The sequence below is a fragment of the Cryptomeria japonica genome, chromosome 7, assembly GCF_030272615.1.
Source record: "Cryptomeria japonica chromosome 7, Sugi_1.0, whole genome shotgun sequence".
NCBI classification, from domain to species: Eukaryota; Viridiplantae; Streptophyta; class Pinopsida; order Cupressales; family Cupressaceae; genus Cryptomeria; species Cryptomeria japonica.
This window is the reverse complement of record NC_081411.1, coordinates 810,351,140-810,423,228: the sequence shown is the minus strand read 5'-3', so window position 1 is coordinate 810,423,228 and position 72,089 is coordinate 810,351,140. Positions and strand designations below refer to the sequence as shown.

The following is a 72,089-nucleotide window of genomic DNA, read 5'->3' as shown; positions in this document are numbered from 1 at the left end:
TCAAAAGGAACACCATGAATAGATTTTACCTTCTTTGGAGAAGGACTAGCTGCAATCACATGAGTGATTGGTCTCTTAGGCCTTCTTGGGGTAACAGAGACATAAATGACATTCACAGACTCATTATGATATGTAGAAGATTTAGATGAAGGAATTTTCTTCACATCGACCTTTGGAAGATCAAATATGAGTTGAAACTCATCATTCACCAATGCATCATCTCTAGAAGAGAGTGCACTAGAATGAAGAGATGGTAGAGTAACATTAAGAAAGGTGTCAATGATTTCATCCTCTTGTAACAAAATATCCTTTGAAACATAAGATATATTATGAGAGGGATCAAAGGTGTAGAGTGACATAGGCAGAGCTAAGTCACCATCACAAGCATGAAAAAGAACATCATTAACACTCTGAATAAAGATAGAAACTAAGCTAATAAAAGAAGCTAAGCTACCTCACTCGAATTGGCGCTAAGGTGAGCCAGGGGATAAAAATGAGAAGCTAAGCTAATAGATTGCGAACAAGACTCCCAGATGATTTTGTTGAGTCCCTGTCCTCAAGACGAATGTGCAGATCTGGGACACCAGAGCGGATTTGGGACACTAGTGTGGATCTGGGACTCCAGAGAGGATCTGGGACACCAATGCGGTGCACTGTCGTCCACTATGGACAGAACACAAATCGTACTGGGGTAGCAAATACAATTATAATATTAAATGAACATGGAAAAACAATAAGATAAACTAATAATGCAGAATGAGAAATATTAGAATGACTTAGAGAAAAGGGAAAAGAAGGAAGCTCACAACCGGTCCACAATTGAAGCCTCCTGTTAAATGACCTCCTTCTTATGATTATAAACCTACACACAAGCAAGAAGGAAAATGTTGGGGATTGTGTTTTGGAGTCTGCCTCAGTCAGACCCTCGTTTTGGTGTTTCCACCTCCATGGACAACCTAGATAGATAGATAGAATAAAAGATAAATGCAAGAGAAGATAAATGATAGATGATAGAAGAGGGATGTGATAAAACCCAAGATGCTCAAAGATAGGATAAATAGAGTGATGGAAAGATATTACCAACGAGGCTTGAGAAAGCCAAGAGAGTTGCAAGAGATTATTGTGAGAGCTTGAGAGTGCTATAGCAAAATAGAGACTGCTGTAGCAAGCGAGAGATAGCCAGAGAAAGCTGTAAGAGCCCAAAGAATAAGAGAGATTGTATGGAGGAACTAGAGAGCTTCAATGAAGAGAGAGGATAGATTTAAAATGAGAGAATAGGAGGGAAAGAAGAGGGTAGCAAGTCGTTTAGAAGATTCCGAGCCGTTTCCACCGACATGGGCAAGTGACAAGTGGAAAGGCGCGCTCATAACCATCATTCGAACGTTAAGATGTCGCAGAACGAATGTGCGACGTGCGGACATCCACTCGGCGCGCTAGTGTCCAAATGAATCAGGCTAAAAAACAACAGGAGACAAGGGAGACACGTGGCTAACAAGACACAAAAGCTGAAGGATAATTGCTAAAAGATGTCTTGAGCATCTTAAGAGGGAAAAGGCTGATACAAGGGCTGAAATGAGCCTACTCAAATGCTAGGGGAATGGACACCAAAGTGGTTACAAAAGATGTAGGTCGAGTTACAAAGGGGTATGCAATTTTCGACATTACACATGCATTCCAATCATAGAAGATTTCTGAATTTATTATTTTTAGTAAATTGCGTCAGGCTGACGGCTATTTGCTTTATAGGGTTTTTTCGGGTTTTTTGAGAGCTCCTGTGTGGTTTGACATGCAAATTTTTCGGAGATGATTTCCGGACTTCTATTTTTAGTAAGTCACGGGGACTGCTCAGAATATGCTCAAATGGAGATTGGAGTCTCTATTTTTAGCAGTGCTATTTTCAGTAAATGCTATTTTTAGTAAATGCTATTTTTAGCAGTTCAGTTGTGCAACAGAAGAACTCTTGGGTTCTATTCTCAATAATCTTGTTGAACAATGATCTCTCCAAGATTTTTGGAATCTATTTTTGGTAAATAAATAACTTTGGTTATTTATTTATTATTATTTTCATATGACTTTACTTGGGCGATATTTAATATATTTTTTGTAAAGCTAAAATGGTGTTTTTTGGGCGTCCAAGCTAGACTTGAGAATAAGGAAATATTTTATTGAATGAAAATTCATATTTGTCGTCCAACTTTGGGAAAAAAATAAAAAGAAGCAAAAGATATAAGATATATTTTATTTCCCTAATGAGGCGTCCACTTTGGAGGGAAAAGTGAATTCAAATTTCTGGGGCTCAAGTCTATAAATAAGATCCTTCTCTCCTTCATTTGGTTATGCTGGAATTTGATAACGAAGTGTTGCCGAAATTGTTGCAGAATCTTGGCTTCGGGGCTGTTTGCTCACCTAGTTCTATCACAGTTTCAAGTTTGAAAGACAACTCCTAGCTGTTTGAGGAATTTCATACAAAGATTTCTAGTGTTTTTTTTAGAGAAGATTAATGTGTTCATTTTGGAGAAAATAAACTCTATAGCTGAAGTGCGTTTTAATTCATCCTGGCTGGAGTTGTCTATTTTTTGTGGGTACTGGCTTAAATTTCTTGTATGTTCTGAATGCCCATTTGCTCACACTTTGATGGATTTTGGTGAAAAGTTGGGTTTTTGGTAACAAATCGAACTAGTTGCTGATCGCCCTAGCCCATATCCAGCATTGGAAAGCGTGCCTTGGCTGTGACGCTGTTGGTGGCGAGTTTTCTATCCTATCTTGGCTGCCCAAGTCTCATACTTCATTTTTAATTTACTTGAGCTCATTCAGAGGTGTCACAAGGGAGATGTGAACATTTAGGTGATTCTCCAGCAGCTGGTTATTCTGAAAATCAGAACTCTTTCTTCATTTTTCAGGGCTGGTAACATGGTCTTTATTCTTTTGATTTCCGTTTTCACTTCTCTTCCAAGTTATCTTATGTAATAATTTGTTTATTAGTAGTAAACATCCCCTTGTTCTCGTTTTTGAAAGCTAACTTCATCCCACTGAGCAAGTGGAAGTGGCTCGTTAAACTGCCAAGTTTGTGATTTTCAAGTTTTTCAGATATTTGTACTCCCCGCTGAAAAGTGGAAGTGGCTGGTTATACCGCCAAGTTTGATTATTAAGTTTTTTCAGTAATCTTGTAATTCCCACTGGATGAGTGGAAGTGGCTGGATATACTGCCAAGTTTTGAAATTACCAGTTCATGAATCAAAGGAATAGGAGAAATGGTGGAAGAAATGAACATGCTCCAGCAAGAACAGGTTATCAGCAAGCTCTGGGTAAAGTTACATTGGCCTATTTTGATGGAAGTAATAAGTGTACAACTAGGGCATGGGTACAAAAGCATGATAACTACCTTTCATTGAGACCAATGCCTGAAGAGGACGCCATCAAATTTGCTACACTACACTTGGAGGGAGTTGCTCATGAATGGTGGTACCACGGTTTGATCACTCTTGGTCATAATCTCATTACCACTTATGATGAATTCACTAATAGATTGATAGAGAGATTTGATGTTAAGGATCCTGAAGTGAGTTTCTGAGAATTGGCACAATTGAAGCAATATGGAAATCTTGAAACATATGTTGCTGATTTTCAGAAGTTATCAGTTATGGTTCCCGATATTAGTGAGAGGAGATTGGTGGTCTTGTTCACTAAAGGTTTGATGGAACCATTGAAAGGCTGGTTGAAAGCCTTTGATCCACCAACACTGCAAGAGGCAATGAGAAAGGCTCGAAGCATGGAACTTGCAGCACCTTCAAGCAAGTTCTCATCAAAAAGATCTTCTTCGTACCGTGACAACAAGAATTTTCCCAAGAAAGAAGACAAGTCAAACCAAAAGGGGAATTCAGTAGCCCCCTTTGATCGAGAGACAGTTAATGATTTGAGAAAGAAGAAACTATGTTTCTATTGCAAAGGGCCATATGATGCAAATCATGACTGTCCATTGAGGCTTAAGGGTAAGGCCAATCGAGCTATGTGGGCTTTTTATAAGGATTCAAAATCTGATCAGCAAAGAGATAATGAGGATTTCGAGACAGAGAAGTCTGAGCATGAGGTAGAAGTGGAGACTGAAGTGAAGCTTAAGGAGGCATGTCTCACTAGCATTTAGCGAAGGTTCTTTCAGGATGCGTGGAGTCCTAGCCAGACAAAATATCATCACCTTGCTTAATATGGTGCAACACATAATTTCATTGATGCTAGGTTGGTTGAGAGGCGTGGTATATGAAGAAAGGACTTTGAAGGAATAAGAGTGAAGGTTGTAGATGGCTACACTCTCAAGTGTGATAAGATGATCTCAAATCTTCCCATGCGTTTGAATAACTTTGAGTTCAAGGCTGATTTTATATGGTGAACATGGGAGATACTGATATGGTATTAGGGATGACATGGCTTCATGACATAGGTGAGTTTACCCTCAACCTTTGTGTCATGGAAATGAGAATTCAGATGGATGGAAAGACCCATGTGTTAAAGGCCCTTAGAGACACTAGTTGCAAGACTGTATCTTTCTGAAGGATGGAACGGCTCAGGTGTCATGACATAGTCGAGTAGGCAGCAGGATGTGTTTTAATGCCAACACAGAAGGAGCAGCAAAAATCTATTTATCCTCCTGACATACAAGAGTTGAGAATTAAGCATACCAAGGTATTTAGTGAGATTCCACTTGGTAGACCTCCAAACAAAGGGATAGAGGATATAATTGAGTTGGAGGAGGGTGCTAAGCCTGTGATAGTTACTCCCTACAGGCACCCCAAGAAGCTCAAGGATGAGATAGAAAAAACCATTAAGGAGCTACTAGCTATGGGACACATCAGACCTAGTAAGTCACCATTTGCTTCATCTATAGTTTTGGTCAAGAAGAAGGATGGTAAACAAGAAGACCATTAAAAAAAGGTATCCTATCCCCAGGATTGATGAGTTGATAGATGAGTTGCATGGTGCCCAATATTTTTCCAAGATTGATTTAAGGTTAGGGTATCAACAAATTCGTGTTAGGGAGCAGCATATTGAGAAGACAACATTCCGTTGTCATTGTGGGCATTTTGAGTTTGTGCTTATGCCATTTGGGCTAACCAATCCACTTGCTACATTTCAGTCCATGATTAACAAAGTATTTCATTCACAGTTGAGGCAGTTTGTGCTAGTTTTCTTTGATGACATCTTGGTGTACAACAAATCATGGGAGGAGCCTATTGCACATCTTGATACAGTTTTGGGTATTCTTGGCAAAGAATCCTTGTATGCCAAGGAATCCAAGTGTGATTTGGGCATGACAAAGTTGTTGTACTTAGGCCACATCATTTGTGCAGAGGGAGTACGTATGGATCCTAACAAGGTCAGGGCAATCATGGACTGGTCTACACTTGAGAATCTTACACAAATTAGAGGGTTTTTGGGCTTATGTGGTTTCTACCATAGATTTGTCAATGGATATTCACAACATGCAGCACCACTCATAGATTTGACAAAGAAGGGAGCTTTCATTTGGACTCAAAGGCATAGGATTGTTTTAAGATGTTCAAACAACTTATGACTACTTTTCTAGTACTTGCATTGCCAGATTTCACCAAACCCTTTAAGCTACAGTTAGATGCTTTAGGTGAGGGGATTGGAGCAGTCCTTATGTAGGACAAACATCCGATTGCATTTGAGAGCAGGAAGCTGAGAGGAGCTATAGTATATATGACAAGGAGATGTTTGCCATTATGCATGCATTGGCCAAGTTCAGGCAGTACTTAGTAGGCAGTAAGTTCGTTGTTAAAACGAACCATAATAACTTGAGACATTTCCTAGGGCAGTGGGATCTTAATGATCGTTAGCAAAAATGGGTGAGCAAGTTGCAATCTTATGACTTTGACATTGCCTTTGTCAAAGGAACACAAAATGTTGTTGTTGATGCTTTATCTTGACGTCCACATTTGAGCTCCATGGTTGAGGTTTCAGAGGATTGGAGGCATTTTATTGTGGCAGAGTATGCCAAGGACTCTTGGGCTTCCGACATCATTGAGGGGATGGTACAAGATAGTAGATATTCAGTTGTGAATATCTTATCATTTACAAAGGGAGGATCTTTTTGACCCCAGGATCGAAGGTGAAGAACATAGTGTTGAGGTCCTTTCTTGATACAGCCATGGTAGGACATCCCAGGTACTTAAAAACTTATAGACAGATACGAGAGAGATTCACTTGGAAGGGGCTAAAATCAGATGTTCTTCGCTATGTCAGAGAGCGTCTTGTTTGTCAGGAAAATAAACAGGAACACACCTTATACCCAGCAGGCTTACTTCAGCCACTTTCGATTCCTAATAAGTAGGAATACATATCTATGGATTTCATTATAGGATTGCTGAAAGATCAAAGTAAGGATTGCATTTATGTGGTGGTTGATTGTTTGACTAAGTAAGCTCATTTCTTTCTGATAATTGCTACATACTCAGCTACACAGGTGGCAGAATTATTTTTCCGTGAGATATTCGGATTGCATGGGTTACCTTGGAGCATTGTTAGTGACAGGGATAGTCGATTCATGAGTCGTTTTTGGCAGGAGCTTTCCAGGTTATGTGGGATTGAGCTTACTCCGAGTACTAGTTACCACCTGCAGACAGATGGATAGACAAAGATTGTTAATAAATGGGTGGAGGGATATCTCAGGAACTACATTGTAGGATAGCAAAAGGGTTGGGTTAAGTGGATATACCTTTGTAAGTATTGCTACAATACCACTTACCATCTCTCGGTTCAGATTACACCATTCATGGCTTTGTACGGTTATGATGCGCCTAGCTACTTGCTGATGAGTTATAGTAGAGTGCCTAGTGCTGGGGATATGTTGCAGGAGAATCAGGATATCATGAAGGCTCTTCGTGAGAATATCCAAAAGGCATAGAATCAACAGAAGTAGTATGTAGATCAGAAGAGAGTTGATCCGACTCTGACCACTTGATAGGAGGAAGAGGTGCATCTCATCAAAACCAGGTTGAGTGTGCTCTCCATTATCTTCTAACTGATCTGGTACGGGAAAAGGTTGAGTTTCTCTAATGAAATTCATAGATAGCGTGGAGTGTAACCTTTTTCTGATTTCGTACTCATCAACATCATTTGCCTAGAAATCTTCTATATCTACTTTATGCTTGAATCTTTCTTCCTTTACTGATCTGGTGTTATTGTGAGGATCATAATTGGTAGAAGGTAAAAGGATACCACTGCATTTCAAGTCTGATGTGGAATGTCTTTGTCCTTTCCAAGTTCATCAATTGCTCATGAAGGTTATCACTGATTATGCAGGACCAACTGAATATCTTGGTTCTTGAGGTGATTTCATCCTTGAAATAGTACATCCATATTTGAAATAGCTGACCCTTAGAGCTGCCCATTATTCTATTCAACAATAGGATGATGTCACCATACTCTTCCTTGAAGAATGGACAAAACAAATATTTCGACACCTTTCCTTGAGGTCTTTTCTTCTCAAGCCAAGATTTGTTTACATTCGCAGCACAAAGTTCAGACTGACTATCATAAACCCTCTGGGCCTGCTCCTTAGTCATATAGGTGGTTTTACTGTGCTTTGGTATACCAAATGTCTCTTGGATAGACAATTTTGAAAGATTTGCTAGGACTCTTCCATCTGGTGCAATGATTTCTCTAGATTGTGCTTTATAATGCAAGGCACATTCGACTATCAATTCGACACACTCTTTGGCTGGTGGGAATACAGCTGCTTGGACAATTCCATTGTGCATCATTTTGCGGGCAATAGGTGTAGGAGTGTTTCCATCACGTCCATGCATTCTTTTCGTGAATTCCTCCATATCAACATGTTCGAGATCTGTGTCAGTGATATTCTTCTACTTGGACATGAGTTTGGACTTCAACTGTGCTCCCTTGTTGGCGAACTTCATTGTCACCTGTAAAAACACATAAAAACTCCATGTTATTCTCAGATTTTAACTCTGATTTTAAATTCTTTTCTGAAAATTTTACTTTCAGCTTGTTAAAGATTAAGTCTTTTGAGGATTTGGTCAAGAAATTAATGAAAAATAAGATAGAAAGATGAGGAAATTCTGTCAAATTGAGCTTTTGAATCCTCTTTATGATTGAAATTTACCTCCGATTCTGAAAATCTGCCTTAAAATCAGAGAAAAGTGCTTAATTTGTAGATCCTTGACACTTAGAAGAATGTTCTTCTGGACAGTTCTTCTTCAAAATCCAAAATTTGAGAGAAAACTTCTTTCAAATACTCTCCAAAAGTTTCAACCTGAATAATGAATTGTGAAAGTGAATGGGTTGAAAATATATAGAGTTTAGGGTTCTTAAATTTAGAAGTTTTTGATTTGTTTTATTGTTTTTTTTAATTTTTAAATAATTTTTTATTGTTTTTTTTTAATTTATTTTTGTTTTAATCTTTCCAAAATGGAAAGTTTTATTTCTTCTCTCAAAAATTCGATTTTATCCTGGAATCTTCTATAACTTTCTAGAAACTTTGAATTTCAAAATTTTTCTGTTGAAAATTGTAATTTTTGAAAATTTCGGAAAACGTTTTCCAACTTGTTGGTCTGATTTGAGTTTTTATCCAAATTTTATTCTCTTGGCATGGCAAATTTGTCCTCAACGTTTAGGACTCTGGCTAGGTATCTTCACATATTCCATTTATGCCTAGATAATTGGAATGGATTTGAACTTGTGTTTGACAAACTTGCAAGGGTTTGGACAATTTCTTCATGCCTTAGGGTTTGAAAGTTCGGACAATTACATGTCTTCTTATCTTGGATCGATTCTTGGAAGAACTTTTGGACAATCATCTTTAGGCGAATCTTCATCCATCATGTCTTGGTGAGCTTGGACAATCATGCATCTCTTTTGTCATGAACTATTTTTATTTTTCTTATACTTAGTGAATTTTGGGAGTTGTTGTGCTTGCTGTGCATGGTGAATTTCAAGATGGATCAGACAATTTGTCTTCATCTCTGTCATATCTTTTATTTCATTTTTGTGTGATGCTTCATTTGTCCAACCTTAGGTGGTCTTGGATGAGAATATGTCAAATTTCTTTGGAAGAGTTTTCGTGCTTGAATGTCTTCCTCTTGACAAGGCGAAGTTCTCAGTTTATTGGACAGATATTGTGCTTAGTTTCTTTGGACAAGATCCTGATATATTTTGTTTGGAGAGGCCGAACCCTATCAGGTCCGCCATCTCCATGAACCCTCGACTTCATGCATAAGACACTCTTTATTGCCTAAGAATCATCTCAAAGGGTAGGGGCTGCCAAAGAAGAAAATTCCGATCAGGTTTAAGTGATCATTGGAGACTATTAACAACAGCAACAGTGGTATTACTGAGACTTTCACCTACAGCAGATATAGGCGGACCTGTGCACAGCATAACCCATCGATTTGGGTGGAAGACTACTACATTGAAAGGGCGTTGTCATTTAATTAGAAGATCGGCTTCTTGAAAGAGTTCTCAGACTGTTAGTAGCAGATTGCAAAGTGTTTTCAGAATTGCAGCAGGGCGGCATCTTCAGAAAATCTGAACTTGTGCATTCAGGAGTTTGATGAAAGGATATTGCTACATCCTTCACCCACGATTTCTCCAGGTTCTTGTCATAATCGTCTTCATGAATACTTGAATGTAATTTCAGCTTATTGTATGTATTCAGATTAGTGGTCTGAAGTAATTATGGTGGCATTGTTACTTAGTCTTCTTATCAGCTTAATTAAAGACATTTTCTCTAGGAAATGATATCCATAGTCTTGCATTAAGTTAGTATATATTGCCCTCATTCATTCTGAGGATGTTTGCAAACCATTTGATATAATGGTAGCTAGTCAATAATAAGATTTTATGTGTAAAAATCAGTAGTCTGTCATTGTATGCATTTTGAAATAACATATCCCTGTAAAGAATGATCTTTTCAATGAATTAATGTACATTTGGAGGTTCAATATCAATCTGAAACGAAACTGAAACAGTGGCAGACAATAAGTGCACAGTACTTATCAGAAAATATCTCCTAAATTCAACCTACAAAAGTAAGGGGGATATTACATAAGGGTTCCAGGAGACATAGCTAAGAAAGTTCTGTGGGAATATTCTGTTTTCTTCAAATTTAAGTGCAACCAAAAATGTAAAGGGAGATTCGAAAGCCTTGCCCAGATAAAAGAGCGACTCTGAAATTTTCCATTAATGAATTGAAGCCAGCAAACAGTTGTTTGAATGATAGGAATATGATCTTATTAAAAGGTCAATGGCATTGAGATGACGCATTATTTTTATATTTATCATCTGTATCACTCCAGTGAAGTCAAATTTCGATTATGATGCTTTTCGATAGTTTTTGCAACTTGGGCGTATTATTTGGCTTTAATTTAATTATTTTACTAAGGTTGGTTAATTTAATCATAATAATTCATCGGGCACCTTAGTATAATAGCTTGTCAAAAAGAGAATAAATTGTTTCAAATGTTTTATACTTGATATAGTGATTTAAGTGCGGGAATATTTGAATAATGAAATAAATCACTTTTCAGAGATATAAGCTTGTTTAAATTATGAAGTGATTTTATATTGAGTTTTCTGGAAAGTTCCAAGAAAGATTTTAAAGGGAGGTCTGTAGGACTCTTTTTGGTATTATGCAGTTTATTTTCTTTATTCTAGTGAAACCCTTGTGGTTCCTGTGGGATCGAACATGGTTCATCTCAACCTTCGTGAGGATGGAAACTCTCTCAAAAAGATTAGCTACGGTCGTGGAAGATCCTCCCTAGTTAATGAGGTGAGCTTCATTCAGAGTCTCAGGTAGTGTGAAAAGGAGATTTTGCAGGTATGGATTGTGAAAGATTTGCAGTCAATAAATAATATTCTATTTGTTGTGTATGCCAGTGATTGCAATCAGAATTTTGTGCAGTGTGTATATGTGTTAGAGGAAAATAAGAAAATAAAATACTTTAAAATTGCTAGAAATACCCAGCCATACCAAGTTTGAAAGTCGTACCACATAAAGGAGTAGTGAAATGAGGTTGATTTTATTAGAGAAGATTGAAACTTTTATTTTTGCCAACGTGGCCTCCCTTTGGATTGATACAGCTGACGCAACTCGTTTAGCAAGACTTTTTATTACTAAAGCTATCGAACAAGTTATTGTGTGTCGTACAACTCCTAGAAAAGTGTACGGGTGTCAAATATTTGGTGTTTAAATTTCTAACCGTTGATTCCATATAGTTGGGTGTGTTGGTTCATTATTCGTGGGTTTTTGGAGTCTTGTTTTAGCTGCCACTAGTCAGTAGCATAAGACAAATTCCCATCACCAAGTATTAAAAGGAAAAAGCATTGGTTTTTAAACTTTTTGGCCAGATCTTCTGAGCAAGCAGACATGGGTATGGTGGGAAGGATGAATGCACAATTGGTTGGTAGTAGGACCTTTTGTCTGTATGTGGGTTTATTTTCAGACTTTTCCTATCTTCCTTGGTGGTGTGTTGGCCTGCAGTAGAGGCGTTTTAACTTGGGGAGAGCCAACGATTGGTTTTGAGTGTTTACTGGGTGTTTTTTGATCTTCTTGATGGGGTTGATCGATCCTAGCAGAGGATGTGGGAGTCTTCCAGTTCATTCCAGCTCTTAGTAAATTTGCGGGCCTCTTAGAAAATTTCTTAGACGTTGGCAATCAATCTTGATGCCGTCCTTTGTGGAGGGATGATAGCATATGATTATATAATGTTTATATCTGTAAAAAAGAGGTCATAAACAGTTTATTATCCTTGTTTGCAAAAGCGATCTATTTAAATGAATATGGTTATTCCTGTCTTGCTTATTGAATGGTCATTATGTTCTAGGAGTGATTTACATGTTGTGCAAAGCATTTCATTTTCAAACCTCTCAACAAAGTTAAAGTATTTTCAGTTGGGAAAGATCCCTCACAAGAAATAACAGACAAATGTTTCATAAATTACCGAACTGTTGAATTTGGAGAGCAAGTGGAAAATTTGCTTTAGTATCAGTAACACTATTAGAAACCTAACAAAAATTTGCAAATTGAAACTTATTACTCTATGCCTGTGAACTGTTTGACAATATGCCGTCTTAGTTGATCTAGTATAGAATTGCAATTTTTTTTTGTAGCTCTAACAGTGGTGGCCTCTTACTCTCCTATAAGTAGTTTGCCGAGAAATCAGATGGATGAGAATGCTTTAGACAAATAATTATGCAACACTTGTATTAGGTCTGTGCTTTTGCTAGAACATGTGCCCGACTTGCCACAAATTCAAAAGGTCATTTCAAGGTAATTTTCTATTGCTAGGCACTCAAATTACAATTGACATTGATGACATAAAAGAAATTGTTTCCTTTTCAAATCTATTGAAGAAGACATCAAATAGTGCAAATGTCGATGCTTCTTTGATATTAATGCTTCTCTAAAAATTCACAAGAGATAGAAGAAACAGAGGCAGACCAACAAGAATATGGATAAAATGAAGTCATCTACAACAGCCATCAAAGATCTTGCAACTGTCAAGGGGAATCATAACTAGGCCATAAATATTGAAGAGGAGAGCCCGTGCACTGAAAAAAACATCTTATCTGCAGTCGTCAATCAGACCCCACAAAGCCCAACTCAGGTCACTCTTCTGAAACTGACTTGTAATTTAGTAATAAAATATGCTTCTAGCATTCCTAGACCTAACAAAAATTTACCTTAATGTTGAATTTGGAGAGCAAGTGGAAAATTTGCTTCAGTATCAGTCATGCTATTATAGACGTAACAAAATTTGCAAATTCAAACTTATCACTCTGCCTGTGAACTGTTTGACAATATGCTTTCGTAGTTGATCTAGTAAAGAATTGCAAAATTTTGTTGTAGCTACAACAGTGGTGGCCTCTTACTCTCCTATAAGTAGTTTGCTGAAAAATCAGATGGAAGAGAATGCTCTATACAAATAATTATGCAACACTTGCATTAGTTCTGTACTGCTAGAACATGTGCCCTACTTCCCACAAATTCAAAAGGTCATTTCAAGATAATCTTCTATTGCTAGGCACTCAAATTACTAATGACATTGATGACATAAAAGCAATTGTTTCCTTTTCAAATCTATGGAAGAAGACAGCAAATGTTGATGCTTCTTTGATTTTAATGCTCCTCAAAAAATTCACAAGAGACAGAAGAAACAGAAGCAGACCAACAAGAATATGGATACAATGAAGTCATCTACAACAGCCATCAAAGATCTTGCAACTATCAAGGGGAATCATAACTAGGCCATAAATCTTGAAGAGGAGAGTTTGTGCACTGAAAAATACATCTTATCTGTAGTCGTCAATCAGGCCCCACAGGGCCAAACTGAGGTCACGCTTCTGAAACTGACTTGTAATTTAGTAACAAAATCTGCTTCTATCATTCCTAGAATTTGCTGTTCTCTATTCTCAAAGTTTTCAATAGAAGTTCTTTCTGCTGCTGACCTTTTTTAAATTTCCCAAGTGAGTCCTGCTACCTCAATCTCCCCTCCCAAATGATGTCAATTTAGAACATTGACCACTCATAGATTCCTTTTCTCAACAATCCCTTAGTCCACTACACCTCTACTGGTTTGTGGATATCATTAAAAAGGACAACCCCAATGAGCTGTCCCCTGCATCCCGTGCAACTTTTCTTTTTCCCGGTGGCAATACATCTTGGAATAAGGATTCATCAATTCACATTCCCCTAGCCACTATAATCGACGACCTTCAAGGAATCCTTCAAGTGATGGAAGCCACTGTATGCGTACTAACACTAGCCTCTAGAAGATACATTATATCTTTGTGCCTGTTAAGGTGGGAAATGCAAATGATGGTTTTAAAAAAAAAGGCTATTTAGTACCTTCCAGTTTTCTGCTTTCTGCTACTCCTCTTAATCTATTGTAATGTCCCCACTCTAGTCAGCATCAGTTGCTGATAGGTTACCCTATTATTTGGACTCTTGTAGGCTAACATGTTTGGATAGAGAGTCTCAGTGGCAGTTCCACTCCTATGGCTTAGTCTTGGGTTCAGTTCCAGGGCCTTTGCAGTCAGTGTGTGGGCTTAGTTGAGGGACTTACTATTTTTAGTCAGGGCTCTTGGACATGAGGGTTATACAATGTTGACCTCAGCTTTAGACGACTCATCGAAAGACTAAATATTGAGCGAGATATTAATATTTTAGTGGCAGAGTTATTTTATTAACTTATATGGATATTATAAAGTCATAAAGTGACTTTATTAAAATTAAAAGCCACTTAAATATTATAAAGTGATTTCTTTTAAATCACTTAAGTGAATTTGGATGCCCAAAAGCAAATTAGACTATAGAAAGTGAATTAAATACATTTAAATGTATTTAAATGACATTGGGCGTACCTTTTTGGGGAAATCGAGCCATTTGGATTTATAAGAGGCAAAGGAAGCAATTCAACCTTTGTTATTGATTATTTGAAATTGCTTGGTTTTGCTCTATGGATTTTCTAAGACAAGGGTTTCAGAGGGTTTGCTATTGAAGAACGATAATTCTTCATGGATTTGTGATTTTGAGGTTGTGAAAGATCAGTTGAACTATTGTAACTGAGAGGGCTTCATTTAGGAGTCTTACTGTGCTTCATCAGAGGTTATTTTCTTTAGTTATTTGTAGATTTTTCAATAAGGAAAGGGCATTCAGGTTTAGCTGCCCCAATTAGTAGCATCTTCATTTCAATAAGCAGTCGTACAAGTTCCTGTAGCTGCAAGTACAATTCTTGCTTAGCATGTGGGGTCCAAAAAAGGGACGTTTTGTCTGGGAGGCTGAAATGCCTTCCTATTTTGCAATCTGGTTGCACCATTCTTAACGCCCAACATATTCAGGTAGTTTCATCTCATTTCTGGCCTGGAGAAATTGTATCGTGGACTTGTACACCTTTTTTGGTTAGTTTCCCAGTCTTGGCTGGCAAACTCCATAATTCTTTATTTAAAATAAGTTGAGGACCTACGGGTATGCAATTAGCATTAGATTTATTTGTAGCAGTTTCCTAATTAATATTAAAGTTACAGTTGCTCTCAATTTCGCATCTATTCAGTTTAATGTGCAATTCTTGTTTGGCAAAATTGTTATTTTTATTTGAAAATGATCCAAAACCTTTGAAAAAACACAAAAACAAATCAGCAATAGCATTTCAGGAAAGTTAGAACCAACAGGGTTCTCATATTGCTATCAGAGTTCTGATCTTGCCTTCGTGGAGGGTTAGAAATTCTTATGCATCAACATGAATTTGGGCCTCATAGGTTTTATACATGCAGGAGACCTGGTTTACAGGGAAACTAGGATCAATTTAGAGATACCATTGGAAATCATGGGAGACAGGAATGATGGTGAGCCACGTAGAGAGTCTGTTAACAATGAGGACCAAGAAGCCAAAATTATTATGAGGGGTCTAGTAGCTGGGCAGGAATAGGTGGCAAATGTGTTGCAGCAACTGACTACAACTATACAACAGATCACTATGCCCAGGGGTCATAACCAGAATCAGGAAGAGAATGCAAGTGTTGCTGGTCGCCCATGGGCAAGAGTGACACCCACACGCACCTATGATAGGCCTACATGCCCAACATTTGTGAGAAATGAACCTGAAGAAGTGGACGTGGCTAAGAAGGAAGATGAAGTGGCCTTTACAGATAATGTGATGACACTTCATGATGAGTGGGATACATTACCACCAAGAGCTAAGGAACATCTTAACTTTGACAGGTTCATGAGTCAGAAGGGGGAACAATAGCAAGAAATGGAATTGGAATGACAGGAAACCTTGGAATAAGATTAATGATCTTAAATATGCAATCAACAAGCTCACACTCTCTACTTTTGATGGCAATGGAAGAGTCACAACCATAGCTTGGATTAGCAAGTTGGACACCTTCTTGACCCTACGTCCTATGCCAGAAGAAGACACCATCAAGTTTGCAACTTCGCATTTGGATGGGGTAGCCCATGACTGGTGGCACCACGGGATGGTTACCTCACATCATGACCTTATCACTTCATACCAAGAGTTCACTGATAGATTAGTTGAACATTTTGGCAAAAGGGATCCAGAGTTGTATTTCAGAGATTTAGCTCAATTGAAACAAATGGGCAACTTGGAGTCTTATGTTGGTGAATTTGAAAGGCTCTCGATCATGGTCACAGGTATCTCAGAGAGAAGGCTGGTCATACTTTTTGTTGAGGGTCTTTATGAGCCTATGAAGGGTTGGATTAATGCTTTTGATCTCCCTACCTTGCAAGAAGCTATGAGGAAGGCTCACAGCATGGAACTTACAGCTCCACGTAGTAAGTACAACTCAAATAACTCCAAACTATCTTCATCCTTTAATGACAACAAATTAGATCCAAAGAAATCAAAATATGTTGACCAAAAGAAAATAAATGCAACCCCTTTGGATAGGGAAACAAATAATGATTTGCGAAGGAGGAAGCTGTGTTTTCATTGCAAGGGCCTGCTGTGACATTTTCACACATCGCCCCATTGCTAACGGGGACCCCCTCTTTCCCTTCTTTCTGCGTTGTTAGGTTAGGGTTTTGGCTGCTTAGTGGGCAATTTTGTGTTTCCCGTGCTCGAGTCTCGGAGTTTTGATCATGCCTAGTGCCGTCTAGGGTTTTTGAGTTATAGGATCAAGTTGCAAACATTGATATTTTAATGATCCTAAGTTTTGTCTAAGTGTTGACCTTTTGAGCGTTAACGTGTTTTTAAACATGCACATAAGTGATTTTAAAGTGCCAAGGTATTCCAAAACCTTTTGGAGTTGTTTTCTCGCTCTTAAGATATTATTTAAGTTGATTTTGCACTTTATCCCGATAATTTCCTAGCATTTCGCTCAATATTTTGGAAAATTTGTCTAAGTCCAGTCTAAATTGAAAGTTTTTAAGTGATTTTGAGTAGTTAAAATGATAAATTCCTAAGGGAAATCCATATTCCAAGGGTTAGAAGGTCAAATTCCATGCTAGAGGTGCTTTTCCCCTCATATTCCAGACTACCCACCCTTTTCCCCCACTCAAAATTCACACTACACATGGGTTTCCCCTAAAATCCATACTGACTATTATTTTCCACCACTGTTTATCTATACCTGGATCGATTTTCCCCTGGAAGTGCTAAAATTTGGCTGTGTCAGGATTTTTCCAGACTGCCATCGTTTTTCCACCAAGAGTGCGGACTGGAGTGCGAACAACATTAAGGATGATTCCATGTCTGGGTCGATTTTCCACCAGGATGTTTTGTGGCAAGTTAGTGCGGATTTTTGTGCAGACTCTCAGTCCATACCCAAGTCGATTTTCCACTGAGAGCATTTTGATGAGTTTTGAGTCCGGATTTCCATCCAGACTGAGGCTGATTTTCCACCAGGGAGCATTTTTGCAAGTAAAGTGAATTTGGAGTGTGGATTCCTTGTCCAGACTGCCATCGATTTTCCCTTGGAGTGTTTTGTATGCATTTTGGTGAATTTAAGCATCGATTTTTATCCAAGCTAGGATCGATTTTCCCTTATGGGGAAATTTTTGACATTTTAATGATTTTTAAAGGGATTTTTTAATCCCAACTAAAGTCGATTTTCCCCTGGAGGCTCAATTTGGACTTAAATTGAAATATTTAATAAGTGAGCCCCATTTAATTGTTTTTAAATGATGATTAATGATGATTTTTAATTTTTAAAAGCAAAAATTAAATAACTTGCAATAAGCATTTAATATATTAAACCTTCTAGAAGCAAGTTAGTTTTTACTAAACAAGTATATATGCAAGTGTTTTATCCCACATTGCTTGTGTGGTGAAAGTAAGAGGTAAAAGCAAGTATATGAGAGGAGTTTTCCAACATTATTTTATTATTAAATTTGCCAGGTGTCTCCATGAAAGACGATTTTTCTCTCTTATTGGCGAATTTTGGCAAAGTGCTAAAGTGAAGTGTTGGGTTGAGGATTCTTTCCTCCATTTTTTCCAGCTTGCAGTTCCATTCTCTTGCTGCCATTAAAGACCATTTCCAGATTTTCTATTTTTCCAAGTTTAAAGATTTTTCCTAACTTGGCAATTTTTGTTGAAAGGTAGGGATTTTGTGTTTGGGAAACTTGGCGATTTTCTCCTCCATTTTTTGCTTGCTGTTCGACCTCCATTGTTGCAGATCCAAGCTGCCATTGATGACATTTTTAGAATTTAAAAAATGGCGCTATAGTTGGAGAAAATTTTGATTTTGGTTTTGGATTGGTTTGGTGCCACATTTTGGTGATTTCCATGCATGCTTGGTGGCTGCCATCATTCCCAGCTTGCTGATTCGCTTTAGATCTGAGGTTTGTTTCAGATTTGACCTCCATTAATGACTACCCATTAATTTTCAAACTTTAATTTTTATTGCCTAGCCAATTCCAACTTAGGCGATTTGCATTTGGAGGTGTTTTATGGAGTTTTTAGTGCATTTTCAGACCATCTTATCGCTGTTGCAGGTATGAAAAATCCATTGTTAGGCGGTTGTCCTCAAAATTTTTTATTTCCAGCCACCTAACCTCTTAGGCGATTTTGCTTGAAGCTGATTCTTTAGCTATTTTCCATCATTTTCAGGGATTTTTAACTACTTTTTAAGGTGCTGGTAAGTCTGAAGTAATCAATTTTTAGACTTGTCCTTAGAAATTTATTTTTTACCAGCCACACTTACATTCCTGAATATGATTGTTTTCATTATTAAAACTGATTTTTATCCAGTTTATGCACATTTTTGAAAGATTACAACATGTTTTAAAAGTTTGATTTTCAGGTTGTCTTTAAATTTGTTGACCTCCATTGTTGACTGCGGAAGGTGTCTTCAGACATACCTTTGTGTGAAAACACAACCTTTCACACCTTTCCTTAGTCATCGTTGATCCGATATACTCCTTTGCATTTTAGCTTGCATATTTTCTAAGCATAAGGAGGTATTAGTGAATTTTAGAGAAGGTTTCCATGCCCTAGCGTTGTCACACTTTGAATTTAATTGTTAAAATCTACCAAGTGTATGGATTATTTTCTCGACCCCATGCTCTAATTAGCTAAAATCTTTAGAAAGTCAGGAACTTTATTAAGAGCATTATTTATTTTCCTAAGTCTAACTTTAAGCTTCGTACAGGTGTGATGTCGAAGTCTGGATATAAGGAGAGGAAAGAACTACTGAAGATGTTGGAGACCAAATTCTATCCAAAGCTTAAGATTTCATCCAGATAGAAGGAGATCACTGATACAAACATGCATTTCCTAGACTTCGACCAGATGCAACAACGGATGTTCGAAGTCAGAGATCAAGTTTCTTCCCTAGCATATGTGAACATTATGAAGTGGTATTTTCCATGCTGCCGAATTTCCACAGTCCATACAGTGCAGTGAGCTTATCTTGGAGTGTGCACGATGTTATAATCCGCTCACGCGAATGATCAAGACTCTTAAGGGCGTTGTCATTGTCTATCTTGCTGAGGATGCTATTGCTGAGGTGTTCGGAATTCCACGTAGAACATACATGAAGGATGTGACCAAGGATGAATATACAAAAATATACAAAAAGAAGATGGGTGTATGCAAAAATTTAATAAACAAAGTGTGGATGATTGAGCCTAGGTCTCGTCATTCCAAGACTCCCAAGACACTCATGTGCATAGATTTCAAGGAGTATAGTGAATTGATATTCTTACTCAACAGAGTGATGGGGTTGCTGCATGGAGCAATATTCGATGGATGGATGTTCTACTTCATCTAGGATTGTCTTAGAGGAACATTAGTAAATTGGTCTAAGATTATAAGTGACAATCGGGGCTTTCAGTTGAGGAATGTAGAGCGGTCCAAGTCATTTGCCATGACTTCTTACTTGGTATATCTGCTTGCACGGTTTGTTTCATATAGAGGATTAATATGCAAAGGTGAAGTCATGAATGGGCAAGGACAATTCAGGAGTCAATAGTGCAACCCCCAGTTGAGCATATATAGAATTGAAGACTATAAGAGAGTGAATGATGCATTCACTATGTACATCACATGGATGCTGCAAGGCGGAATCCACAAAAGATTGTCCAAGGAGGCAACATAGTTAATAGAGAAATATGGATCGTGGTATATTCAGTTTCCCACTTTCACATACCTTAGGATTCATGAGTTTCAATCCGAACCCTAGAGACTTCCTAGGTATCCGACTGACATAATGATCTTGTTGGAAGTGGTTAGACAACTTTTAGAGTTCAATGTCATTCAGAGAGAGAAGCATAGGACATGCATGACATTCCCTATTTCAGTTGGAAAGACGTCAGAGGTTTGCTAGTCTGCCATAGGCGCCCGCACTGCGATTGAAGAGCTTGCATTCTATCGATTCACTACATATAAGAAAAGAGAAAGATTTGATCCAGACAAGAAAGTTGGAAGGATTAGGGGAGAGAAGTTCATTCAAAAAGTTGACATAGAAGACTATTGGGCCAACCTGATGGATGAGAAAGCAGTGAAGAGAAGAATGTGGTCTAGAATGTCAGTGGATTTCATGAGGAAGTGTGAATTTTTCCTCATTCCTGATCAAGTGTTAGATGACAAAGATCATACACATCCACAATATGAGAGTGAAATGAAAAAGGCAATCCTATTGCCAAATTGGTTAGAGTCAGAAGAGATTGACCTGAATATATTGATGAGAGAGGTCTTGAGTTTTTCCCGTGCATGGGTGGATATACCTATGAATAAGTTAGTTGACAAGGGTGTTCCCTTCACTTATGAAAGGATGAAGCCGGAAGAGTCTACTTTCGAGGATGATCAGAGGACTGTCAGTGATGTCAAGATTCATGCAGACGAAGAGAGTCAAGCTCCCAAGAGAAGGAAGAACACGCCAGGAGAAGTCAAGGCCAGAGGGAAGAAGATCGAGGAGGTGAAGAAGAAACAAAAGACTATCATTCCTCCACCTATCATTCCTTCACCCCCTCTCAGTGTCTCATCAATCAAAGTGATTGAAGTAACAGAGCAGAACAAGGAGACTCAACAGTGTTCCAACACAGTGATACTACCAGAGAATATTCAGGAGTTCCATGCCACAACGACATCTGCACTTCTGAATGAGAATGATGATCAACCGGGATCCCCTACTGTCCTTTTGGAAGTTAGTTTGGGAAATGAGGTATATAATTGGACTGGGAATAATCCTGATGATGATGATGATGTTATCTCGGCATTGAGTGGACTTGATCGAGAAATATGTCTCGATGATTGTATGGAGATGACCTCTATTCCTGATTGGCTGATGAGAAGTATGGAGAAAAGTAAACAAATGATAGAGGTACAGCCTATTGACGACATTGATGACTACCTAGCTAGGACTGCTAAGGAGAAAGAGCCCAAGAGAGCGGAGATTTTGTCACACATAGCTAGAGATGAGACATGAATGCGGATTGCGTAGATTGCTGTTCCTATTGCAGGCGTGACAAGGAACATTGCTACTTTTATGAATTTCCAGATCACTTTAGTTGCGCTTGGTTGTACATCCAAAAAGCAAGAATTTCAAGAGGTTGGTGGAAACCTCAAGGCAATCGATGCAAGGTTAGACAGAGAGATTGCAGAGAAAGAAAGGTACAGAGAAGAGAATATCAGACTTAGAGAGTATATTGTGGGGATAAGGCATGAAAATCCCACCCTTATTTCTCCTATTGCAGTTGACCATGGAATGCATTCACATTATGAGGCAACCAGAGGTACACTCTCGGAGGTGGAAAAGTGGATTGAGAATACAAGAAAGCAGACAGATGATTTCCTTACTCTTGTCCATGCATATGATAGGACAACGAGGCTCACATTCAGAATCCAGTATTTGGAGGGAGTTTGGGAAGAATTCCGGCCTATTCAAGAGAAGACTATTCCACGCCTCCAGGCTTTGAAGAATATTCCTAATTCCACCTTGGTCAGCGAGAACATTGCGCACAGTGGAGACAACTACGATTTCTATGGCTGATATTGTTCATTAGCCGTGAAGAAATCAACTTATGAGAACACCCAATCGAGTTGTATGGAGATGGAGGGATTGTTTCAGGACATTTAGATGAAGATCCTTGCCTCGATTGCGGATTTATTGGGTGTTGATGTTAGTGATGCTAGTGGTTTACACTTAGCCGAATTAAGAGACAAGATGAAATTTATGTATTTTTGCCAGTTGGACTCTTTGAAGAAGAGTTAGATAGATGACTTGGTCTCTTTGTTGATTCATGTTCATAGTTTGCAGAAGCTCATGGCAGAATGGGAGAACACTTTGGATGCTTGCTTGGATTCACTGGACACGATTGATTTACAACATGATACCTTGCCTAGCATTTCCATTGAGGAGTTAGATTCAGTATTGGCTAGATTCTTGGAGTATGCTAGGAGAGAGATAGATGTAGGGATGAATCTTCTAGAAGATTCCTTATTTGATGACTAGGTATCTTTTCATTGGGCCATATGTTGGTGGCGCCATTTTTGATGTAAACCCTAATTAGGGCAATTTTAGGGTTTTGTTGGCATGATTTCAGCCGTTGATCTTGTATTAATCTTAGCCATCCATTTTGTAAGAGACTATATATGCTTCCTTGTCTCTCATTTGTAAGAGAGAGTTTTTGTAGAATTGTTGGTATATGCTGCAACTATTTGAATCATAATCATTGTTCAATTATTGGTGATTTTGCTTTTCAAGTGTTGTATTTGCATTCATGGTTCTCAATTCCTCCAAGTTAGATTAGAATTTATTTCCATGTATGTTAGATTGAATGGAAGATTTGTTGAATTCATTTGTGTGGAATCCTTAATCCATACCACTAGCCTCTTGCCGCTGGTAAGTGCGCCTTGTGTGGTCAACTGGAATTTAAGTAAGCTTAACTTCAACCATTACGCGTCCCTTGACAAGCATCAACTTGGATGGTGTCAACGTTTGATGGTGATAGCCTGAAAATCTTTAAGTATACCTTAGACGATTCCACTAAGCTTGTGTCAATACCTGATTGTGAGACCTTGCCTGGTTTGATTCCACTAGATTCATTCATCATTTCCTACATTCCTAGGCTTAGAATAGATTTCTTGAACCCTATTTCTTTTGCCTATTTTTTAGTAAGAAGTAAATCTAGAGCCATATTGATAAATCTTAAGTTGTCAGCACACCTACTCCACATCATTCATGATAATCCAAACATTTGCGTAAGTCCCCAAGTGAACACATCAATTCACATCGACCATTGAATTACCCACTCATCAAGATTTGACATGTAGAAACCTTGGAATCATTTTGGTTGATCTCATTCTTAGCATTTGAGGTGATTTTGTTCAAGAGAGGGTAAATTACCTTGGTATTTTATTCTAAAATGTTATGTGCATAAAAAACACATCAACAGGGCCCTTATGATCAAAATCATGATTGTCCTCTTAAGCCTAAGGGTCAAATTAGGCATATGGAGTGGTTTTATGAGGGTGAAAACATGATTGATAACACAAACCAACAAGCTGATCAAGAGGATTTAGGGACTGAAAACTCGGAAAATGGAGGAGAATTGGAGCTACAAGAAGCTCATATGTCTAGCATGCAAAGGGAAGGCTCCTTTAGGTTGCGTGGACTCTTGGCTGGTCAAAGAGTCATTTCTTTACGTGATACAAGTGCATCTCACAATTTTATAGATGCACAGTTGGTGGAATAGCGTGGAATTCAAACTCAAGAGTTTGAAGGGATAAGGGTAAAAGTTGTTGATGGTAATATTCTCACTTGTGAGAGAATGATTTCTGATTTACCTATGAAACTCAATAACTATGAGTTCAAGGCAAATTTTCATGTGGTTAACATGGGAAACATGGATATGGTTCTTGGCATGACATGGTTGCATGCAATTGGTGAAGTTGCACTAAACCTTAGAGAAATGGAAATGAAATTGAAGATGGATGGAACTAATCATGTGCTTAAAGCTATCAAAACCAACAACTTGAAAATCATAACTCTCAGAAGAGCAAAGAGAGTCATTAAACATGATATGGTAGAATGAGCAGCTGAGTGTAAATTGATGCTTTCATATGAGGAGTAGCATAATACACCCTATCATTCAGATTTTCAGGAGCTTAGAGTTAAGCATGCAAGGGTGTTCAGTGACATACCACTTGGTAGACCTCATGATAGAGGCATATAGCACATCATTGAGCTGGAAGAGGGCACCGAGCCCATCATGATTGCACCTTATCGACACCCAAAGTGTTTGAAGGATGAGATTAAGAAAACCATCAAAGAACTCCTTGCTGTGGGACACATAAGGCCAAGTAAGTCTCCTTTTGCTTCATCATTGGTTTTGGTGAAGAAGAAAGATGGTACACTCAGGATGTGCATTGATTACCAAATGTTGAACAAAAGAACAATAAAGAACATGTATCCCATCCCTCGCATCGATGAGTTGATAGATGAGCTTCACAGAGCTTGTTATTTCTCTAAGATTGACTTGAGGACAGGTTATCACCATATCAGTGTCAGAGAGCAGGATATTGAGAAGACTGCATTCAGATGTCATTGTGGACACTATGAGTTATGAACAAGGTCTTCCAGTCTCAGTTGAGGAGATTTGTTCTGGTATTCTTTGACGACACTTTGGTTTACTGTAGAACTTGGGAGGAGCACATGGCTCACTTGGATATTGTTTTAGGCATGCTTGACACAGAGTCCTTGTACGCCAAGGAGTCCAAGTGTGTATTGGGCATGGAAAAACTTTTATATTTGGTTCACATAATAGCAAAGAGAGGGAGTTCGCATGGATCCTGATAAGGTTCGTGCCATTATTGATTGGCTTACGCCTGAGACTTTGACTCAACTCAGGGGATTTGTTGGTTTATGTGCCTTCTACCGTCGGTTTGTTAGTGGATTTTCATGGCATGGCACACCACTTACTGATTTGACAAAGAAGGGTGTATTTGTTTGGACACCTCTAGCATACGAGTGTTTCGAGAAGTTCAAGCAGTTGACGACATGTCCAGTTCTAGTCTTACCAGATTTTACCAAACCTTTTGAGCTTCATTGTGATGCATGTGGAGAGGGTATTGGTGCAGTGATTATGCAGGATTGTCATCCTATAGCTTTTGAGAGTAGGAAGCTAAGGGGTCCTGAGAGGAGCTATAATATTTATGACAAGGAAATGTTGGCCATCATGCATGCAATGGCCATGTTCAGACAATACTTAGTTGGCAACAAGTTTTGTGTCAAAACTGATCATAACAACTTGAAGCATTTCCTTGGATAGCGAGATCTAAATGAGCGTCAACAAAAGTGGGTCTACAAGTTACAGTCTTATGATTTTGAAATCTCCTATGTCAAAGGGACTCATAATGTTGTTGTTGATGCCTTATCTTGCCGTCCCCATTTGAGCTCCATGGCAGAGGTTTTTGAGGATTGGAAACACTTGATCATAGTAGAGTATGCCAAGAACCCGTGGGCTTCTGGTATTATTGATGGGACCGTGCAGGACATTAGGTACTCTCTTGTGAATGATCTCATCATTTATAAAGATAATTTTTTTAGTCCCAGGTTCAGATATGAAGAACAAGGTGTTGAGATATTTATATGATTCACCTATGGTTGGTCATCCCTAATACTTTAAGACCTATAGGCAGGTACGAGAGAGATTTACTTGGAAGGGTCTCAAATTTGATGTTCTTTAGTATGTCAAGGAGTGCTCTATTTGTTAGCAGAACAAGCAAGAGCACACTTACCCTGTTGGGTTGCTTCAACCACTTCCTATTCCTGAGAGGAAGTGGGAATGTGTGTCTATGGACCTTATTACGGGCTTGCTGAAAGCTCAAGGGAGAGACAACATTTATGTGGTAGCTGATCGGTTGACTAAGTATGCACATTTCTTCTCGATCACGACTACTTATTCAGTTGCACAGGTGGCAGATCTTTTATTTCGTGAGGCATTCAGATTGCATGGGCTACCTCTGAGTATTGTCAGTGATAGAGATATTAGGTTCATGGGTAACTTCTGGCAGTAGTTATTTAGACTATGCGGGACGGAGCTCACTCTGAGTACTAGCTACCACCCTTAGATTGATGGATAGACTGAGATTGTCAACAAATGGGTGGAGGGATACCTACGAAACTGCATTTCTGGGCAGCGGAAGGCTTGGGTAAAGTGCTTGCATCTTTGTGAGTATTGTTACAATCCCACTCACCACATGACTATCCAGATGACACCTTTCAGAGATTTGTATGGCTATGATGCTCCTAGTTTCCTATATTTATTGACGAGCGATTGCAGAGTAACGAGTTCTGGGGACTTGTTACAGGAGAACTAGGATATCATGAGAGCTCTTCATGAAAACATTCAAAAGGTTCAGAATCAACAAAAGCAATATGTTGATCAGAGGAGGGTTGAGCAATCTTTTGAGATCGGGGATATGGTGTTTATGATGCTACAACCCTATAGACAATCCTCTCTTAGGAAGAAGGGCTCGAAGAAACTCAAGCCATGTTATTATGGACCATTCAGGATTATCAGGCGATTCAACGAAGTGGCTTATGAGTTAGATTTACCAGCAGATAGTAAGGTTAATAATGTGTTCCATGTTTCTCTCCTCAAGAAGGCATTGGGACAACAGATAGCTCCTTCTTCAGACTTACCACCCCCAGATGATGAGGGGAAGTTGATATTAGTACCTGAGGTCGTTATAGAGACTAAAGAGCGACATCTTCGGAGGTGGGTCATCAGGGAAATTCTAGTTAAGTGTAGAGATCTACTGATAGAGGATGCTACTTGGGAGAGAGAGAGCATTTTATAGCATCCATCATTTAGTTTGCTTGAGGACAAGCAAATTTGGGGAGGGCAGACTCTAATGTCCCCACTCTAGTCAACATCAGTTGCTGATGGGTTAGCTTATTATTTAGACTCTCGTAGGCTAACATGTTTGGATAGAGTGTCTTAGTGGCAGTTCCACTTCTTCAATTTAGTATTCGGTTCAGTTCCAAGGCCTTTGCAGTCAGTGTGTGAGCTTAGTTGAAATATCCCCTGCAATTGTTAGATTGAATATGCAAGGAATATTGACAAACAATTGGCTGTCAATCTGCGTGTTATGCGGATTATATAATTTGCATGTTATGATGTTTGACTGTCTCAGAGTTTTCAGACTTGTTTAGGAGATGTTAACCACAAATTCTCATCAATGAATGACTTATAAACAACTTCTTAAGGATAGCATAATCCCCTAGGATGAATATGCAACTGGTTCACAAAGTAATTACACCAATTTGGAAACAAAATCACACTTTAACAACTGATTGTAATTTCATCAAACAGTTGTCATGAAACCAATGAACAATGAGCAAATGGTGGGCAAACTTATTTCTCCTTATTTATGAATCAAATGAACTTTTTACAATGATCCAATCAATGTTCAATCACTTAGCAATTAATCAAAAGTTTTCTTAGATAGACTGAAAATACATGGCAGTCATGGACATACACTTCTAATTGAGAAATACAAGGAGATAGTGATGCCAACAGAACCTGATATGAATCACCTAACCTTACAATTGATGAAGCAAGCAATATCACTAATTTTTGAGCCTCCCTTGATGCAAACTCGGTCTTCTTTCCAAATCGCCCCTGCTGTTGTCATAAGGTCTGCTAAAAACTGATTTTACTCCAAACTCTTCTCTCAACTCCCAAGATTGAACGTGGTCTTCCTCCAAGCCAATCGATATTTCCCAATGCTTGTTCGATGCTTATCTAAGGAGCAATTAGCAAAATCGAGGGAATGATGGTTGCAGTCCGATTTTATTTCAAACCTGTTAATACACCTTTAGCTGCACTAATTCCCTTTGAATATCTTCTATGATGTATTGCCCTTTGCTCACAAGGCTAGCATTGATCTCATGTGGGGATCTTGGAGCTCAATGAAGTGCTCATGGCAAAATTGTGGGGATGAAGGTTGGAACCCGATTTGTCTCAGACTGCAACATATTCAACTATCTCCCAATTTCTTCCTTTCAATTGGTCTTCAAATTAAATCGCCTATCTTCTCCAATAAAAATCGATGCCCAAATATAGTAAATATGGATGGTTTGAAAATACCATGAAATGTCTACCATGAGATGGACAAGAAATTCTTTAAGCACAATTGAGATGACTGAAGTATCACCTCCTCAATGCAACCCCTCAAGAGATTTTTCACTCCCTCAGTTATGCTATCAATGGGAGTTTTAGTTCCCAAAGACAATATTCTGCAGAAATCCCTTAGTTCCACAAAACCCAAACAATATCAAAATCAATTTTTCCAAGCTGCCTTGAAGCTTAACTAGATTTCCCTTTATATTTTTTTAGTCCATCTCTAGAAGCTTCTAGAAATAATATTATTTCACTTAAATGACTTTATGATATAATTATTAATTAAGTCACTTTATTAAATTAATTAAATTTAAAGTCATCTTTTAATTTTTATTTTATTTGATAACTTTATAAATAATTAACTTAATACTATTAATTAAAATAATTAATTAAGCTATCCATGAATAATAATAATAATTTGGACAAATTAACTAATTAAATTAATTAATTATTCTTACTCCAAAAATAGTGATATTACATTAGTTGAGGGACTTACTATTTATAGTAAGTCAACCTGGTAGTAGGCTATTTTTAGTCAAGGCACCTGGACACTTGGGGGTTATACAATGTTGACCCTAGCTTCAGACGACTCGTCGAAAGATTGAATATTGAGGGAGATATTAATATTTTAGTGGTTACGTTATTTAACTAACTTATACGAATATTATAAAGTCATAAAGTGACATTATTAAAATTAAAAGTGACTTAAATATTATAAAGTGATTTCTTTTAAACCACTTAGTGAATTTGGATGCCCAAAAACAAATTAGACTGTAGAAAGTGAATTAAATACATTTAAATGACATTGGGCATACGTTTTTGGGGAAATCGTGCCATTTGGGTTTATAAGAGGCAAATGGAGCAATTCAACCTCTATTATTGATTATTTGAATTTACTTGGTTTTTCTCTGTGAATTTTTTGAGACAAGGGTTTCAGAGGGTTTGCTATTGAAGAATGACAATTTCACATGGATCTGTTATTTTGAGGTTGTGAAAGATCAACTGAATTATTCCAATTGAGAGGGCTTCATTCAGGAGTCTTACTGCGCTTCATAAGAGGTTATTTTCTTCAGTTATTTGCAGATTTTTCACTAAGGAAAGTGTTGGCAGTGGGCCAACGTCCCTCCAGGGATTCGCGACATGGTTTAGCAACCTCATGTGGATTCTATAAGTCTAGTGGTTGTATCGGGCATTGACAGGTCGATCTTTTGGTGCAACGACAACCCTAGCTTGTAACAAGTGGTATCAGAGCTTGGTCACAAGTTTGAATCACGCAGGCCGTGACAAGTGACACTGGGAGGGGGATTGTTGGTAGTGGGTCAACGTCCCTCACGAGGATTCACGACATGGTTTAACAGCCTCATGTGTGGATTCTATAAGTCTAGTGGTTGTATCAAGCATTGACAGGTCGATCTTTTGGTGCAACGACAACCCTAGCTTGTAACATAAAGGGCATTTAGGTTTAGTTGCCCCAATTAGCAACATCTTCATTTCAATAAGCAACTGTACAAGTTCCTGTTGCTGGCTGTACAATTCTTGCTTGGCATGTGGGGTCCATAAAAGGGATGTTTTGTCTAGGAAGCTAAAATGCCTTCCTATTTTGCAATTTGGTTGCACCATTCCCAACGCTGAACATATTTAGGTGGCTTCATTTCATTTATGGCCTGGATAAATTGTATTCTGGACTTGTACACCTATTTTGGTTAGTTTCCCAGTTGTGGCTGACAAAAATTTAAAATAAGTTGAGGACCAACGGGTATGCAATTAGCATTAGATTTATTTGTACCAGTTTCCTAATTCATAATAAAGTTACAATTTCTCTCAATTTCGTATCTATTCAGTTTAATGTGCAATTCTTTCTTGACAACATTGTTATTTTTATTTGAAAATTATCCAAAACCTTTGAAAAAAACACAAAAATAAATCAGCAATAGCATTTTAGGAAAGTTAGAACCAACAAAGTTCTTACATCTATGTAATCATAAGATTGTACATGCTTTGTAGCTCACCCAGTGGCTTTTCTAGGGATGCCCAATTGGGGTTTTTGTAATATTACATCCCAATAAATATAATTATCTTTTTATAAGAAAACAAACAATAAAGAGGATGGTTAAACCAAGGGCCGTAAGTAGGATGATATGGATGACAATATGCAAGATAACAAGTTGTATAGTGCAAAAGGCTTGCAATGTAAGTGGAGTTGCATAAAATAACAATATAGAGCAGAAGAGTGCAAATGGCATTTGATCCTCTGGTTTCTAAACAAGTGGGACTCTTGCCCCCACATGGAACACAAGGTTTACTTTTGTGCATTATCGCCCCCCTTGGCTTGAGCATTACTAGAAAGTTGCTTGTAGAAGAAGTCAAGATAGATACAAGTAACCATCGCAGGCCATAGTATAGGAAGCCTAAGATGTGTACATTGCTAGTATCTCTTGAAGCTAACACACACACACACACACTTATATTGAGAGGTGGGGGGCGGGGGGGTGAATTAGTACAAGAGCAACTTTTTTTTATTTTTTTATTTTAGCAATCTCAAAGCAATGAACAAATAATTTATACAATTAAGATCTAACAAAAGAAGACAAGATGCACAAATGATTTTACGTGGGAACCCTTGCGAGAGAAAACCATGACAAATTATTGCTTTTTATATATAATATAACTTCTTACAACTTCATAGTTTCCAACCCACAAGGGATACCGACTCAACAAGAGACTCCAATCTCTTGAATAAAAGGCACCAACCTCAGATCTCGCCAATTAGAAGGCTTCAACCTTTTAGATGTAGGGTGATAATGATGTTGTTGGATCTGCCCTAGATCCCTTGAAAGACTTCAGCAATTTGCTCACTCCTTTCTCATAAATTTGCCTTGAAAATCTGCTCCAAAATCCTCACTTAGATCTTAAAAATAATTTTCAAAGGTGTGCTCACAAATCTGATAACTTCCATCACAATAAATTTGCACCAAGTTTGCTATAATCTTCACAAAATATTCTCATACAACTTGCATGAATTCACCCTCTAGATGACATTGAATAAGCCTCATAAATCTACTAACATTCAGGCCTGATTTATCTTCATAAACCTGCTTCCTTTCTTCTCTTATAATGTGTTGTATCTCTGCTCTCAATCTGATAGATATTCAATGAATGGACCTCCCAAAACTCTTATTTATACACCATAGATGTCTTTTCAAGTGAACGGTTACATCCTTCCAATGCTGGTTGGCTAGCTATAGAATGTTTATCTATTTTTTGTTTTTTTTAATCCCTTCTTGAATGAGGCGCTAGTCATTAGGGGGTTGGCCCTCTAAAGAAAATAATTTGAAAACAATTTAAAAACTTTCACATGCCTTTATGGACAGTTGCACCTTGTCTAGACAGGTTGGCCCTTGTCTTAAATATATTTTTCTTGCTTAAAGTGGGCACCATTTTAAAGGTCAGCCTTCTTAGGAACTGTTGTGCCTTGCACACACTCCTCGTCATTGACAAGGTCCCCCCTTTTTTGGTTTTCCGTCTCATCCTCGCTTAGGTCCTGAGTAGGGAGTTCTGGTAATTCGTAGAGAAGATGCAATAATTAAGAATTTGAGGCATTAAGGAGATGAAGGAAGTTCGCCTTGGAGGTTGATCTCAATTTCGTTTGCAAAGGGGAAGATGAATGAAGAGCCTAGTATTGTTAAATCGACATCGCTCATCAGTAAGCTTAAAGTTTGAAGTTTCAAACTTAGGCAAAACAAAATGTACCTTTTGATGGAATTGCAGAGTGAGAGTAGGGTGACTGAGCATAATGTTTTTCAAAATGGCTTCAAGATGCAAGAACGTGAGCCAAAAGGCCAAATTCGGCCTCTAAAGGGTCAAAATGCAAAATCAAAAACTCTCTAAGGCTGCAAATCGGCCTAGAGGGCTGAAATTGAAGTCAGAATACCACAAAGAATTCAAATTTGGCTTAAAAAACTAAAACGTGAGACAAGGTTGGCAAAATGGTTTCAAAGATTGAAACCTCAAACGATAAAAGGCTCTAAAATCGGCCTTCTAGCCTGTAATGCAAGGAAGAGTTTACAACTCCTGCCATAAGACCGAAAAATGAGCAACAAGTTAACAATCGGCTAGTGAGCCCGAAATGAGAGGAAAAGTTCACAAATCGGCCTCCCAGGCTGAAATGCAAAGATAAGTTCAAAATTCGGGCCATAAGGCCGAAGTTGGAGGTCATTTAAAGAAAACTCGCAAAATTCCCATTCAGGCCGAAATGGAGAAAAGACTTAAGTTTTAAATCACGCAAATAAGCCAAAAGGGCCGAAAATCACTAAAGTTTGCAAAATTGCGATCTAGGCCAATAAAACTTAAAGTTCACAAAATTGCTAAGTTTCCCAAAAATCATAAAGGAAGAAAATCGTGCGAATCCTTTTGCAAGCCGAAAACTATCACATTTGTAAAATCGTGTTAGAGGCCGATAAAGTAGGAACGAGAAAGAGATGCAATTCACGAAATATCGGGTTAAAGGCCGAAAAGGTAAAGTTTGCCGTTTCTCTCAAAATCCACTCAACACCCAAAAACTCAAGATATCCCAAATCACACGAAATCTACAAAATGGCTAAGTCACTCGAAAATATAACGAAGTTTATAATCTCTCAAAGTCGGTGTTTAGGCCGAAAAGGTGAAAGTTAAGTTGAGTGCAAGACATTTTGACATAATTAAAATCTCACGTTTAGGCTCAACACCCGAAATTTGGCTAAAGAGGCAAGTTAAGCATGCAAATAAAGTCTCTTGTTTTACCTATTAGGACCAAAGACTAAATTGAAAGGCAAGTAGACATTAAAGAGTAACACCTTGCATTTTAATTCACAAGTCCGAATTTGAAAGAGAGGCAATAAACATTGAAAAGGAAATCTCGCAGTTCGCTCAAAGTGCCCGAAAATAAGGTGAGTGTAATTTAAACTTAGCAATCGAATCTCACAAAAGACCAAGAGCGGTCAAAATGGACATGTAAGTTATCTTGCAATTTCACTAAAAGTCTAGAAATTCGAATAAGAAGGCAAAGACTTAAGTGTCAAGTAGTATCTTGCAAAAATCCAAATGCACCCGAAAAGCTTCAAAAGGGGTGATGTTTCGACTAAAAAATAGAATCGTGCTTTTAGCTTCAAGTGTCTGAAAATATGAAAGAAGAGCGCTTTAACAAAGCAAAACGTCTAGGGTCAAAGAACAAGACTACGCAGCCCAGCGGAAGCACTTTCATTTTTCGGTTTTGCTCAAATTGCTAAGTTCTTTCACTTTTTTGCAGTCAATAAAGCTTCTTCAATACGCAACCAGGTATGTTATAAATTTTGCCCTCCAAGTGGTTAAAATTTTGCAAAAATCATGTTTTTACTTGCCTAGGGTTGATATTCAATCTGCATTATGATGACTTCCAAGTTTTAAAACCAAGATAATATCAATACAACAACCATATTGCCAAAATCAACCTTCAGATTGAAGTTTCGAACTTAGGCAAACATTAGAAATTTCAAGTCTAAACTGAGAACATCAATGCATCATTCCAAAGTGCCTTCGAGACGTTTAAATTTCCCTTCAGTATCCGATAAGGCAAACAAGTCTTAAGATGATCTACGTTTAAGCTGGAACCTTTTTTCAATACGCTCATTCGATATCAACGACCCGACCAACAACTTTCAAATTTCAAACTTTCCAAGAGTGCAAAACACGTAGGATCGTCTTTTTGGAAAGTTGCACGCATGATCATCTTCAAAACAATCAACGCAAATCAAAACTAAAAACTCAAAGTGTTGAATCGTGCAAGCCAAAACGTTTGCAACTTTCCGCCCTCAAGAGTAGCGATATTTTGAAAATTCGCTGTGGCAAACCAACTGATTTTAAACGTCAAATCGCATTCATTTCCCAAGTGCAGATTAAAATTGTTTAATAGCGCGTTTTAGCAATATTTTCAATTTTCAATTATCTCGCTAATAATCAATTTTAATGCTAACGTCGTCTTCTGGCCTGGCTAACCCTTTTTTTTAACTTAATCTCGTCTCGTAATCCGTGTTCGATTGTGTAGGATATTGCCTAAATCAATGATAGAGTCCTCAAAAGCACCTGACGAAACTGGAACATCATGGATTTCCAAAGCTGATATTCCCCGCAAGTTCGAAATAATGAGGTACGACCAAGGTGGGAGGATAGATTGAGAATTGATAAAGTCACGTACTCCATAGAGGACCCGAAATTTGCCAGTGAGTTGCGTGCAGACATATTGGGTTTTGAAAGTCGTCGGTCAGTCTGGAATGATGAGTTGAAACATGTGGATCGCCACCGAGAGGGTATGCAATACAAAATACGCCATCCTCCTATGCCCCCCAGCATGGTACTGTTCCAACTGTGCATGAGATTTCAGGATTATGTTCGGGTAGAACGTGCAGTAGATCGGGACATCTGTAGAGAGTACTTGCATGACGAAGTTGAATTTTTGGAGAAAGAGTACTTCGGGGAGGGAAAAAGGGTTTTTTTGAAAATATCTGTTTCTTTCAAATTCTAAATGCACTTTTTCAACATAAAGTTCCTTTCCAACTACCAAAGTCATTGTAAATTTTTGAGTTTTGGAGCAACTTTATGTTTGGTAGTTGGTAGTTATTAGTTAATTTATGGTTGGTGGTGATATTTTGTTTTCCATTTATGGGTATGGGCAGCCATGTTTCATAGGATGAATCTGGGCCACTTGTAGAATCTAATCCTGGCCATTCATCCATTTTGAAGGTCTATATAAGGAGGCTGGTTCCTCTCTTATTTTAGTAAGAAATTGTGGATTGTTGCAAAAGCTTTGTAGAAATACATTCAGACTTAATGGAAATTAAAGGTGTTACTGTTTCATGTGAGTGCATGGTCTATTTCTTCACTCTTTAAATTTATGTATGGATTTTGCTTTACAAAATAATATGTGCAAGTTGATATCTGATAGAAATCTTCGTTCATACGATTAAGGATTGGCCGATTGCCAGTTCCTCTTCATGGTTAGTCTGAACTTATTAGCATGCTTAGTTCGATTTTTGAACATGGAATGTATGAATCTCTCAAATTCAATATTTATGTTTAAAAACTTGAAAATCTGTTTCCCCTTTGGAGATTGCATCAATTTTATGTAGTTGTGCGAATTGCCGGCGAAATAAAATTTGATTATTGCAAGATTTCTGTCTATTAGCTTGAAGGTTTTATTTTTAGGTAGATTAATTAGGCATTTTCTCCCTATTTTCCCTTCCTTTTCCCCCCTTTTTTTTAACCAGAGTTGAAGTCCGAACAACATCGTATTAAAGCAAAATCTGATGAAATCAAAACTGTAGGATCTTAGGGAACCTGTGTGAACAAAACCAATTCTGTCTAACCGTAAGTCCCCTTTGTGTTTCCAGCAAAACACATCAAACTGTTGAGCTATCCTGTAGTCAAGACCTGACAACCGAAACCTTGAGGTCGTACCCATTGATCACAACTAAAACAACATTAGGGATTTCCTTATCTCAAGAGAGGATAGGATACTCAACATTCTATCATGCGTTGGCTTGATAGAGTTATAGAAATACGACTTTAGCCACATCAACAGGAACTTAATAATTTTATATAAGAAGCAGTTTAATTTGCCTTTTCTCTAGAGTCGACCCTTCTCAGGAACATAATAATTTAATACAAGAAGCAATTTTATTTCCTTAGATCAGCTTTGCTATCTTCTTAACTCTTCCTTGCCCTGCTCTGCCTTTGACATCAATGACAATTATTTTAACATCTCCAAGGCTTGTATTGGAATTTGTCTCTGTTTGTTGAAGCCTTCTTACAACATAATCTTTGGAATCCCTAAAGGGTATTTTGCCTATTGTGAGCACAAAGTAGATCGGATCATGTCTTTTCATTCTACAAATTATGACAGGAAAGCCTATTTATAATGGGTGTGGTATCGAAAAATATTGTTCATACACAAGTGTTGTGTCTAGAGACAGTGCTACAGGTGATATAATTAGATTGGGATTTGTATGTAGATAATATCCTTGTTATTGGGATTATGTTCACAACTTCACACACATTCTATGTCATAAGTTTCATGGGACCGTGCCATCATTGATATTGTGGGTATGTTGAAAAACATTGGAGCAAGAGACGCACTTTCTTGGTGTTGTTATCGTGGTTCAATTTTATAATGACTTATATGCCACTCATGCAAGAGCACACAAGGCTATAAGGTTTGTGAGTTTGCTTAGTTCATGGATATATGAGCATTTTTCAATGTATTACGTGTAGGAAAATCCCAGATAGTGGCAAATGATATGCCTTGAGTTCTAAGATGGTTGAGGGGGCCTATGGTGTGGAGTAGGAATAGGTTTCCTTCGTTAGTATTACTTGTGATCAGATTGTGTTGGATCATAGTGTAGACTTGTGGCTGGGTGGAGCTGATAGGGCATTTGGCATGGTGAAATGACATTTATGTAAGCACATCACAAGTAATTTGATTTGCCCCACCTAAGTGCATCATAGGCAATTTGGCATGTGGACACACCTACTCATATAAGTATTGGTACCTACATAGATACAGGTTTAGGTTGAGGTACAAGTGCCAATATGGAGGTTGAGTAAGCGGTTGGGAATGTTGGAAATTTTTTCATCGATGTCAAGAAGGTATTCATTATTGCTATCATTAATAAATAGACAAAAGTATTAGAAGTTGTCATTGATGTCAAAGGTATTGGAAGTTGTCCTTGATGTCAATAGTGAGAAGACATCATCATCATTGATGTCAAATGTGGGCAAGATTAAATATCATTGATGTCAAAAGGTAAATCAATGCCAAAGGATAAAATGACAACGATCAAATAAAGTTTATTAACTTATTTAAAAGTTAATTTTGAAGAAGCAATGTTTAATTTATAAAAGGCAGCAAATTAAGGTTTGAATTAAAGGTGCTGGTTAACAAATGGTCATACCTTTATAAAAGGTTGTCTCCATTCAATGGGATGCTTCCTTTCTTGAAAAGGCATGAGGATGATATAAAGATAAAGGCAAATTGGAGAGGGGAATATGGAAATATAATAAGAGATTTGTGTCATTCAAAAAGATTTATTAATGAAGAGGTGTGATTAGGATATGAAATGAAGAGTTATAATTTTTAAAGGTGAAAGGGGATGTCTCTCAATGAAATTGCCTCTTTTGGGACGATATAAAGAGAGCATTGAGTGAGGGATGATAGTGTGAGTTATGTGTGCAAAAAAAAAAAATATCAGATATAAAAATTAGATTTATTTGAAGGTAAATAAAAACATTTTAAAAAGGCAATTAAAAGGTAAGATTAGTAATAAAGGGTGATATCTTTTGAAATAGTTGTCTCTTTTCTAAGAGATGCCTCTCTTCATGGAGGGATGAAGATATATATTTAATTTGTGCTATGTGGAGAATATGATGTGGAAGAAGTGAGAAATGTGTGTAGAAGACAAATATAAATATATCATTAATACACCAATAGATTCAACAATATAAAGAGCATATCTTAAGGAGTATATTTGCAGATTTTATGAAGGGATTGTGAGGACTATTATAATAAATTGAAGGCAAACATATTGGCAGATTTATGGGCAATAGATTTGCGAATAGACTTATAGCAGACCTTCAGGAGAATTAAATATCATAAAGAAGAATTTATATAAGCAAGGCAGATTTGTAAGAAAGATATATACATGATCAAGACAGATTTGTAAACTAAAAGACACATCTGTTCAAATAGTTGACTCTTGTAGTGTCGCAAATTGTACCCAGTGCATTTATGACACTTTCGCATTGAGCTCGATGCATTTATGACAAAATTCATTATCGAGATTTTATCACTTTGACATCATGAATGTTAAAGATGAAATAGTGCTAGCCACCCTCGATCCAGATTTGGTATTAACTTGGTTAGATGGAAACACGACACAAACATTTGCTCGGCACGCTAACGTCTCAAGAATATCTTAGATTCAAACAAGCATATTCCGCAGCAGACCTTTGTTGATGCATGTCCCTTTGCTTGGGCGTGTCTGAAACAGTCACTCCCACCCATTCTGAGCAACAAAACTCTCCTTTCCTCCCCATTTTGTGAGAGGACTGACTCTTGGCTCTCTTGCTCTCATGCCTATAGTGAAGCTCTGTCAAACACACTCAATCTTGCAACAACTTGGTCTTTCCTCAAGGCACAATCACGTTGTTATCTCAAGAGAGGGGTCTCGGTTGTGTAATGCTCTTCTTGTCTCTTATCTCTTGCATATATTGGATTGCAATACTATCTGGTTTATAAGATCTCTAAGTGCATTTATGATCTAGTTGCATTTAATCTATCATTGTATCTTTTGTAATAGGGGTTTTCCTCCATTAAGCAGGGTTTGTTTCTATTATACTATCTAATTTACCATTTTATCCAATCTTTCTATTTGGCTATGCATGGAGGTGGAAACATCGAAATGGGGGTTTGACTGAGTCAAAGTCAAACCCCTATACAACCGCAACATTTTTTCCTGTTTGAGTGTGTAGGTGGCAAACAAGTTCAAAGAGCATGGAGCTAATATTTTGGTGATTCCTAGTGTTTCTTTTTCTCTATCTGTATAGATGACAGTGCGACACACATGTCTCCGTGGCGTGTTGGTGTTTGAGGTCGAGGCTTTACTAGGTTGATGGTAAGATCCCTGTTTTGTTAGCTTTCAGTTTTTGTAATTAGAACATTTCTATCATTCCAGGTTGTTTTTGGTATTTGGTCATTTATGTTTATAAGCTCAGTTTAGTTCTCCTTTTCCCTCTTCTTTACTTTGATCTCCCTAGCTCACCAGAGCGCCAGCCAAGTGAGGTAGCATTGCACACATTTTCTCCTTGAGGCCTTATTATCTCAAGGGTAGCAAATCCACTCTACAGTTTGGCGAACCCGACATGAATGCCTTATGTCGGATCTCTTCCTCAAAGAGGCATCTCCTTTTGATCATAAGTCTGTTAAGGTTGATCCATGTGTAGACTCTTCCTCTTTGAAGGATGAAAAGTTCATGAACGTTATCGTTGTCTCTACCACCTCTGAGAGGCCAAAAAAATTGGTTATTAATGTGACTACAACTAGTCCAATTGTGAAGAAAGTTAAGTCTATTTGTGGTAAGTCTTTTGAAAGTAACTCTTCTGATTTATTGATGAGATTTACTCAATCTAAGGGCGCTTCTTATAATGGTGTTGCTCATACCTATAATACAAGATGAAACAAGCAGAATGTCGATCAACCTAGTACTTCTTTATTGCCTTCTCAAGGTGACCTTTCTTACACACTTAAGCTCGTAGCTAAGCAACTTGCTGACTATAATCTTATTGAGAAACTTTGTGTTACTTCGGCTAAGATCTCATTATGTGATTTGCTTCAGATTGCTTTGGTGTATCGTGGTATGCTTTAGGAAGCTCTTCAAAAGATTCCCTTACCTTCTTCCACTAAGCCGAGGGATTTGACTGCGTTGATGGATCATATTCTTTTGGATATGCCGAATATTACTTTCTATCCACATGGATTTCTGCCTTCGAAAGTGAGGATTCTAGTAGATTCATTCATGACAATTGTTTATGTGAATGGTGTTTGTATTAGATAGACTCTCGTTGATACTGGTTGAGTACTAAACGTTTGTAGTTTGGACTTATTGCCGAAAAGCAAGGTTGAACCGAATGCTCTTGCTGCATCTTTTTTGTTTATTCATGGCTTTGATAATACTGGTAAGACTGCTTTGGGCACTATTGTTTTACCTATAAAGATTGGACTAGTTACTATTCCAACCCTAGTATATCTAATGCTAGGGCCTCTACCTTATAATCTTTTTCTAGGTAGACCATGGCTGCACGCTTTGGGAGCACTTTTATCTACCCTTCATTTTTTGTTAAGTTTTTTTTTCTAATAATTAGGTAGTTCCAATCAATTGACTCTGAATTTATTCACTTATGTCAAATGGCAATTTTATGTCAGACTATGATTACACTGTCTTTTCAGAATTACAATCCATCATTGTCTTCTAATGTAACTACTTTTTCTTTTGTGGTATCCCCTAAAGAGGAAGCCACAAAGAAGGAAGTTGTATCTAAAGAAGAATCACCTAAGAAATAGGATCCTCCCAAAGAGTATTCTCCAAAGGTAGATCCTCCTAAATTGGAAAGTCCTAATTTCATGCGTATTCAATTAATTCCTACTTTGTCTCCAGCTAAATCTTCTTCTCCATCTAAGAAGAATGCATGTTTAGGTGATGACTAGGGGTCTTTCGATTTCACTGATTCTAATATCGGTAAATACAAGGTAAATCCAATACATCTAAAGATTCCTAAGATACTGGACTCAGATATAGCACTACGTCTCGCAAGGTAAAACCATAGTTAAAAGTCAACATAATTTTTTTCGAGCCTCTTCTTTTTAAGCTTGTTCGTCCTTAGTATGTTGATATTGCTACAACGTCTAGTGAAATTCCCTTAGATGTTTGTTATTTGGTCATTTATGTTTGTAAGTTTTGTTTAGTTCTCCTTTTCCCTCTTCTTTACTTTGATCTCCCTGGTTCACCAGAGCACCGGTTAAGTGAGATAGTGTTGGGCTCATTTGCTCCTTGAGGTCTTGCTATCTTGAGGGTAGGAAATCCCCTCATTGACATCTCCTTTGTAAGAGGGGCATCATTGCATGTGTTAAAATAGATAGCGTCGGTCAGATGAACCAAATGTCTAATTGGCCTTATGACCTTAGACATTTGTCTTGTATTTATCCGTAAACCTATCCTTATTATTCTAATCACATATAGATATATATTTATCTATGTAACCATACATTTATTGACTGGTTAATATTATGATTAATATTATAATCAATATTATGAATAATTAGTAACAACCTTGTGTTACTAATTATTCATAATATTCTTTTTGTAGACACCCACAACTAATGAATATAAATTTATATTTGTTTAATTACCCTAATCTGCCTATTGACTAAACTAAGGTTTAATCATTATCCCTTTTCTTCTAATCAATCATTAATCAAATTAAAGATTTAATTAATTCCCCCTTTCTTCTATCTAAGCCATTTTAATTAAATTCAACATTTAATTATACATCTCCTTTTAGCCATTTTAATTAAATTCAACATTTAATTAAATATCACTTTTTAGCCATTTTAATTAACTCAACATTTAATTAAATATCCCCTTCTAGCCATTTTAATCAAATTCAACATTTAATTAAAATCCCCTTTCTATTTTAATTAAATTCAACACTTAATTAAAATCCCCTTCCCCATTTAATTAAATCAACATTTAATTAAAAATTTCCATTTCCCTCACCTCACTTGCATTTTACAACATATGTAAGTTGCATCTCCTTTTGGCTAAAATAAATCTTTTATTTTATCTAAAAAAATCTTATTTTCCTCCACCCACTTGCATTTTCTTACAAATGCAAGTTGCACCACAATTTTAAATAAATAAATTATTTATTTGAAATCTTATTTGTCCCCACCCACTTGAAACTTTTAATGGCTTCCCTTAAATTCTTCAAGCCTTTAATGGCTTCCTTCTAGAGTCTTCTCAAACCTTTAATGGTTTCCCTTAAATTCTTCTTAAGCCTTTAATGGTTTCCTTCAAAGTCTTCAAGCATTTAATGCTTTATCCCCCTTTTCTTATTTAAATAAATTAAGATTTATTTAAATAAAATTCAAAATTCACATTCACATTTAAATAAATTAATATTTATTTAAATATCTATTCAAATGCAAGTTTCATTTATTTTAGTTTAAATAAATCTTTTTATTTTAATAAAAAATTCCTATTTCTCCCACTTGCATTCTCCTACATTTTTCATTAACTTCCTATGTATTCTTTTAGAACCTCTCAAAACCCACTTAATTAGTCCAATTCTTCTATCATGGTCACATCCCTAAATTTTGGGGAAGTCACTTCTAATTTTGGAAGAAAGTCTTCTAAATGCATTTAAAGTTTTATCTTTTCAACAAGCTAACTTTGTTGAGTTCCCCAAATTTGTAGGACTCTCACAAAAGTCTTGAAGGTTGTCTATCTTCCAACAAGATAAAATCCAAGGTCTGCAAAGAGCTTTTAATGCTCTTACAAAACTTCACTTTTTCAACACATTGAGGTTTGCACAAGATTTTGTCCATTGGACAATATCTTTATTCATTGGATAAAAGCTTTATTCCATGAATTTGCCCACATGGGATTAACCATTAAGTCTTCTAAAGCATTTAATGCCTCCTCCCTCTCCTCTCAAGCAATCTCATGGTGACACTTGTCAACATGGGATTGGGTTGAAAATTTCACATGGATTGATAACTTTCAATCTTGATCCTCCTTAAGCCTATTCAATCTTGGCCATCCAATTCTCCAATACTTCTATGAATATAACCCATTTCTCCTTCAATTCATATCTCAATCTTGTGCATCTGAATTATAGTCATTTTGCAGGCCAAGGAGCTCATCTTGTTATCTTTAAGCATTCAAGCCATCTTCAAGCATCCAAGCCATTTACCATTAGCATTAGCGTTTTAGCGTCATTTTAGCATATCATGTAGTTAATTGCATATCATCTCATAGTATTTTATACTCATCTATTTTAATTAACTCATCTAGCATCATCTAATCTTCAATTTGGTATACATTTAACATCTTAATCATCTAATCTTGCATCTTGCATCTTATCTTCATCCATCATCTCATCTTTGCTAAGATCTTAGTTGCATCCATTTTGATCTTACTACATCACTAAAATCTCGTTCTCTAGGTTGTCATCTAAGAGATCAAGTGTTCTTCCAAGTGAGGGCCACCTTGAATCTTAAAGATCTTTAGAGATAGATTACAATGAGGTGATTTTAGGAGTTTTAAATCCACTAACTTGGTTATGATTTCTAACTCTAATGCAATGCTTCATTGGTGTGTTTGAAGTGTTTTTCTTCTTGCAGGTTGACAACCACATTTTTGGCATACATTATGTGGACCTTTCTAATCTAATATGTCTTACTTTCTCTTAGCACATGGAATCATCCGAATAACGCATACTTGCTTTAGAGTAGCATTTTTGTAACAGGAAAAGAGCTAATTTTTTTTAATGCAAGGAAATTTTAGGCTTGTAAAGCCCACCATATGAATTAATTTTTTGAGAGGTTTTTGTAGGTCTAATATTTTGTTGCAGGTTCCAAGGAGTTAAAGTAGATATTGATTTCTTTTCTCAAAATTTTCTTTTACAAAGGGATTTAAAAAAAATAGCTGACATTTATTTTTCATGGACCTAAAAAGAACCTCATGATTTCTTTGGTGTTTAAAACAACACTTCACTTTCTATTTTGCAAAAGGTTAAGAAGAACTACAAACAAACCTTTATTTTTGCAAAGTTAAAAATGATCTCACTTTCATTTTGGTGCAAACTAAAAAGAACCTCATCATTTCTTTGGTGTTTAAAACAAGACCCCACTTTCTATTTTGCAAAAGGTTAAAAAGAACTATAAACAAACCTTTATTTTTGCAAATTTAAAAATGATTTCACTTTCATTTTTGTTCAAAATAAAAAGAACCTCATCATTTCTTTGGTGTTTAAAACAAAACCTCATTTTCTATTTTGCAAAAAGTTAAAAAGAACTACAAACAAACCTTTATTTTTGCAAAGTTAAAAAGGATCTCACTTTCATTTTGGTGCAAACTAAAAAGAACCTCATCATTTCTTTGGTGTTTAAAAGAAGACTTCACTTCCTATTTTGCAAAAGGTTAAAAAGAACTACAAACAAACCTTTATTTTTTGCAAAGTTAAAAAGGATCTCACTTTCATTTTGGTGCAAACTAAAAAGAACTTAAATGGCGATTGGTTACACGATTTTCATTTTGTTGACCAATACACAATTTTATTTTATTGATTAGGTTTATTTTCCAAAGTTTTGAAGCGCACATTTTTCTATGAAGGGTTAAAAAGAACACCATGCTTGTAAGAGCAACATCTCCAAAATAGGACTTAGCAGATCATTGCTTTGGAAAGTTCAAAAAAAACTTTGTTTACTTTGTCTTAAAGTGGTAGGTATATGCTCTCCCCTTAATTGGGTGATCAAAAAGCCAAATCCACTTTTTCATTTTTTTTATTTACTTTCAAAGCATTAAAATGTTTAGAGGGCCTATCTTCCCGAAGCCTCGAAAGGGCTAGTGTGAAGGGTAAGACCCAAGTGGGGAACGACTTTATCGCCAAGTTTACCAATCCACTATAATCAAATGTGTAGGTTGATGAAAATCCCCTCTAACAAAATTGTGTATTTGATATCCTTCCCCTAGTATCCTTGTGATGCGAAAAGCTTTTGTTCTAAAGGTTAGGAAGCCTCTTAATTGAGTTTATCATTTGTCGCGTTGAATGAAATCTTTACTACAAACCTTAACATTAGAAGCTTTGAACCGAGTCAGTTGCCATACATTGGTAATATCATAGTGCAAGGGTGGGGAAGAATCCACCCCAAGAACACTCACCATATATCTCCCAAGATAACTACTCAACTGTGAAGCAATTCACTTTGGGTTATTTTCAGGAAAAAGAGAAAAAAATGGGTGCCCTCCAAGGGGTGACAAGGCTGTTTGAGCTGACGGAGTATTGAGACTAGTGGACAATGATATTGTCAATGATCTTTTGAATAAAGAGTCTATTTGATGTGTCTTTTGTTGTAAATCAAACCAGTGATAACATCGGGGATTTGAAAACATCCTCACAAAACATACACTCAATGTTTAGCATAGGCATGACCATTGTTTTCATGTGTGCTATGTCTTCTTGTCATAAACATTAAAATATATTGTAAATTAATCAAAACAACAATTAGAGATGAGAATTTTCAAATCCAACAAAACACTTTTGGAGGTGGTTATCAACATTTCAAGTATCTTTAGGCAAGACTTTCATCCAACAAGATTAGGGGAGTATCAAACCAAGTGATCAAGAGTTTATCATCCAACTATCTCAATGATAACAATATTTAGCTGGGTGTTTTAGTCAGTCAAATCAAGTTTCCATATCGGGAGACTTTATCCATATCATTTGATGTGTTTTGTCATAGGGGCCTATCGAACAAACCCTCTATTCGACTTAGTAAGCTTGAGTATCCAAAATGAAGTATCATCAAGTCAACAACATCAACCTATCTAAACTGAAAATTTGATCACTCATGTGACCATCCCTTATCGCTTGAAAAAGAAGAAGCCTATTCCAAGGAAATGAGTCTTATCCTAAATCAAGATCAAGATATCATGGCTCTCCAATGTAATCCCATTTTTTATCAAGATACCACCTATCAAGAATCTTATGATGGTTCCCTAAGATTTTGGTATTCGATCCACGATGATCCCCTTTTATCTCAAGAGCAGAGTCCCATTCAATATCCACCTCCTAAGCAAGAGCATGATATCCTTTCCATCTCCTTCACTAATCTAATTCAAAATCAAGAGAAAAGCACAAACTCAAATGATCCTACTCCAATTCAAGATCAAGATCAAGGAATCCTTTCATCTTCCAAATCCATTTTAGGTCCTTTCATTCCAAAGTGAAACTCTCCATCCCTTCCATCCATCTTGGGTCCTTACCTCCCTCCATCCACCAATCCATCACCTCAAATGATCCATAAGAAAGATCAACAAAGACACATATCTTTGAACTTCTTTCAACCATCTATCCAAATATCTTTTCAAAACTATTATTCCATCATTTCCTTTATCTATTTTGGGTCCTTATGTCCCAAAATTTGATTTTCTTCCATCTCTTCATCACTTCTTGAGTTGTGTACCAACATTCATCTTGAATACATTTCCATCTATCCTTGCACAAATCTTCAAACATTCTATCTATTATCCAACACCTATTTTATGTCCTTCCATCCCTTTCATTCAATCCTTTGCATAAATTTATCATCTGTGAAATAGGCATTTGTGTCATTTTGTCACATGCTTGCCCATGCTCGAATCTCATGTTCAATCAATTTCCTAGATATCTATTCATGAAACGCTTTAGAATTTGAGGTTTTTTCCTCTGTAACATTTTCTTTTGGTTGGGATACACACTCAATCCAGAAAAGAACCACTTATCGTATCTTGGCACTGACATGTTTTGATTACTATATCTCATAAACTTAATCAATTGCTCTAAATCATTGTGATCTCTTAGTTGAAGACATGGCTAGTGAAAAATCTAAAATCTTGCTTCAGCGCCACTGTAATTATCAAACCCACCTAAGTTTCATCACTTACAAGCCAATGGAAGCAAAATAAGAGGAGAAGAAGGCAATATCAAAAGCACGAGCAATAAAAGAAATATCAAGAAAAAACAAATGCAATAAAAATAAAATATCAAAATGCTTGGCTATGGGAACATGCGAATAACTCCATCTGGGCTATGGACGCTTGGATGACAATGGAGTAGTGTTTGTGATATTACAATGATAACCTCGTTGGAGCTATGGACGCTTACTGGCAGCGAGGCTCTATCCAGGATGCTTTTGATGTCAGGGTAACTCATGTAGCTAGCCATGTTGGATTTTGAAGATTACAATGATCATATGAACCGAAATGAACCCAATTGCACACACATGGGTAATCAAAGACTAAGTACCTTGATTCAGTTTGGGATTCTTCTTCCCTTTTGAGTATGGTTCCTAGTTGCTAGATATGTTCGGTTGAATTTTTTCGGAGGTTCTAAGTGTGGGTTGGTTCTCTATCTTTGAAAAGTCCAGCAACACTTATTTAGGTGGTGCTAAATATTGTGATAATCTTACATATCACCTCTTTGCAATTGGAAACCTCTATGCTTGGGGGCAAAGTTCATCCACTCTATTCTTCCTATCCATATCTCCCATTATCCCCTTCAATATCCATTACCTTTTTTCATTATTGCTTCACTTTATCCATACCATCTATCCTATCTATTCATTGCTTCCATCATCCAGTGCTATCTATGATCTTGCTTCACCTTATCCATACCCTTTTATCCACACCATCTATCCTAACTATCCATTTCTTTCATCATCTATCACTATCTATGATCTTGTTTCTCCTATCCATATCCATATCCTATCTCAATCCATATCCCCTTTTCCATCCTTGATCTTGATCAAAACTAAGGACAAAAACATTATTTCAAAAAGCTCATAAGATAACTTCATCTTCTCTTATCTATTTCCACCTCAACAATTCATTCATCCATTTCTCGTCTTGCTATACATTGGGGCAACCAAATACATCTTTCTTCTAATCCAAAAAGCTCAAAAAATCAGAAATATCTTTAAAAAAAACTAAAAATAGAAAAAAATCATGAACAAAATTGAAAATCAAAGCATGAATGCATGTCCCATCCATCAAATCAACAATAGGAACCATATTGAAACTAAGCTTGATATCGAGACTCAATCGATCAGTCCCATATCGCAAACCAAAACAAGATCCATATTGAAACCAAACATCATATTGAGAATCAATCAACATCATATCAGGACTCATATCAAAAATCAAGTACCATATCAGTCAACCAGAGTCCCATATCAAAATCAAGCAACATATCGAAGTTCAGTATCATATCACAATTAATGAACCATAACAAAATTACGTTTCATATCAATCACACAAGTATCATATCAAAGATCATTCAATCAATCGAGAATCATATCGAAATCCAGAAACATATCAGAATCAAGCATCATAACACAATCAGGATCCATATCGATAATCAGAACCCATATTGAATCAGGACTCATATCAAATCAAGACCCATATCGAATCAGGACCCATATCGACTTATTGACCCATATTGACAATCAGTTTGATCCATATCGACCTTTAAAACATATCGACATGACCCATATCGACAATCATGATTCATACCAACGCGACCTCGGTGGACGTGTGATGCATGCACGTGCTATACCCACATTAGTTTTCCTCACTTCTTTGATATTTATTTTTAATAAAAATTCTCAAAGTTTGCAATCAAACTGATCACATGTCTTGTTAATCAATTCATCACTCGAAATCTATCAACATCAACATGTCTTATATAGGGATAGGTACACTCGAAACCAGACAGATCGGTCTTATACGTGGTACTCACTCTTTGAAACCAGACATTCCTATCAATCATCGAGTCTTGTTAATCAATCCACCTATCAACTATCAACATCAGATGGGGATGTGCTCGACGAGCCTACCAATAGAATTCATCTAAAAAAGTTCTACACCTGAGTCGTCCAATGCACGGATGAAGCGAAAAAGCAAGCAAAAAAAATAAAAATAAAAAAGCTCTCAAAATCGTCACTATGGTGAAAACTTGGCAAACAAGTGCTTTGTGACACAAAAAATAAATTAATTAAAAAAGCAAGAAAATTAGAAAAAAATCGAAAATCAAATAAAAAAGTGCAGTAAAAACAAGTGGTGAAAACATGGCAATAAACACTACTTGTAATAAGAAGCTCCTTCATCTATAAGTGCTTGTACATATCTTGGCACCATTTGATCTAGGCCAATGGCCATCAAAGTAGACTTTGTCACGCAACACCTATACCAGACATACAAGTAGCGTAGTCACTGTCCTTGCTTATCTAAACAGTTATCTGCATCATATCCTACCATGGCTTGGTGATCAGTTGTCCATATCCATATCGAGTAGTATATAAAGCGAGGGCAAAATACTGACCTTTCTAGGAGCATCTCGCCTTTGAGTTTTAGCATTAGATTAAACGCGCATTAAGAAAAAAACAAGGATTATGGCAATCAACGAGGAACATATCAACGTAAGAGCGAAAACACGAGAGGGAAAACTGTTAGAATTCCCACAGATACTGAGAGGGGGGGGGGTGAATCAGTATCTAACCGGTGATAAGAATTTCTTAAGTTAAAACATGCAGAACATAAAATAATAGTATATCGGTATGCAAGAATTAATGCAATAAACAGAATCAGAAACATCCACATGAAAAGAACACCATAACACAAGATGTTTAACGAGGAAACCCAGTGTGGGAAAAACCTCAGTGGGATTTGTGACCCACAATATTCACTTACTGGCCAATAAGAGAATATTTCTTACAATAGGGGCCTGCACATGCAGGAAGGCCAACTGCCTAGAGCTCACTGTTCAATGAGAAGTCACACTGACTTACAATAAGGATTATACTAATCCAATGACTTGTACTGCTTTACAATAGCATCTCCAATGCCAGATTTAGTATCGGTTCTTGTTCTGTTCTTTACATATACCCTTGACTAATTCACACATTAGGTTTGCCTAATAATTTTCTTTATGCTCACTACATTACCTCTCTAAATGTCTACAATGATCTCCTTTATATACAAGAGCCATTTTACAATTTGCCAAGTCGGCTTACAATAATAAACAAAATATTACATATCAAAAATCCTGTCGGCCTCTATGCCGGTATACATCTTTTTTTCTGTGCCGGTGCTAGTGCTGGTGTAGAGTGATCTTGTTGATGTCGGTGCACTGTCTTGCCTGTGTAAAGCTTTTCCGGTATGATGTCTTGCCGATGCCATAGGATTGCAAGGTTGCCATCAATGACAAAACCTTCAATCACATACAATGTCTCATTGGAGTGTGCATATGCCAACAATCTCCCCCTTTGGCATTGATGGCAACACTCATGAGAAATTTCAAAAAGTGTCCATAATGTGTAGTCCAAAAATTTACCAAAAAATGTTTACCAAAAATATGAAGGGCTCCCCCTGAGCATATGATTCTTGTCTTTGAACTTTCTCATCCTACTACTCCCCCTTTGGCATCAATGACAAAGGTTGTCAAGATGTTAGTAGAGTTTGTAGTTACATCTGCCCATATCCTCAACCCTGTAGTTGGGTAGTTATTATCTGAAAAAGATCGCCCAAAATTAAGTTTATACTATCCATAAACTTTTTGCTATCTTTTATTGTTGTTCCAGTCCTCTTCACAGTACCGGTGAGATGCTACAAATGCTCTGCCGGTGTTTTACTTCCCTGTGCTAATGCCTCTGAGATTTCCTTCCGCAGAGATGCTAAATAGTCCAATCTGGGACTCAGTTTAGATCTCAAGTGTTTTGCCTTGTTTATTATTCTCTCTTTCTCTCTTTCCTATTTAAGCAATTCTTCCTCAAAATTTGCTAACTTTTCTTCAAAAACAGATAATGAATCTGGTGAGTTGACAAAATTGTCTGCAAGTTTATTTATCTCATCCCGTGTCTTGCTTATTTTCTTGTCAATATCTACAGTCAAGAAGTTTGTTTTGCATGTGTCTTTATACATATTTTTATACTCTTTCAACAAACTACATAGTTCCGGTAGAAGTGTGTCAAAATCTCTGTTACACTTCTTTATTTCTTCTTCAAAGAATTTCTGTTTCTCCTTTTCTACCATGTCCTTTACTGATTCTTCCTTTATTTTCTCAATATTTTTAGAAATGTATTTACATAATGTATCCAATTGTCCTAAAGAATCTTTATTATCTATATTACAATTAGGAGCAATTATCTTCAAAATTGGTATTGAATCATCTATTGCTTTATAAGCCTGTGAACTGTAGTCAGTTATTTTCTTTATGGATTCAAGTAATACCTCAGTCACATTTGTTGACTTGAATGTTGATGATGATGACCCAACAAACTGAGTATCGGTGGAAGTGACTATGCTTGTATTGACCTCTGGCAGGTCAGTTTGTGTTTGCATTTCTTTTAGCACTGGTTTTCCTGCTTCATTGCTTACCGGTGGCACTGTTTCCTTGTGAACTTGTTCTAGAGCCTTTAGCTCTGTTGGTTTCTTTGTTTGTGCCTCAGATTCCATCTCTTTCCCTGTATCCTCTGCCGGTTTGTTTGTATCTCCTGTTACCGGAGGCTCTTTAGCCATATCGGATTTGTCAGTTGTATCTTTGTCAACTGTTATGTTGATCTTTTGGGTATCAACATTTACAGTGTATGGGACTTCAGGATTTGGATTGCTATCCTCTACATCCATTCTTTCTGTTGCCGGTTGGTCTTCAGTGGTTGTAATTTTCACAGGTGGAGGTAGGTTGTCTTTAACCTTTATGCTTGGAGGTCCACCAACTTTGCCTTTCCCTTTGTCCCTATCCTTCTGATATACTTTAATAGGCTTAGGGTTCCTGTATTCTTCTTGTTTTTCCTTCTCAACCAGGAATATGTCCCAACCATCTTTTGTTTCCTCTGTAACTTCAGTAACTCTTCCTGCCATCAGTGAAATATGCCGGTGTGCAGTAGAGAAAACTGTCTAGTTTGCCTAAGCAATCAAATCATCAATTTCCTTTGGAGAGTTTACCGGATATACAGCAAGTAGTTTTTCTATTTTTATTTTCTTGTCTAATTCAATCACTGCTTGCCTTCTGGCTTCAAGTCTTTTGTACAAATCATCAGGAATTTCATTGACAACTTCCATCAAAAACTTTTTGTACATGTCCATATGCAATATTACACTTTCCTCAACTTGCCCTTTCTCATCAGTAGATAGAGTGTCATAAATTTTCTCTATGTTTTTCAATTTTCCTTCCTCTGTGATCTCATTTAGCAATATGTCTAGAGGTGCCAAGTCAGTTTTTGTCTTTTTCTTTTTTTTAGGGGTTAGCTTCTTCTTAGGTGTGACCTTTCTCACCGGAGATCTCACTGCTTGTTGCTTCTGCCTTGTCCTTCTAGGTGAAGGAGTGGTTGCCGGTGAGGGATCTCTTTTCCTAACAACTTTTTAAAAAGTTACTGGTATGTCACCTTCCGAAGAAGTACCTACCGGTGATAGATGAGCTTCAGGTTGTGGGGCTGCCAACTCATCTTCTGTTATGCCAGTTTTCTTTAATACATCTTCCTTAATGACCTTTGCTTGTCTAGATCCTTTCCTCACTAATGCCTCTACCTTCTTTACTCTTTTCTTAGACTGTATTTGGCTTTCTATGGTTTCAACACTACCAAATACTTCTTCCTTAGGTTCTTTGGGGGCTTCCAAAAGTGCTTTAGCATAAGTTTCAACTATGTGGTCATTTGTCTCATAGCCCATTTCGGTTACCCAGATTGTCCTTGGGATGACTGCTTCCATCCATATTTCATCTTTCTTAATAACAAAGCATATACCATCTTTGTATTTGTCTACAATTTTCTAAGATAACCTTATTCTTTTCTTCATTTTTGTCTTCAATGCTTGGAAAAAAGTCATGAATGTTGTTTTCCTTGTTCTCACCCATGGTATTAAACAGTTCATGTCAATTGCTTTCCTACCGGTATGTCATATCCTAGTTCTTTATATCCTATACCGGGAACCTGTTTTGTTATATGAAGCATTAGGCATACTAACAGATTTCCAAATCTGAAAGTTCCTTTCTTATCCCTCTTTATCTTTCCAAGGTTGTCTATCAGTTCATCTTTTAACCATTCACAGATGTCAATTTTTGCATTGTCTGTTACCATTTCATAAGCACTCTTAATGCATAAACTTGAAACTGAGTTAAGTCTATTAGCATGAGTGGCTTTGTAACCTAATATCATACTTATGAATCTCACATTGATATCTTTTACATCATTAACCCTTAGAGATCTCTTATCGAATGTTGCACTTGTTAGGTTTATGACTAAATCATTGGAAACCTTCTTGTTTTTGTCAGGTTTTTTATCGGTGGTCGGTAACCCTATGATAGCCTTTACCGCTTCCTTGGTAATCTTATGAATTGTATCTAACCAAAAAAATTCTCCATGAACTCTGCTTAACACTATCCTAATCACATCCTTAGGAAATTCAGGAATGCTAATGATTTCTGTGAATCCTAGGGTTTCAATAACCTTGTGTTCAGCTTTAACATTGCTGGTATCATTACATATCTTGGTATTATACATGGTTTTGATTTCCTCATCTCCTAACTCTTCAATGTTGTAGTGGATGTACATTCTAGGGTCTTCAGCATATACAACACCTTTAGGAATTTGAGAAAATGCACCTAAGGTATCATCCTTCTTTGCTATCTCGACGACTAACTGAAATACAGGCCTAGGTTTTTTAATTACTTCCAGAACAGTAGGGTTTGCTATGTATTCAATTGCAGAGGTGGATGCCATGATTAAATACCTTTTTCTATCTTGGATGGATGATTGCTTGGAGTGTGCTTGCTTCTTGCTCGAAATGCCTTAGCTCGCGCTCTCTGAAAGTTTGAAATCACGGTGAAATGAAATGGAGCCAAAACCTTATTTTTATAATGTCTTTTCGCTATCTACCACATTAATTGCATGCCAGTTAAGTATTCACTTAACATTGTTTGCTAGTAATAAGTAATTTTCAACTTCTTATCTCTAACCGAGGGAATAATAGCACATGTGTCATTAGTTTGCCAAACCCTCAAGGAAATTTTCTTCAATTAGATGAAGAACTTCCTGCCGGTGGAGCACCGCTTTGTCCTGTCGGTGGAGCATTTGTTGGTTCTACCGGTGGAGGAGTATTCCCAATATTTAGATCAGCTTTTCTAATCCATTTCTTCGAGAATTCTTGCTTAACCTCTTCAAGTTTTTCTTTACCTTTCAAGCTAGCACTTTTGTTGTCTACCGGTGTACCTTTACTTCTACAAAATTTAGCAATATGCCCGCTCTTGTTACATGCATAACAAGTTATATTATTTTTTTGAATAGCTTTCCCATAACCTATGCCGGTTTGTGTTCTGCATTGATTAGATAAATGTCCAAATCTTCCACAAACATAACATCTCACATTCATTCTGCAGTTTTCAGAGTTATGACCAACTTTGTTGCATTTTGAACATTGACTGGTGGATGTATTGATATTCTGATAATTCCTAGATCTACATTCATTTTCCCTATGACCATACTTACTACAGTTAAAGCATTTTCCATTGAATTTATAAGCATTAGGTGGTCTTACCAGTTTGCTGTGATCCTGAGTATTTGCAGTACTGGAGCTTTCACCAACTTCAAAGCCAATTCCAGAAGTGTCACCTTTAGGTTTTTGATTCTTCAATAAGGTACCAAATTCTTCTGAGCTTTTCTTGAATTTTTCTTTATGTTGATTTGCAGTTTCCAATTCCCTTTTCAAGATTTCTTTTTGTCTCATCAGTTCATTTGAGTCATTCTGAGTATGCATCAGATCTGTCTTCAACATGTCATTTTCATAGCTAAGTCTTGTATTCTCATTTGCTGCATCACTTAGTCTTCTGGTCAAATCTTCTTCATTCTTCTTTCTATCCTCAATCTCTTTGCAAAATCTCATAGTCATATCATGCATTTCATTTTTTGTTGTCATGTTCTCTTGTTTCAGCTTGCTTATCATGTCATTAAGCGATTCCTTTTCATCATTCTCATTTTGTAATTTTTCACAAAGTTCTCTTCTTTTATTTCTTGCAACAGTAAGATTTTCTTGAAGTGCCTGAATGATATCCTGAGCTGCTCTTAAATCATCTTCTAATTTGATATTTTTCAACTCCTCTGCATCATAGTTAGTAAGAGCTCCTTCAAGTTGCTTCATCAGATTTTCCATCTTTACCGGTGTCAAGATCTTAATCAAGCTGTTAGGCTTCTGAAAATAGAGGACCAAGCTCTGATACCAATTGTTAGGATTCCCACAGATACTGAGAGGGGGGGGGGGGGGGGTGAATCAGTATCTAACCGGTGATAAGAATTTCTTAAGTTAAAACATGCAGAACATAAAATAACAGTATACCGGTATGCAAGAATTAATGCAATAAACAGAATCAAAAACATCCACATGAAAAGAACACCATAACACAAGATGTTTAACAAGGAAACCCGATGTGGGAAAAACCTCGGTGGGATTTGTGATCCACAATATTCACTTACTGGTCAATAAGAGAATATTTCTTACAATAGGGTCTTGCACATGTAGGAAGGCCAACTACCTAAATGTCACTGTTCAATGAGAAGTCACACTGACTTACAATAAGGATTATACTAATCCAATGACTTGTACTGCTTTACAATAGCATCTCCAATGCCAGATTCAGTATTGGTTCTTGCTCTGTTCTTTACATATACCCTTGACCTATAATTCGCACATTAGGTCTACCTAATAATTTTCTTTATGCTCGCTACATTACCTCTCTAAATGTCTACAATGATCTCATTTATATACAAGAGTCATTTTACAATTTGCCAAGTCGTCTTACTTAAACAAAATATTACATATCAAAAACCCTGTCGGCCTCTATGCCAGTATACATCTTTTCTTCTGTGCCGGTGCCGGTGCCGGTGTAGAGTGATCTTGTTGATGCCGGTGCACTATCTTGCCTGTGTAAAGCTTTGCTGGTATGATGTCTTGCCGGTGCCATAGGATTGCAAGGTTGCCATCAATGACAAAACCTTCAATCACATACAATGTCTCATTGGAGTGTCCATATGCCAACAAAAACATCAAGGCTCTTTGAACTGATTACAACTAAGAAAAGATCATACTTGCAAGATGTTTTATGTGACAAAAATACATTTCAAATAGCATGCATGTTTACTTGTGGTTTTGATCTTTTGCTTATCATATCTCATGAGCACCTCCAGGATGTCTCACGACTAGAGAAGCAAGGAATGAATGTGATGTTTTATTTGTCTGCTATATGTGAGTGAAACCTTTTACCATGCAAATTTGTCCTACAAAGCAATTAGGTGGCATATCGCCGAGGACATTTCAGATTTAGATTGGCTTAAGGTTAACTCTTGTTTGATCTTGTACGTTTAAGCAAGCAACACTCAGGTTGTCTTGGTTCAATTATACCTAGACGCTTGTGCTATCTTGCAATATCAAAATCCATGTAAGTTATACTCAGGTCATTATAGTTTAATTATACCATGATGCTTGTATCAAATTTAAACATATCAAGGCTTGATGACGAAAACAAAGGAAGCACTGAAAATTTGATCCAAACAGATGGCAACATTTGGGAACGAGAATGCATTTTAATCTTGCAATAGTTGCATTATCATTGTATAACATATCAAGCATTAGTTGCATTATCATGTTAATGTGCATATTAGATTGCATTTAGTAGCATATCATTTTAATCATTGTATTTAGTGGCATATAATTGCATTTAGTTGCATCATCATATTTCATTGTTACATCCATCTCATGCATATCCATCACATCATCATGGAGTATTTCTTCAACTTCATATCTTCATCATTTATCCAATTCTCATCTATCATGTCTTATACAGGATGTATCTTTCCTGAAACTAGACATTTTGATCATGTCTTATACAAGATATATCGTTCCTGAAACCATACGCTTTGATCATCTTTCTCTTATACAGGAGGTGTCATTTCCGAAACTAGACTTGATGTCAATCTTATTAATTCTATTAATCCAATCAATTTGATCAACCTTATCAATCCAATCAAACCCATGCATGTCATCAATCTATTCACTATTCTATCTTTACTATAACATTCTTCTTCTTTCAGTAGATCCTTCATGACCTTAAGGCACAAACAATCTCTCGAGGGGGCATCATCATATCTGTTTCATATCAACATTGGTTCTATCATCGAATTTCATATCGACACAATTTTTCATATCTAGGGCATCATATCGACATTTTGGACAAGCATCATCATATTGAAAAAAAAAATGACGACAAATCAAGCATTTTTATCTGAATCAACATGTGGTCACACGTTACTTCAAAGATGGGCAAAATGTAGACACCTAAAAATTGCACAACTAATTAAATGAGTTTATATTTGTTTAATTACCCTAATCCTCCTATTGACTAAACTAAGGTTTAATCAATATCATTTTTCTTCTAATCAACCATTAATCAAATTAAAGATTTAAGTAATTCCCCCTTTCTTCTATCTAACCCATTTTAATCAAATTCAACATTTAATTAAATATCCCCTTTTAGCCATTTTAATTAAATTCAACATTTAATTAAATATCCCCTTTTAGCCATTTTAATTAAATTCTACATTTAGTTAAATATCCCCTTCTAGCCATTTTAATCAAATTCAACATTTAATTAAAATCCCCTTTCTATTTTAATTAAATTCAAAATTTAATTAAAATCCCCTTTCCCATTCAATTAAATCTACATTTAATTAAAAATCCTCATTTTCCTCACCCCACTTGCATTTTACAACATATGCAAGTTGCATCTCCTTTTGACTAAAATAAATCTTTTATTTTATCTTAAAAAATGTATTTTCCTCCACCCACTAGCATTTTCCTACAAATGCAAGTTGCACCATAATTTTAAATAAAAAATTATTTATTTGAAATCCTATTTATCCCCACCCACTTGAAACCTTTAATGGCTTCCCTTAAAGTTTTCAAGCCTTTAATGACTCCCTTCTAGAGTCTTCTCAAACCTTTAATGGTTTCCTTTAAAGTTTTTTTAAGCCTTTAATGGTTTCCCTCAAAGTCTTCAAGCATTTAATGCTTTATCCCCTTTTTCTCATTTAAATAAATTAAGATTTATTTAAATAAAATCCAAAATTCACATTCACATTTAAATAAATTAATATTTATTTAAATATCTATCCAAATGCAAGTTGCATTTATTTTAGTTTAAATAAATCTTTTTATTTTAATTAAAAATTCCTATTTCTCCCACTTGCATTCTCTTACATTTTCCATTAACTTCCTAAGCATTATTTTAGAACCTCTCAAAACCCACTTAATTAATCTAATTCTTCTATCATGGTCACATCCCTAAATTTTGGGGAAGTCACTTCTAATTTTGGAAGAAAGTCTTCTAAATGCATTTAAAGTTTTATCTTTTCAACAAGCTAACTTTTTTGAGTTCCCTAAATTTGTAGGACTTTCACAAAAGTCTTGAAGGTTATCTAACTTCCAACAAGATAACCTCCAAGGTCTCCAAAGAGCTTTTAATGCTCTTAAAAAATTTCACATTTTCAACACATTGAGCTTTGCACAAGATTTTGTCCATTGGACAATATCCTTATTCTTTGGATAAAATCTTTATTCCATGAATTTGTCCACATGAGATTAACCATTAAGTCTTCTAAAACATTTAATGCCTCCCTCTCCTCTCAAGCAATCTCATGGTGGCACTTGTCAATATGGGATTGGGTTGAAAATCTCACATGGATTGATAACTTTCAATCTTGACCCTCCTTAAGCCAATTCAATCTTGGCCATCAAATTCTCTAATTCTTCTATAAATAGAGCCCATTTCTCCTTCAATTCATATCTCAATCTTGTGCATCTAAATTATAGTAATTTTGCAGGTTAAGGAGCTTATCTTGTCATCTTCAAGCATTCAAGCCATCTTCAAGCATCCAAGCCATTTACCATTTGTATTAGCGTTTTAGCTTCATTTTAGCATATCATCTAGTTAATTGCATATCATCTCATAGTATTTTATACTCATCTACTTTAATTAACTCATCTAGCATCATCTAATCTTCAATTTGGAATACATTTAGCATCTTAATCATCTAGTGTTACATCTTACATCCTATCTTCATCCATCATCTCATCTTAGCTAAGATTTTAGTTGCATCCATTTTGATCTTAGCACATCACTAAAATATCGTTCTCTAGGTTGTCATCTAAGAGATCAAGCGCTCTTCCAAGTGAGGGCCACCTTGAATGTTAAAGATATTTAGAGATAGAGGGCAATGAGGCGATTTTAGGAGTTTTAGATCCACTAACTTGTTTATGATTTCTAACTCTAATGTAATGCTTCATTGGTGTGTTTGAAGTGTTTTTCTTCTTGCAGGTTGAAGACCACATTTTTGGCATATAATTTGATTATTGACAATAATGACTCATTGTAAATGGTAGCATATCACTATCAATTTGGTTGATTGATTATATTTCATGAAAACCCGACGATATTATCACGGGTTATGCTTTAGTCTAAGGATGCCGACGTGACTCCACATAGGAGTCACGACTCCTTGAGGAATCATGTCGGTTCCACAATGAGTTGTGACTCCTTTGTGGACCACCATTGCTTTAAATACCTCACTGTTGATGGAAGCAAAGGCACAAGACAAAGACAGATAGCAGACCGACAATATGGAAAAGGTGATAGCCGTGGAAGAGATAACCACTTGTGTGTATCGCGTTTTGTAATTTGCAACTACTTGGATCAAAGGCAAGGTAAATGTGATAAACAAGAGCAATCAATATTGTTGAAATAATATACAACAGTCACATCCTTGCATGTATGGCAGTTGACATCTTTGTTTATAAGTATTATATTATAAAATAAAAGTTGCATATATATAATCTGATCCACTTTAACATGGTATCAGAGCCAGCATAAGTAAAAGATCTGATAAGACTTATATAGATGAGATTACGCTCTATATCTTCACGAATTTCTTTAACTCTCTTCTACACATCAAAATGGTGAATGGTGTTAGATTCGATGATTGACTTGATGAAGCCTCCAAATTTGTATCTTGGAAGTTTAGGATCATGCTTTCTTTAAGAGAAAATAAATTAAATGAATTCGTAAAGAAAGCTATACCTGTACCTGATGAAGAAGTGAAAAGCCTCAATGGATGAAAATGAACAAAAAAGCCATGAAAATGTTGGTGGATGCAGTAAAAGACTATATTGTACCAATTATCTCAAAATTGGAAACGACCTATGATTTTTTTAAATCATTAAAAAGTATGTATGAGATAGATAATACTAGTAGAGCTCTCGCATTAAAGCAACAACTCCACCATGTTAAAATGATCAAGGGCGAAACTATCACCGCATACTACATGAGGATAACAAAAATAAGAGATCAGATCTCCACCATTGGTCACACAATTGAAAGTAAAGAGTTAACCATGTTGGCCCTCAATGGTCTCCCTTCTTCTTGGGAATCATTCATTCAGGGGACAAGTGCACGATCTAAACTTCCTAAGTTTGATCGTCTAAAAAATGATTGCATTCAAGAAGAGTCGAGACTAATCATAAGAGGGATTGGACAAAGCTCCACGAATGAGGACATTCATGTACTAGCCACACACTCCACCAAGAAGGAGGGAAAGAAAGGATACTTCAAAAGGAAGAAAGACAAATAATCAAATGGTGTTTCTACGTCCTAGAGAAGGAAGGATATGTCAAAAGTACAATGTTCTAGTTGTGACAAATATGGCCGCTATGCTATGAAATGTCCTACCAAGACCATGCCTCAAGTCTCCATTGCACATGTTGACGAAACCCTTCCTCAAGGAGATTCAGATGGATTCAACTTCTATTAAGCTTTGTCAAGTTATGTGGCTACCAGTCACAACACATGGATAATTGATAGTGGGACATCACGCCACATCACATTATTTAGAGAATACCTAGATAACTTGGTGGAAAATACTTCAAATGAGAAATTTACCATTGGAGATGACTCTAGCTATTTAGTAAAAGGAGTTGGGACCTCTACCTTACAACTAAAATCAGGCATCTCTTTACAATTGACTGATGTATTATTCATACAAGGGATCAAACGTGACTTGGTCTCCATATCAGCCCTAGAAGACCTATGTTACCAATTTTCTTTCATGGATGGCAATGTCCTAGCATGGCCCAAGAAGACAAACATCAAGAAGGCTCAAACTATAGGAATTCGCCATGGGTGTCTCTATCAACTTTGCACTACTTCTCCTCGAGCACTAATTCATGATTCTTCAAATACATGTGAGATTTGGCATAGAAGATTGGGACATCTTCATTTTTGTGCTCTACCATTGACGGAAAAGATGGTGACATGACTTCCCAAGATTAACCAAGAACGTGAAGGAACCTAAAAAAGGATGTGCCTTGGGGAATAACACTAAAGGTACTTTTCATAACAATGAAAGTAGATCTAAATATGTTTTAGAACTTATTCATTTAGACTTATGAGGGCCTATGACAATAGATTCCTTAGTTGGGCTCTTGTACTATGTTACTTTCATTGATGAATATTCTAGGAAAACTTGGATATCTTTTTTGAAAATTAAAGAATCTAATGAAGTACTAATGAGGTTTAAGGAATTCAAAGCCCTAAGTGAAAATATGTTAGGGAAAAGAATCAAAACCTTAAGATCAGATAATGGAGGAGAGTATACCTCTTATAACTTTAGAAACTTTTGTAGTGATGCTGGGATTAAGAGGGAGTTTAGTGTTCCCTATAACCCTCAACAAAATGGTGTGGCAGAAAGGAAAAATAGGACCATTGTAGAATCAACCAAAGCCATGATACATGACCAAAATCTTGATACCTCTTTTTGGGTTGAGGCTTCTAGAACTGCTGTTTATATTCAAAATAGCAGCCCTCACAAAATTTTGGGAAATAAAACACCTGAGAAAGCATTCATTGGAGTAAAACCTAATGTAAGTCAGTTGAGAATCTTTGGTTTCCCAGCATACATACACATACCCAAAGATAAAATATCAAAATTCAAACCTTCAGACAAGAAGGGAGTTTTTGTAGGCTACAGTGAAACATCTAAAGCCTATAGGATTTATATTCCAGGACAAATATTGATTAAGTAGGGATGTAATCTTTGAACAAGATGTTGCTTTCAGAAAATCCAAGGACATTCATGAGATATACATTGAAGATCAAGAACCTCCTCAAAGCATGGAAGAAGACCATACTCCAGAGATTCAGAGGAAGACTCGTGAACTTGTGGAAGATAATAATCCAAATGAAACCTTGGATCCTACTGATGTGCCTATAGACATTGTTGTAAACCGGAAAATACCTCTTTCGGCAAGAAAAATGATACAAGAGGCTGAAGGCTTTGCAACACCAAAAGGAACCTTTAGGGAAAGTAAAAGACCACACAGATTCTCCATCTATGCTGCATTAATGAGTGAAATCATTGAGTCAAAACCCACTAGTGTTGAGGAAGCCTCTAGTCTTCAAGTTTGGAAAGATGCTATGGCATAAGAATACCAACCTATTTTGAAGAATGATGTTTGGGACATTGTTCCTAGACCAGAAGGTAAATCAGTTGTTTCCTCAAAATGGCTCTTCAAAATTAAACATGATGGTGATGGTAGTATAAAAAAATATAAAGCCAAATTTGTAGCTAGAGGATTTTCTCAAAAGAAAGGTATTGACTACGAAGAAACCTTTGCTCTTGTTGTTCGATATACCTCTGTTAGAACCATGATTTCTATTGCTACATCTAAGGGGTGGAAAATCCATCAAATAGATGTAAAGACAACCTTCCTCAATGGTGTGATTGAGGAAGAGGTCTACATTGAGCAACCTGAGAGTTTTGTGATTCATGGGAAGGAGTCTCATGTTTGTAAATTAAAGAAGGCATTGTATGGTCTTAAAAAATCTCCTCCTGCTTGGTATGAAAGGATTGACCATTACTTTTTGGGCTTGGGTTTCTTCAAGAATGATGGAGATTCTAACTTATATTTCAAGGTAATTAATGGAGAAATATTAATCCTAATTATTTATGTTGATGACCTATTAATTACAGGAGAAGATCATCTCATTATCAAATGCAAGCAAGAATTAGCATCTGAATTTGATATGAAAGATCTAGGTCTATTGCACTATTTTCTTGGTTTAGAAGTATGGCGGAAATCTGATGGAAACATTCTAAGTCAAGGAAAGTATACTATTGATATTCTGAAAAAGTTTGGAATGACGGATTGCAAATCCATGGTCACACCTATGGAACCAAACTTAATAAACTTAACAGATCCCACTCTTTACAGGCAAACGATTGGGTCCTTGATGTACTTGGTCAACACTAGACCAGATATTTGTCATGCAGTGAGTGCACTTAGTCAGTTCATGAGTGAACCAAGACAAATACATTTGGTTGTGGCAAAGCATATTCTGAGATACCTGCGTGGCACAATTGGATATGGTTTAAAATATGATGATGTGGACTTGAACCTTCATGGGTATACTGATTCTGATTGGGTTGGGCATGTAATTGATCGGAAAAGAACATCTGGGTGTTGTTTTAGTTTGGGTTCAACAATGATCTCCTAGTTTAGTAGGAAGTATAGATGTATAAAAATGACCATATTCCTAAATGAATATTTTATGTTCATTTCTCTATTTAATTAAATCCAATTTAATTGAATAACCCACATTCCTCTATTTAATTAAGTAAATTACTCAATTAAATTCACTATACCTCTTTAATAGAATAAATCATTTTATTCAATTAAATCCCCTTTTCACTTTTTAATTAAATTCAAATTTAATTAAAATGGTTATCCTAAATTGAATAAATCTAATTTATTTAATTTCCCTAATTACAACCAAATTGAATTAAATCCATTTTATTCAATTAAAACCTATTATCCCTTCATCCACTTGCAAAATCCTACACCTCCCACTTGCATCCTAACCCTCTTACTAATTTCTTCTAGAATCCATCTAATCCTAATTAATTAACCCAAACCCATTCATTATCCCCTTTTCCTAAAATTGAGGAGGTCACTTCTCAAATTTGGAGTAAAGTCTTCTAAGAGCATTAAAGCCTTTATAAATTCAACAAGCTAACTTGTTGAATACCCCCAAATTTAGAAGGACTCTTACAAATTTGTCCCCAAAGTCTTCATAACCATTAATGGTTAACTCAACCCTTTAGCATGGTTAAAGAATTTCCATAAACTCAACCTCCATGTAACCCAAGGGTCTCATCAAGCATTTATTTCTTTGACCATGGTTATCCTTAATCCTTTGCACAAGAGTTTATCCTTTGGATAAAAGCTTTATCCATTGGATAACCCTAACTTAACCTTAAACCCTTAACCCCTAGGGTAACCATGAGGTCTTCTCAAGCATTTAATGCTTCTTACATCTCCTCTCAGCCAACCTTATGTTGACAATTGTCACCATTTCATTGGTACCAATTGCAAACATGGATTCCCAACTTTCAAATTTAGCCCTTAATTAACTCTTTCAATCCTGACCATCCATTGCCCTATTTTTGCTATAAATAGAGCTCTCATTCCTCCATTTTTTAGATATCCAAGTCTTTAGCATCACACTTATACTAAAATCCATCTAAGCTTAAAAAAATCATTTGTGCTCATCATTTAGTCTCTCTTTTAAATAGGAATTAATCTAAATAGGCATGTTGAGTATTTTCCTTATCATTTAGCTTAATCATAGACTAATATGACATGCTAGGATAGTCTTGTTTAGTAATCTTGTCATCTTATAATTAGTTTATGACATTTATAGGATCATGCATAGCTTAGGATACATCTCATCTTAAAATCAAACCAAACATCCCTCGTTCTTGCATTTGTCATCCCTAAACCACTTTGCTCAGTGATCTGAGAGCAAAGACTTTGGTTTGAGGGACCTTGTGAGATAGAGAACTATGGAACCAACCTTAGGAAGCTGAGCCATACTTCATGACTCCATACCTTGCACCAAGAAGTCTTGTGGGTGTGTGAGCAAGGCTCCTTAGAACTCCATTTTTTTCACATTTCAAGTTCTATCAACCTGCTTTTCTCGCATACATTTCTGGTGCCCACCATGGGGCATCACCCCATATATCAAATCGGTTTTTGAATTTAACCACTTTTGCAGGTCCCTGGGAAACAAGAATCAACGCGTGGGAAACATTCCCTAGCGCATCTGGTTAACAGCCTAGCGCATCCTGCTTACTATTCAGTGCGTTGGGTCCATCATATAGCGCGTGAAGTATTTTCCTTAGCGCATTATATTTCTAATATTTTCCTATAGATCTCGGCGTGGGAGAAAAACAGTGCGGTGCATCCGGAAACCAATTTAGTGCTTTTGGAAAATAGATTAGTGCATTTCACCCATTCTGTAGCGCATCACAGAGAGAGAACAAAATTTACTTTGTAACATAAATCAGATTTAGACTTGTAGAAGTCCACGAAGCCAGTGTTTTTCTAACTACTTTACTTATTATTTTTGCAGGATTACTGATAGTTTCTTGTAGGTTTGGGAGATCATTTTTTTTAGTTAGGATTTAAAATAGTTTGAATTTTTTTACTAACTTAGCCAAGTTAGTTAAAAGTTTGAATTCTTTTAATTTCTTGTTTAAAAGATAAAATTGAACTCACTTTGTTTTGGTCTTTAAAAGGAACAAAAAAAACCAAAAAAAACCATCATTTTTGCTTTTCTAGGAGAACAAATTTGCAAATCAAAAGGCTTAAAAAGAATTTCACCATCCTTTGGTGCATAAGAGGATCCTTCTTTAATTTTGGCAAAGTAAAGAATCACACAAAGTCCAAAGGTCATTTACAAACTTAAAGAGGGAAGATCTTCACCTTTTGAAGCGATTTACTTTGTTGATGAAACATCGGATTTACTTTGTTGACCATTTATTTTCAATAAATCCGAAAATCATTGCCTTGAAAAGTTAAAAAGAACACCATGTTTTCGTGGAGCAACATCTCCATATAGGATTAACAAATCATTCCTTTGAAAGATTAAAAAGAACAACTTGTTTGCCTCGTCTCGAAAGTAGAAGGTATATGCTCTCCCCTTAACTGGGTGATAAAAAATCCAGACTACTCTTACGCTTTCAATCATTTCAAGCGTTTTACAATCCTTTAGCAGGCCTGCCTTCCCGAGGAGTTGAAATCAACTCTTAAAGCCATTTATGGCCGGTGTGAAGGGAACAACCTAAGTGGGAAATGACTTTGACGCCAAGTGTTCCAACCCACTATAATCAAAAGTGGAAAGTGATGAAAGTCCTTTTCAACGGTTACACATAGCGATTAGCCTTCCCCCAGTATCTTTGTGATACATAAAGCCTTTGTTCTAAAGGTTGAGAAGCCTCCTGAGGGAGTTTATCATTGACGGCCGAACAGGAAGCTTGATTACGAACCATAGAAATAGAAACCTTGAGCCGAGTCAGTAACCAGACATTTGTAATATCATAGTGCAAGGGTGGGGAAGAATCCGCCCCCAAGATCGCTCACCATATATTTCCCAAGATAAATACTCAATTGTGAAGCAATTCACTTTGAGTTAATTTCTGGTAAAAGGCAAAAAAATGGGCGCCCTCTAGGGGGTGACACAACTATTTGAGCTGACGAAGTATTGAGACTAGTGGGCTATGATGTTACTTATGACATTTGAATAAAGAGTCTTCTTGAAGTGTATTATTTGTATCCAAATCTGTTAAAACATTGGGGATTCGAGCACATCCTCGCAGAACATACACTTTTTGTTAGAATAAGCAAAATGGTTGTCTCTTTGGTGCTATGTTTGCATTTACTACTTCAGAAAATCATCCATCACAACTGAAAAACTCATTACAAAAATCCAAAAAATTGCAAAAACCAACCAAAGGAAAATATCAGGACAGTCTAGCGCGTGAGAGCAACTTCTTAGCACGTGTGGTATATTTGTTAGCGCATCAGAGCATCTAGTTAGCATGTCCGGTTGAAACAGTAGCGTTCTACCAAAATTTCAAAACAACATTATACAGTTAGCGCGTCCGAAAAATAGCCTAGCGCATTGAAGCATTAGCTTAGTGCGTAGGAGTCAAACAACAACGCGTAAAGTTTAACACTTAGCACGTAGCGGGCCCATATTAGCGCATAACTTTTTGAGAAAAACAGAAGACAAATTTTAGCAATCAAAAACATTTAGCGCATGGCTGGGGGCAGCTTAGTGCGTGAAGAAATTTCTGTAGCGCATCCCGTCTCTATTTTAGTGCGTGACCAAACCCAGAAAAATAGGGGGCAAAACAGTGAAGAATTTTGAAAACTTAGAAGACATTTTTAGTTTCATCAACATCGCTTTTCGTCAAAACAGAGTATCGAAAATAAAGCTTTAAAAACTATTTCTTGAGCAAAATTTGTGTCAAACAAAAGTTGTAAAAATCCAAAATTGGTTGCGCGATAAAATATATCTATCCTATCAAAATCAGGAAGTATCATCACAAGTGACGAATAGGTCCTTTATCATCTCGTGGATTTTATCTCAAAACACTTGTTTAAAACCTTAGGTTGTCAAATCAAGTTTCCATATCGGGAGGCTTTATCCATATCATTTGACACGCTTTGTCATGAAGGGGCATCTAAACCTTCACTTTGATAAAGTAAAGCTTGAATTTTCAAAGCAAGATCAGCTGAATCCAAAACAATTCAAAGGAAACCATTTATCATTTATGCATGACAAATCCCCATATTCTAAGAAGAAAGAATATTTATCATAACACCACGTTGAAGAAACGACAACCAAGTTTTTCTAAATTTGTCAAAAGAAACAAATTTTTATACATCAATCGTCAACTCTTCAAATCTCATTGAACATTCCTTCATCACGTCAAACTTTATATCCAGAACAAATCCAACGAATTTGACAAAGAGCCTTTGAAAACTAGAGCATATTGTCAAAAATCCGCATTCAGTCAAATCATAAATCGTGGGGGAAAGATCAATCCGACATTCTTTCCCGATGAGTGCATCACTTACAACACACCCCGATTTGAACCACCAACCCCAGAACAACATATTGAAGAGGATTTTGTCCCCTTTGTCACAGAAAGCTTCTACTAAAATGCCTGTTACTCGCTCTCAACAAAACAAACAAAGCGAGGCTCAAGCAGAATCCAGTATGAATCGAAGGTTGTCAAATTTTTTTGAAGGTCCACATCTAGAGGATACTGAAATTTCTGAAGAACTTCTTTAGGAATGCCAAGAAAGTGCTTCATTCCAAAAAATTGTGGAAAGACTCATGGAAAATGACAAGGAAAAATACTTGCTCATGCTCACAAGCAAAGGAGTCAAACTCCCTGAAGACTTTGATGCAGACGTGTTTAGAACGAGACCTCAACATCACGAATATCAAGAACGACAATGAGAAGGGGGAGCACGCGATCTTGAACATGATATTCCTGAACAAAACATACCAGAATGACATACACCAAGGCAAAACATTCCTGAGCAACACATCCCCGAGAAAAACATACCATTCCATACACCATTTCAACCCAGGATTAATGCAAGGGAAGAACTCTTCCCTCGACAAAACAATGCACCTTTGGTTGCCCTTACTCAACAAATGCAAATGTTACAAAGACAAATGCAAGACATGCAACAAGGGACGATAGTGCGGTACTCATTAAATGAAATCTGTCCTTATCCCTTTGACAGAAGATTGCACATGATCCCTTTTCCTCCAAACTCAGACGTACCTAAATATGACAAGTACGATGGAAAAAGCGATCCTCGTGATCATGTCAGAGAATTATGTACCATGAGTCTTGAATTTTCTCATGATGACACCTATCTGATGAGGTTATTCCCAAGAAGCTTGGGAGGACAAACAATGGAATGGTTATCCAAAATCACGCCTCTTGTTAGATCATTTGATGAATTGGTCAACAAATTCATAACACAATATTACTATAACATTCAACATGCTATAACCATGCTAGATGTCTGCAACACCAAACAAAAAAATAATGAAACATTTATGATATTCCTTCAATGTTGGCGACGTATGGTTTCACGATATCCTAGAGACATTCCTGAAAAGGAGAAAATGGAAATTTTCATCGACAACTTGAATGGTGAGATGAGTTAAAGGCTCAAACTCCAATGCATACCATCTTTCGCTAAATTGATTGAAAATGACATTCAAGTAGAAGAGGCATGTGTCAAAAAGGGAACGCTCAAATTCTTCAAAGAAGGAACAAGTTCATCAAACTACAATAACCAAAACAACAACAACTTAGACAAATCTAGATTCTGGACTCGAAACAAAAACGAAGGCGGTAATGAATCACATGATCCAAAATCTAAACAACCAGTGCTCGCATTGTCAGGAAATCCTCAAGCTACGAAAATTCCTAAAGGTGCTAACCTAGACGCTAATACATACACACCAAATACCAATCAAGGTCAACCCAACACAAACAACACCAACAATACTCAAAAAAAAACCACGAATCAAGGACCTAATAACAATTCGCGAGATGGCACCAACAAAAACCAAAACCATGTCTTCACACCACTGGGACAATCACTGGAGTCAGCATTCAGAGAATACTGGCAAACAAGATTATCTCTTTGCCCACAATCAGCAACTATGAGCCCCAAGTCAAACCACCTTGGTGGAATGACTCACACTTTTGTGATTTTCATCGCAACAAAGGTCATCGAACGAACGATTGCATGAGATTGAAACACATTGTTCAGGACATGATTGATCGAGGTGATCTAATGGTGGATGGTCTTAAAACAAATGGTGACCACGGAGCCTTTAAAAATCCTCTTCCAAACTACAACAAAGATGGAGCTTCAACCTCAAACGATACACATGGATCTTGTATCAATCACATCTACAATAACACCATCAATCACATATCAGCTGAAGACCATCATGTAAACGTCATCATAATCTAAGACCAGCATAATCATGAATCTGTCAATGTAACAACCAGAGCTCAGAAATATGTCTTGAAGGGACATACATCACCGAAAACCACTACACCAAAAATCCAATATGATTTAGTCAACCAACTATGCAAAACTCCTGCTCAAATATCTATACTAGAATTGCTGAAACTATCGCCAAAACACAAAGACATATTGGAACAAGCGCTGTTGGAAACCAATGTACCTCAAGATCTGGATGCTGACAAATTTCAAGCCATGGTCGCTCATATGACAGGGCCTCATAATCTCACCTTCTCAGAGCATGATAATACTTCCTTAAGTCATCCGCATAACACTCCCCTCCATATTGAAGTCATCGTTTATAAACACTGAGTAAAAAGAGTATTGATAGATGGAGGAGCTAGACTTAATAAATGTACCTTAAAACTTATCCGTGCATTAGGCTTCTTAGAGGAGTCTATTGATCCATGTAAAAAGATTACCATAAAGGCATATGATGATGAGGAAAGGTCATCTAAAGTAATCGTGATGTTACCCATTCAAGTTGGACTAGTGCAAAAGGATACTATGTGTCAGGTCTTAGACATAGACCTCACATACAATATTTTATTAGGTCGACCCTGGATACATGAAATGCAAGCAGTGCCTTCTACGTATCACCAATGTGTCAAATTTCCCTATAATGGACAAGAGGTATCTATATCTGCTGATCACAATCCATTTCAACATTGTAATGTAATAGGGGCAGTCCAGGATAGTTTGGTTCCCCATAATAGGGAAAAATAGAGATCCTCAACAACAGATCTACAGAAGGCACAACCCAAATTGTTACCTGGAGATTTCAAGCAGAAAATGCAAATAAGAGAACAAGGTATGGGAGAATACTCTTTGGAACCCATGTGTTTGGCCAACTTACCAACATCACCCAGATCTCATGGATTACCCACAACAACAACACATCAAGTAACTTAGCCCATCACCAAATTTGATGGTACCTTCATCCAACTAGGCACTCTAGCATATGAATCAGAAGAAAAGGACATTCTTAGCTAGTTATACAAAGATGAGGAAGAAGATAATAGAGCAGTTGCTCTGGACATAGTTCTACCAACACATCTATATGGAAAGGGCTACTTAATCATGCAACAAATGGGATATGATGGTAAATGACTTATTGGAAAATGCAAAGAAGGAGTCACTGAACCAATAGACCTTCCTTCACAGCTCAGTAGAGACAAAACAGGATTGGGCTATAAACTCACTTTCTTATTAAGAAAGATACCACACATAACTCCAAAACCTCAATGGAAAGCAAAGAAGAAGTACAAAGAAGAATCCTGGTAGGAAGCACTATTTGAGTCAGCAGAAACAATCCGCAAGGCACCTAAATGTCAAGAATAGAAGCAACATCAGGAAAAACTCCTCATTTATAAGAAGGCCATATCTGTAGCAGTAGCTCATATTCAAACACCAATATCTCAAAAACAAACAAAATCATCTCCTAATACCGTTATTCCTCCCCAAGGAGGCACAGTCTATGAACAAATACAAAAGGTAGACGTAGGATCCGACACAGAATCAGCAAAGACTATCAAAATGGTATCCATCATCAAAGATCTATTTTCACCATACAACATACCTATTTACAACACTGATAAAATCTGGGATGATAACTTAGAAACTGATTCCAATGAATATGAATGGGGTAGCTGCTCAAACGCTACTGGAGATACCACTTACAATACTAGCTCCATATCCCTTTCTCAAGAAGAGCATAACGCAGAAGATGGACTACCTGAATTTGGACCGCAAAATATCTATGATGCCAAGGAAAGTGAATAGAAACATTATGAACAAGTCTATACGGAGGATGATACCATCGAAGACCTCAACAGAATCCTTGACTTATTTAAAACCAAAACCAATCACGATGAAACCTCTGTCTTAACACTTACAGTAGCAGAGCTTGATCCGCCAAACGATTCCTTACCACTTGTCTTTCTTGACCTCATTGACTGGGACGAACCCGAAATACATGATATACCAATTTTCCTAGATGATGAATCTATTATCCACTACCTATGTACCATTAACCCAGAAATAGGCTCTACCAGTGAACAAAGTAACGATGTCTACCAACCAGAGAGTGCCAAGTCTCTTAGTCACAAAAATGAACCAAATAAAAGATCTGATGCAGAAAACCAGTCAATGGCAGCTCTAGATCACAAAAAAGTAAAAATAAAGGACGCATTTGAGGGTGAAAACCTTTTTAAGGCACCTAAGGATGGGAGACTTGACACTCTTCCTGAACATTTTCATGAGCGATCACCCATATTGATTGAGCCCACTCAATCAATCAACATTGGTACCACATAAGTAACCAAAAACATACACCTGGCAGAATCTCTGACAGAAGAGGAAAGATCATCATTTCTCATCTTTTTTAAAGAAAAGAAAATTAACTTTGCTTGGTCATATGCAGATATGCTCGAAATTGATCCACACTTGATTATGCATCATTTGTCCATCTCTCCAGGAGTTAAGCCAGTCAAGCAAAAACTACAGAAGATGAATCCACAGGTGGCACTCATGGTCAAGGCTGAACTAAAGAAACTATTAGATGTCGGATTCAT

At 36.8% G+C, this 72,089-nt stretch overlaps 1 protein-coding gene across 1 annotated transcript; it reads left to right on the top strand.

The window, feature by feature from the left end:
* The first annotated feature begins 26,327 nt into the window (after positions 1 to 26,327).
* LOC131857013 (uncharacterized) lies at positions 26,328 to 62,026 on the top strand. Its single transcript, XM_059208999.1, has 3 exons — positions 26,328 to 26,722; positions 34,188 to 34,289; positions 61,660 to 62,026. Exons 1-3 carry the CDS (start codon positions 26,328 to 26,330, stop codon positions 62,024 to 62,026), a joined length of 864 nt encoding a protein of 287 aa, XP_059064982.1.
* The last annotated feature ends 10,063 nt before the right edge of the window (positions 62,027 to 72,089 follow it).

What these genes read in the sequence shown, in the direction of transcription:
- LOC131857013 (XM_059208999.1), top strand. Translation starts at nt 26,328, where the DNA reads ATGAGAGCTCTTCATGAAAACATTCAAAAGGTTCAGAATCAACAAAAG. An exon ending in AAAGAGCGACATCTTCGGAG is followed by an intron (nt 26,723 to 34,187) that starts GTGGGTCATCAG and finishes TCGATTGTGTAG; the next exon opens with GATATTGCCTAAATCAATGA. An exon ending in CGCAAGTTCGAAATAATGAG is followed by an intron (nt 34,290 to 61,659) that starts GTACGACCAAGG and finishes TGTTGCTTTCAG; the next exon opens with AAAATCCAAGGACATTCATG.